The sequence below is a fragment of the Lonchura striata genome, chromosome 21, assembly GCF_046129695.1.
Source record: "Lonchura striata isolate bLonStr1 chromosome 21, bLonStr1.mat, whole genome shotgun sequence".
NCBI lineage: Eukaryota > Metazoa > Chordata > Aves > Passeriformes > Estrildidae > Lonchura > Lonchura striata.
In genome coordinates, this window is record NC_134623.1 from 6,140,393 (window position 1) to 6,204,633 (window position 64,241).

The 64,241-nt window shown below is 48.3% G+C and overlaps 4 protein-coding genes and 3 long non-coding RNA genes across 9 annotated transcripts; 3 read left to right on the forward strand and 4 right to left on the reverse strand.

Moving 5' to 3' along the window:
- Nucleotides 1–4,291: 4,291 nt before the first annotated feature.
- On the reverse strand, nt 4,292–6,415 carry LOC144247298 (uncharacterized). The gene is made up of 2 exons (XR_013341013.1): nt 6,010–6,415; nt 4,292–4,726 (listed from the first exon to the last, which is right to left on the reverse strand). It is a non-coding gene; the product is annotated as an uncharacterized LOC144247298 (long non-coding RNA).
- Nucleotides 6,416–6,470: 55 nt separating this feature from the next.
- On the reverse strand, nt 6,471–8,864 carry LOC144247299 (uncharacterized). The gene is made up of 3 exons (XR_013341015.1): nt 8,806–8,864; nt 8,662–8,705; nt 6,471–7,077 (listed from the first exon to the last, which is right to left on the reverse strand). It is a non-coding gene; the product is annotated as an uncharacterized LOC144247299 (long non-coding RNA).
- Nucleotides 8,865–10,471: 1,607 nt separating this feature from the next.
- LOC144247297 (uncharacterized) lies at nt 10,472–24,171 on the forward strand. Its single transcript, XM_077787783.1, has 4 exons — nt 10,472–14,909; nt 16,343–16,562; nt 17,297–17,871; nt 18,163–24,171. Exons 2-3 carry the CDS (start codon nt 16,394–16,396, stop codon nt 17,593–17,595), a joined length of 468 nt encoding a protein of 155 aa, XP_077643909.1. The 5' UTR covers nt 10,472–14,909; nt 16,343–16,393; the 3' UTR covers nt 17,596–17,871; nt 18,163–24,171.
- On the reverse strand, nt 17,471–29,648 carry LOC144247296 (uncharacterized). 3 transcript variants are annotated; one of them, XR_013341011.1, is made up of 5 exons: nt 29,598–29,645; nt 29,024–29,299; nt 21,608–21,752; nt 19,570–19,678; nt 17,471–17,823 (listed from the first exon to the last, which is right to left on the reverse strand). XR_013341011.1 is itself a non-coding variant. In XM_077787782.1 (5 exons), exons 1-5 carry the CDS (start codon nt 29,611–29,613, stop codon nt 17,666–17,668), a joined length of 522 nt encoding a protein of 173 aa, XP_077643908.1. In that variant the 5' UTR covers nt 29,614–29,648; the 3' UTR covers nt 17,471–17,665. The 3 variants fall into 3 exon arrangements, 1 of the variants encoding a protein (XP_077643908.1); XM_077787782.1 differs by having other exon boundaries at nt 29,024–29,117; nt 29,598–29,648; XR_013341012.1 differs by lacking the exons at nt 17,471–17,823; nt 19,570–19,678; nt 21,608–21,752 and having other exon boundaries at nt 28,602–29,208; nt 29,598–29,631.
- Nucleotides 29,649–29,708: 60 nt separating this feature from the next.
- LOC116183126 (uncharacterized) lies at nt 29,709–50,953 on the forward strand. The gene is made up of 10 exons (XM_077787693.1): nt 29,709–30,192; nt 30,584–30,665; nt 30,854–31,949; nt 34,020–34,062; nt 34,245–34,394; nt 42,662–42,743; nt 42,927–43,024; nt 45,183–45,840; nt 46,254–46,335; nt 46,478–50,953. Exons 2-10 carry the CDS (start codon nt 30,611–30,613, stop codon nt 47,520–47,522), a joined length of 3,309 nt encoding a protein of 1,102 aa, XP_077643819.1. The 5' UTR covers nt 29,709–30,192; nt 30,584–30,610; the 3' UTR covers nt 47,523–50,953.
- Nucleotides 39,419–42,052, reverse strand: LOC110482417 (uncharacterized). Its single transcript, XR_002467413.2, has 2 exons — nt 41,910–42,052; nt 39,419–39,806 (listed from the first exon to the last, which is right to left on the reverse strand). It is a non-coding gene; the product is annotated as an uncharacterized LOC110482417 (long non-coding RNA).
- LOC144247281 (uncharacterized) lies at nt 49,829–50,953 on the forward strand (the record flags this gene model as incomplete). Its single annotated transcript, XM_077787694.1, is given in 1 exon segment — nt 49,829–50,953. A coding segment is annotated over 1 exon segment (807 nt), but the record flags the coding sequence as incomplete, so codon positions are not given.
- Nucleotides 50,954–64,241: the final 13,288 nt, after the last annotated feature.

A 64,241-nucleotide genomic window follows, 5' to 3' on the forward strand; every position in this document is an offset into this window, starting at 1 on the left:
CCCCCCATGTGACTGAGCACAGAGCTCCGTCATCAGCTCCTGCTCCCCCCTCAGCAGGGACCCAGAGGGCCGCTCTGGAGCATCTGGCGGCACTAAGCAAGATGGTCACCAAGACAACCTTTGTGGGCTGGGGGCCACAGGGAGGCCAAGGCACTATTTGGGACAGCTTCAGGGCTGAGGGCCCAAAGAGAGACACCAGCTCTGGGAATCTGCTGACAGTGGAATGGAGAAGAATGCACTGGCAATGTCTATTGGCAGCACCACTTTGCTGCCTTGGACTCCAGCTCATACTGAAGTTACAACACGTCCAGCATGGCAGCACTCAGTGATGGTGGGACTTCATTCAGGCCATGACAGTCCACTGTCAGTGTCCACTCTCCACAGGACTCAGGCAGGGGCCAGTGGGGCTATTGATGGGTGATTGAGTCTTGCTGAGCACGCTCAGCTCTCCAGTTCATGAATCAGCTCATGGACAGCATCCTAAAGTTCCACTTGGTGCCATGTTGTCAATGGGACACTGTTGTGCTGGCCATCAGTACCTGCTGTTCTTCAACCCTCAACAGTCCCACAGCAGAAGGGTCCTCTGAAAGACCAAGCAGGGGATTTAGCTGTCTTAATTTCTTCTTTCTCCACAGCAGCTCTCCCAAACCCCAGCGGTGTCTTTTCGGGTCTTTGAAATACCTCTCCTGAGGTGATCTATGCCAAGGATACACGGAGCCTCTAGGCCAGTGACAATGGCGTTTTTCTGCCACTCATGCCCAGTCAGGAGCACTTCAGCCTCCAGTATAGTCCCTGTTGGGATCCTCCTGTCATCCCAGAAACAGAGATGGATTCTGCCCCTGCATGATGGCATCAGGGTACATTGTCCACTCATGTCAACTAAAGCCTTGTGCTCCCGTGGCTCTGCTGTGTCAGGCCATGGGTCCACACAGTCCAACAGATCCCACTGTCCTTTTCCCACACCTGACTGGAGCCAGGGCCCCTCTAACTCTGATCACGGTACTTGTTGCTCACTTCTTGTATACATATGACCTGGAGATCTCTTCCAGAGGGTCAGCAGCAACATCAGCTGGAGCTCTTCTTTCAGCTACTGGAGATCTTTTCCACAGATAAGATGCAGCCCCATAGGGTGAAAAAGACACTTTCTTCACATTGCCAGAGTCTGGTAACCATATTATCCAGTCTTTGTTCTCCTTCCCATGACATCACTGCCAGTTAGTTTGTATATGGTGATGGCTCCTCAGTAGGAACTTCCACAACATGGTTTTTGTACACTGAACCTCATCTGGATCTACAGGGGACTGTAGGTCTGGACACAATCCTGTGCTATGTACCCCAGGATGAGCCTGCCTGAGCAGGAAGGCTGGACCAGATGACCCACTGGTCCCTTCCAACCAAGCTGATTTTGTGATTCGATGAAAGCAGGAGCAACTCACAAGTGATGATGGCATACAGACAACTGGGGCAAAAAAAGTCCTGCCAGTTACAGGGAGGAATGATAGCACAGGGGGCAGGACAGAGGGATACAGAGAGCAGGGATGGCACAGGGATGAATGACGGCACAGTGTTACCGTATATTAGCGGGTTTGTGATAGGCAAACCAGCCAGCCCCTGGTTTGACTGGCAGGGGCCTCACCCAGTCACATCTCTCCCAGGGCTACAGGCATTTCCCTGGCCAGGACCTGAAGGGGTGTAGAGTTCCGACATATGGAAGTATCCAGACCGGGATTCTCAAATGCCCTATATAAGCAAGTGTTACAGAATTTCTGAGAGAGATAGGGCATGATTTATGTCTGGAGTGAGAATTGAGCTACCCCTTCAGACTAGGTCCCTGATAAGCGGCCTTGATGGGGCCTAGAAGCCTTTGACGCAGTAAGAAATTAGCTGTGGCGCCGTTAGAAATTATGTTCAGGTAACTACAAAGTAATGAGCTATCTGAGTATGAATCAGAGTAGAGCTGCAGTGTGAAAAGCCTGACCACCTTAAGGCAAAGGTAAACCATGTTAGCTTGCCAATCAGAGTGCCTTTGTAAACTGTAAACTATATAGAAGTGTATATAAACTGCCATCTTCTCTCTACGAGACGGAGAACGTTGCATTAATCATATTGGTTGGATGTGCGTTCTGTCCTGTCCAGCTTTCCCGTTATCTGAGGTCCCTGGTTTTAAGCAAGGGCATGGGAAATAAAAGCTCTCTGTTGCCACATGATCATTGGGATGAGTGGACTTTGTCTCCTGCCATCTTCCTCCCCGCCCCCTCCTGACACTCACAGCACAGGGAGTAGGACAGAGCAACAGAGAATAAAGCAGGAAGAGGCGCATGAGATAGACCAGGAGGAAGGCAGGAAGAAGGTTCCCCACTGGACTCCATAAAATTACACCACAGAACGGATCTAATTGCCTTCCATGACAGCACAGTTCTTGGATGGATAAGGGGAGTGAAGTGGGTCTGGGCTCCCTTGATAGCCCTTCAGAAGGACTCAGAAGGTGGGAGAGATGGGCAGGGAGGAACTTCACCTGTCCTGCCACATCCCGCAGGGCTGAGAGACACAAAAACCAGCTGAGAGCAATGCAACACTCCCAGTTCTGTTTCCTTCAAACTCAAACCTGGAGAAAACTCCATCAGGGACACAAATTGGGTTTCACCTCTGTCATGGGTTGATGCTGGCGTAGTGTTAGTGCACCTATGGAAATACATTTTTCTTAAATGGCTGTTGTGAGATGCAATTAGAAATAGAGTAGAGCTGGTTTAAGTTTAGAAATAAAGAAAAAACCTTTATTAACTTATACTGTAACAAAAGGGAACACACAAAATTCAGAATGAAAACTTTCTAAAACATTCCTCCTCCTCCCACCTAATTTCTACTAAAGTACAGTGAGACAAAACTTTGGATTCTCAATTAATTTACTACTACTTCAGATAATTAATTCTCAGTTCATTAAGGGCGAGAGGAGTCTCTCTTGTACTATAGTTTTCTACAGGAAATACGATTGAAACCTTTTATGTTTCTATGTCACACATGGCACCGCCCAAAGAAGATTGCTGTTGTGACATCTTCTTTCTATGTACAGTGCTCTCACTACTGTTTATGGAATAACACTGTTTATAGGATCCTTTTAAAGGATGCTTTGCTAAGTCCTAAAAACCAACATTTTCTTAATTTAGGACAACAGTCCTCCCTATTTTCTGCTCCCCTGGAGCCAAGGGTTTTGAGAACAGCGATCTTCTTCCCTGAAGACCGGGGGCACTACTATATTTTCTTCATCTTTCTCTGTTTGCTTCAGTCTTGCATACGGTGTTACTTCAGCAGGTCACTCTCTTGGCTTAAACTATTGCATCTGTCTAAATGTAATCTTTGTGTTACAGGAAAATTGGTTTAGTCTATGGCTGTACAAGAAAGAGTTCAGCTAAAGGCTACTTTATCATCTCTTTTCACTTAGGATTTCTTTCTCATCTTTTTCTGGCATCTTACACTTTAGGTTGTCTCTCTTCTCCTTCAGATTAAGGAGGATTAATGTTTCATAAAGTTTCCTTTGTCTAAGAAAGGGTTAAAGTCTCGGGCTCTGCTGCCCCCCAGGCTGGCTGAAATCTTGCAGTAGGCTGCCCAGGACTCCCACCGCTGGGCACCTTGCCCCCGCCTTCCACCTTCTCTTTTTCCTCTGCCATTGTACTGCTGGCACATGATACTAAATTTTAAGGTGATAGAGGCTTTCTCTCTTTTTTTTTCTCTCTCTCTGCGGGGGCTGCCCGGGATATCTCAGTGTTTCTCCACCCATCTGTTTTGCAGGGGCTGGCCCGGTTTTATTCTTTTCACCTGCTTTCTCTGTCTGGGGCTCCTGGCCTACCTCAGCCTAGGCTGAATGACTTCCCCTCCCCTACCCAGCCTGTGGGGAGAGAGCATTCCCCTGGGAGTTCCCTGCTTTTAATGCCCTGTGTTCTCGGAGTCTTGTCTCTATCTTCAGTGGTTACACTAAGTGTTACTATTCAGTCAACTTACAACAACCTCCCAAACCCCAAACATTCTGAGGTGAGGAGATTGCACCAGACCAGGACATTTTCTTGGTTGATGTCCAGAGGCCCTTCCAACCCCAACTATCCTTTCACTGCCCAAAACACAGGCAAGAGCCTCAGCAACCACATTTTGGGTAGTTTTCCTCAGCTTCTAAACTTTCCTGACCCTTTTCCTTTGCCATTTCAGAATCCTCACTTCAGGAAAAATGAGGTGTTGGGATCTGCTGGATGTCTCCAAATTCCCTACCCAAACCCTGCAGCAGCAGGTAGAACCTGCCATGTCTGAGTGAAAATACTTTATTTTTCATAAAAAACATATGAAAAAATGCTGCTTTTATCTCTAAACTCTCTAGGTCTTGCCTGCTACACCTCATATCATTTCAGAACATGGGATTTACAAATCTTAAAATCCTTGAGAAAAGTAACATTCACAGTTTAATTTTATTTTGGTGCAAAAAAGTCCCTTTTGCTGTTGTTGTCCTTCCTCCTTGAGCAGCACACCAGGTGAGGAGGTGCTGCGGAGCAGAGGCTCCCCTGCAGCGCTGGAGAAGAATACAGTGAGGTAGGTGTTGCCTCTGTGTCCGAAATGCCTCAGCCTGAGGGACTCAGCCCATGGAAAGGGACCTGGAGCAGTTCCTGAGGGACTCACATCCCCCCAACCCCATCTCCTCCAGGAGCTTTTTCATCAGGTTTTCTCTTGCTGTCTTTTCCTGAAGCTGGAGTGATGGAGCACCTGGGGTCAGCCAAGGTCACCCACCCCAAACCTCCCCCACTTTTAGAATCCCAGGTTGGCTTGGGTTGGAAGGGACTTCAAAGGTCGTCTCGATCCACCCCCTGCCATGGGCAGGGGCATATTCCACTATCGCAGGTTGCTCCAAGCCCTGTCCAACCTGGCCTTGGACACTTCCAGAGATGGAGCAGCTGCAGCTTCTCTGGACAGCCTGTGCCAGGGTCTCACCACCCTCACAGGGAGGAATTTCTTCCCAGTATCCCATCTAACCCTGCCCTCTGGCAGGTGAAAACCCTCAGCCTCCATCCCATTCCCCAGACAAAGACCCTCCCCAGCTCTCCTGGAGGCCCCTTTCTATATTGTATTTTATATTTCTATTAGATTTGTACCTACATCCATATCAGCCGAAAAAGTGGCTCAGGCAGTCCATGACTAATTGTGGCCACCTGGGGTAGCCCCTTTTGGGGGGTGCAGGGGAGTGCCAGGGGTTTGGGCAGATCTATGGGTTGTTTTAGAGAGCCTCAGGAGGTTTTAGAGGGAGGTTTGGGAGGGTCCCTGAGGGTTTATAGGGTGTCTGGCGGGGGGAAGCTGTGGAGCATTTTGAGGGCATTCTAAGGGAATTTGGGATCTACTGGGGAGTCTGTAGGGGATGAAGGAGGTCTCTGGGGTTTTGGGGAGGGTGCGGGGGGCTACAGAACAGTATACTCCAGGTCCCCAAAGTCTTCTCAACCTCTTCTTCATCTGACAGGATTTATGTCCACCTGTCAGGGAAGCTCACCACCCAGATTCTGTTCCCAATTCCCAAGAAAGTTTTGTTGTGCACAACATGCAGGAATGCTTTTCCTGCAATTTCCCTGGCTCCAAGAGGGACCACGGGAGTGGCACGAAAAGGTGGGGGGGCTTGTCCATCCTCCGCATCGGCAATTGCAGTTTTGATTCGAATTTAATTAAAGGCTGAACTATTGCTGATACTGCGATAGGGGCAGGGTCTTTCTCTACATCGTCGTCATCACGCCAGTTCCTGGGAGACACTCGAAGGGCGCTTGGAATCCAGTTGGGAGTGCTTGCGGGATCATTAGAGGGTCTGGAGGGGCACTTAGGGGTCGGGGAGGCAGTTGGAAAGCACTTGGGGGTCCGAGGGTACACGAAGGGGGCATTTTGGGGGCAAGCAGGGGACGGGGGTCGAGCGGACTTAGGGACCCTGAGGGGAACTTGAGGGTCAGAAGAGGGAAACCGGGGGTACTTAGGGGGCCCCGGAGGAGCACTTACGGACTTACGGCCGAGGGAAGCACTTGGGGAGCAGCCGGGTCGGCGCTGCGGGGCCAGGCCCGGCTCTGACGGGACTCTCAGGGGCCGCGGGGCACGACGGGAACCGCAGTCCCGGCTCAACAGCGCCCTACGGGGCCTCCCGGCCTTTCGGGAGTTGTAGTCCAGGAGGCGAGCAAAGCGGCGCGGGCCCAGCGGCCAACGGGAGGCGGGGCCGCACGAGGCCTTGCGGGAGCTCAGGGGCAGCCGCTGACGCGCCACGTCGGCCGCGGGAAGGCGAAGACAGGGGAGCCCCGTTCCCACGGGCTTGGGGGGTCCCCGCCCCGTTACGCCCAATAAACCCCCAGGCGCCCCTATACGCTTCCTGGTCCCCACAGACCCCCCCAGCGCTGTCCTGGGCCCCCCAAAACATCCCACGGACCCCGGACCGTTAAAGACCCCCCAAAGCCCAAGGGTCCCGCCAAACCCCTTCCTGGACCCCAATATCTTTTAGATTTTCCCCAGCACTCGTAGAGGCTCCCCCAAAAATCCCACAGACCTCTTCTAGACGCCCTATAGACAGGCAGTGCCCTCCCAACCACTCCCGACGTCCAGCGCTCCCCGAACACCCCCCCAAATCCCTTCTGCAGCTTCAGAGCCCCTCCAAACACCCCACAAACCCTCACAGACCCCCTAGAGACACCCAGTACCCCACCAACAACCTATTTTGAGCCCCCAGAACCTCCCAAATACTCCTGGGGACGATTAGGGGGAGAGGGAACTGTGGGCAATCTCAGAGGCGGGGGAGGTAAGGGAGGGGGTTTTGGGGGTCTCCCCACCTCCCCGGTGCAATTTTGGGGTGTTATTGCTTTAGTGGCCCCACCACGGGTTGGGGGTGCCCAGGTGGGCATTCCAGGAGGGTCTCAATGGCCCTGGGGGAGGAAGGGAGAGCAAATGGGGAGTTAAGGGAACCTAGGGTAGGCGCAGGGGCAGACCCCTGAAATTTGGGGGTGGGGATATCCTACCGAAGGCGTCCCCTTATGGTCCGGCGGTGGCATTGCAGCATCCAGAGGATGGGGTCCTCAAGAGGCCCTGGGGGAGCTGCATGTCACAGGGGGTGGCAGTCCCACAAGTGTTCCCCCAGCCTCACAAGGGACTGCCAGAAGTATCTCCCCAACCCAAAAGTGCCCCTTCAGCCCCTCAAGTTACCCCTGACCCACAGCTGCCCCCCTCGCCCCACAAGAGATCAACCCTGGCCCGCAAATGGCCACCTTAGCCCACAGGGGCACCGCTAGCCCCTGACCCAAAAGGGTGCATCCAGGCCCACCAGTGACCCCTCTGACCCACAAATGCCCCCCAGCCCCACAAAGGTGCCTCATGACACTCAATCATCCCCCAGCCTTGGAGTGATCCCCATGACTGACAAGTGAACCCCAAGACCCAGAAATTACTCCCATGACCCAGAAGTGATCCCATGACCTACAAGTGACCCCCCATGACCCACAAGCGACCTGACGACCCTCGAGCGACCCCCATGACTCTCCAGGGCTCCTCTGGCGCCTCACCCCGTGGCTGCTGCCACGGCGCCCCCTGCGGGGCACCACGTGCGCTGCTCCTGACTGAGGGCGGGGCCTCACGGGGACCACATGACCTCAGGCCCCGCCCTCCCCGGCACAGGGGCTCCTCCCTTGGAGGCTGCAGGGCATCCTGGGAGTCACGTGACTTCCAATGTGGCACACACCACAGAGCCCCGAGGCAGTCATGTGACCCCAAAAGTGGCTCCTGCAGCAAAGGCTGATGGGACTCTCGCTTCCCACAGGGTGGCGCCCCCTGGTGCAGAGGTGCGCAGCAGCTGCTGCTGATTTGCCCCGGGGCGTGGTGGGAGTCACGTGGCTGTGCGCATCGTGCCACCCGCAGGGTATCCAGAGAGCTGCTCCTCGTTGGCCCGAGGGCCTGGTGGGAGTCCCCTGGCCGCCAGGAGGGATCCTGCCAGAAGGGCGCCTGGGAGACAGCCCGGGGAGAAGGCAGCCCCTGGTGCTTGCAGAAGTGTCTCCTGATTGGCCAGGGGGCCTCAGGTGGGTCACGTGGCCGGCAGGGCGCAGCCCCCTGCACGGCCCCGGGAGGGTCACGTGACCTGCACCGCGCCACTCCCTGCAGGGAGCCCAGCTGGGCCCCGCCCGCCAGGGGCGTGTCCAGTGCGGGCTCCTCCCCCCGGCACCGCCTCGAGCGCCATTGGACGAGGGGGTCATGGGGGGTGGAGCTGCAGGGGGCGGAGTCGAGCAGAGGCTTCGTCCTCTCTGCGCCGGGGCGGCGGGGCCTGAGCTGGGCCTGGCTGTGGGGGAGGAGAGCGTTGGGGAGGGGCCAGGACCCCCGGAACGCTGACCCGGCACTGACCCTGCAGCGATGATGGTCTCAGGAGGAATTTGAGGGACTGCGGGACGCACTTGTGGGCAGAATGGGGGGTCCGGGGCATCACCTGGCATCGGCTGGGGTAGTTGGGGGTCTCTGAGGCGCTCTTGGAGAACACTGGGGCAAGGGAGGGAATTGGCAGGCACTTAGGGGCCTAGGGAGCACTTGGTGTCTGGGACAACACTGAGGGAACGGGGGAGCAGATTGGGGCCTCCCGGGGGCACTTGGGGATCCCGAAGGGCACTTGAGGCCGGGCTGCTCTCCCACCTCCTTTGCACCAGACGCTCCGTTCGCTGCTCCAGGCTGAGCCTCTGCGGGAGGTATGAGGGAAGTGACGCGGGGCCCTCCAAATTCCCCTCCGGGATCCTCCGAATTCCCCCCTCGGTCCCCTCTGGACCCCTCAGGCCTCACCTGCTCCATCGCCCGCGCTCTCATTTGGTTTCGCCGCAGCGCTCCGAGCTCGGGCGCTGATTGGTCAAGGGCGGGGACGGGCGGGCGCTGTGGCCAATGGGAGGCAGGAGCAGGGGAAGGCGGGAAGCGGCGGCGCCGAGCGCGGCGCGGGAGGGAGGGGTTCCGTGGGAGGGCTCTGGGGGTTCCCGGAGCGGTTTGGGGACTCTGGAGGCACTGGGGGAGGCCCTGGGCTATCAGTGGAGATCGCTGAAGGGGTTTGCGGGTCTGGGGCGGCTGAGAGATGCCGGGGGGTTCTGCGGGTCACTGAGGTGATTTTGAGGGTCCCAGAGAGGTTTGGGGTGGAGAGAGGTTGGTATGGTTCTGGGCGTCCAGGAGGTCGGGTGGGTCCCCATGTGGTTTGGGAAGCCCTCGGGATGGTTAAAGTGGCAGAGAGCTGGGATCCCACTGACAGAGACCCCCCCCCCCAATCTCCCCTAGAAACTCCAAACCCTCCCAGGGACCCCCAAATCCCAACAGGACTCTCAGCTCCCCTTAGATCCATAAGCCTGTCCAAGGGTATGATACCAAAATTGGATGGCACGTACACGTTCTAACACAGTGTCAAGCGTTAGAAAGCAGGTGTTCTTTATCTGCCCAGGACACGCTGAAGGATTTCTCCTTTAATCTGATGCATGCAGTGAAACTTTACCACAGGGTATAGTCCTGGAGGGACCTTGAACAGGTCTCTGGTGGTCATATTCCCAGAATGTTTCCATATTACAGGTGACCTTTCCTTGAACCTTTTTTCCTTGAGCATGCACTGTTACTTGTTACATAACTTGACAAAAACTCCACTATATTCCTCATTACCTATTTGTCCAGTGGCTCCAGCTATGCTTGTGATCCTCTAAGCACACCTTTACATCCTTTCAGATTTTTTGCCAGGTAGTCTTTAGGCTCCATCCAGCGGCTTCAGGGCAATTGAAAATGTCTCTTCTCTGTGTCATTTATCAGGAGCCCCAAAACCCTCCCAGGGACCCCCATCTCCCCTTAGGGGCCTTGTGGTTTGGGAGGTTCAGAGGGCTGAGGGGATCCCTGGGTAGTTTTGGGGGATCCTCATGGGGTTTTGGGGGTCCCTGGATGGCTCTGGGGGTGAGGTCTCCTGTCTCTGGACCGTTTTGAGGATGTCTGTGGGGTTCAGGGTTTCGCCATGTTTCTGTCTTCATTTTAAGACAAAAGCCCTTTAATTTCCTGTTTGCCTTAGTCTGTCCTGGCTCCAGCTGGTTTTCTTCAGCTTTTTAGTCATTTGGGCCAGAATTTTCCATTCCTTGGAATTCCCTGCTGGCACTTGGGTCATTAATTTTGGGTAAAAGACATTTGGACTTGGTCTGTCCTTCCCCGGGTGCCATGGGGCCAGAGGGTGCCATGGGGCCAGAGATTCTGGGAGTGCTTGGGTGTTTTTTATTTGGGTCTAGAAGGAGTGACTTTGGGACAAACACTCTGTGTCTGCAGGGGTCCAGGAATTCAAGAGCCAAGGGGCCGGTGAGTGGGGGAGAGTGGGGAAGAGTGGAGAGACTTCTTTCCCTGTTTATATCTGGCTTTCCTTATTGTTTGGTGATGAGCAGAAATTGAGGATTTTTTCTGCCGAAATTTCAGATTTTTTTTACCCTTTCCCTTCCCCAGTTTTATGACTTTGCCTCCTTTTCCCCAGAAGTTTCATAATTTTAATCCTTTTTCTTCCAAAATTTAGGGTTTTAAACTCTTTGCTTCCCAAGTTTTAAAATTTTTTGCCCATTTCCCCCTAAATCTCTGGATTTTTCCCTTCTTGTTCACTTTTCTCCCAAATTTCAGATTTTTTTTTCCCCTCATCATGCCCAAAATTTGGTGTGTTTTTTTCTTCCCCTTTTTGTGGCCAGATTGCACATTTGGGAGGGTTTGTGTGGGACAAGGTGAGTGAAGGGTTCCTTGGATGTTGAGCTCCATTTTGATCCAAATTTGGGGGATGCTGGGCAATAAAATACCCATTTTGATCAAAACTGGAGGAGCTGGGGGAAAATTCAGCCTTTCCATGAAGTTTTAGTGTGGATTTGGTGGAAATGGGGTATTGAGATGGCATCAAGGGCAGGGTTTGGTGGGAGGGCTGTGTCAGCATTTTAACCCCATTTTGACATGAATCTAGGTGATTTTAGTTAAAATTCATCTATATTTGGAGTGACTCTGATTTAGATGGAGACTCTGATGTGGCCTCAAGGTGGGAGGAGGATGAGGGGGAGAGATGTTTTATCTCTTTAATTCCATTTTGACCAAAAGGGAGGGCATTGGGGGTAATAGTATTTTGACCCAAAATGGGAGCATTTGGGAAGAAAAACCATTTTGATCCAAACCTGGGGAATTTTGGACAAAATGTTGAGTTTGGAATGTTTCAGGTGGATTTAGAGGCAGTGGGGGCCAAAATAAGGCCCAAGAGATTTTTGTGGGGTGAAAAAAAGGCATTTTGGGGTATTAAAAGACATTTTGGGGTAATTTGGGAGTTATTTGAGGCTTCTGGAGACACCGCAGGGTTCACATGGATTTTTCTCATAAAATTACAGTTTTTTTGTGATTTTTGGTGTTTTTCGCAGGGATGGCACAAGATGGGATCTGGTGGCTCCTCCTTCCCTTCTGTGATAAGTAAAACCCCTATTTTCCATGCAAAATCCCTGAATTTCCTGGACTTTGTACATATTTCCATGCTTTTTAGCACAGAAAATGAAATCGTCAATCCCTGGGCTTGTTTTTGTCAGAAAATTCCCCTCTTCCTTCATTTTACATTTTCTCCAACAAACCTCTCAGCTGTAGATTTGTTATTTTTAACCAAGAAACCCATTTGGAAATATTGTTTTAATCCAAAAGCTTTCAGAATCTTCTACTTTTTTTCATGAATGCCTCATTAATCTTCATGGGAAAAAATCTTCTTTTTCTTCACTTTCTATGGGGGAAAAAAAAAAAAAAAGTGCACTTTGTCCTGGTTATTTCCGTTTACTTTTTGGGTGGCTTTTGTGGGTTTTTCTGTTTTGTTTTATCTAAAATTCTAATGATCAGTTTTTATGTTTTTCCAGGACAAAACCCATATGCTGGAATTGTATTTTTTTTTTCAGGGAAAAGATATATATTTTAAAAGGTATTTTTTAATGAAAAAAGTAACTATATTTTCTCTTTTTTTGTAAAAGCAGTTGGTTCCTAAGGGAAAAAAGACCCTTTTATTCCTTATTTTTCTGGCTTTTTTCTAATTTTCACTAAAACCTTTTATCAACCCATTTTTTAGATAGTGTTTTAAAGAAAAAGACCCTTTTTATTCTATTTTTATTGTTTATTCTTTTTTCTGGTTTAATTTTATTTTAAAAATTTATTCATTAAGGAAAAATACCCTCTTGAATTCTGTTTTAGGTTTCAGGTATTTTTGAAGAAAAAAAGCTCTTTCACTTTTTTCTAATTATTAAAATCCCAATTGCTTATTTCCCTGTTCATTTTTCTTCAAAATCCCCTTTTTTAGAAAAACAACTCATTTTCATGTATTATTTTGGAAAGCCCCCTTTAATCATATTTTTTATTCACAGTCAAACCTTATTATTCCCTATTTTTCCCCCGAAACACTCAAATTCTATTTTTTTGTCCTGAAACAATCACCAGAATTATTTTTTATCCAATATCCCCAATTTCCTATTTTTTTTTAATTAAAAAAAAATCCATATGATGCGCTTTTATATATACACCAAGTTTTAATAGTTTTTTATCCCTTTTTCCTCTTTTTTTTCCCTGACAATCTCAAGAATTTTTATTTTGTTCTTTTAACTAGGAGAAGATATCCAGTCTTTTTAACCTTTTAACCTGTTCTGGGGCAAAAAAGGGCTATTTTGTTGTTTTGTAGGATTTAAAAAAGCTTTGAAAATATTTTTTATCCTTTTAAAGTCTTGATCCTTTTAAAGTATTAGTTTTACTTTAATATATTTATATATTTTATATATTTTTTAATATATACATTTTATCTTATTCAAAATACATAAAATTTTAATTGGCTATTAATACTATTAAATAGTGTAATTGAATAGTATAATATTGATTAATAAGACAATAATTGCTTATTAATACTTATCTATAATTTTATGTGTTGGGGTTATATTAAGAATATACATACGCTATTATACTTCTGTATGAATGTGTAACATTATCTCTACTGTAATTATGTAAAAATACAACATATGATCTATTCTTCTGCAATTATGTTGTTATTATCATTATTCTTATTTGCATTTTTTAGTAAAAATTTCCGTGAAAATTCAGTATAAAATTATTTAAAAGTTTATATGGATGTACAAAAAATTTGGACTACAAAAATACGTAATATATTTTCTATTCATATAATTTATTAGTGCATTTATTAATAAAGTACACTATATATTGCTATTATATGTGACTATTTCTAGTTATTAAGGGAATTATAAATGATAGATTACATATAAATTACTATAAATATAATTATATAATACAATTAAAGATTATTTTACAATATGATATGACAAAGAGTTGCATAATATTATATGAATTACGTTATGTTTTTGTATTATAAGGTAGTATAACTTTTTGTAATTTATGGATATTATATTTAATAACATTTATATATTTTTATATTTTGTGTTACAATATAATATCAATTATTATAATTGCTATGTTGATTATGTATAATGATAGATTCTATTGCAATATAGTATAATACAATGGTATATTAATTCTTTTCTGATCTATAATATATTCTTTACCTTTCTAATTTTGCTCCTTACTGCTTATTTTAGCTTGATTTTTACTGTTTTTTTCCCCAAACTGTTTCTATGAAACAAGAAATAAAATTATTTAAAATCATTATCTGTATAATTTTATAGAGAAAATATAAATCATCTGCTGTTGTAAGTAATTATAAAACTAACATGTAAATTTATTTTCTACTATGATTAATACTGAAATAAATTAAATAGCCACAGCATTCATTATTATATTACTTTAAGTATTTTTAAGATTTATGGATTTGGATTAAATATTTGCTGATACTTCTATCAAAATTAAGTACAAAACAATAGAAAAAATACTACTATATATTTAAATATAAGTATTGTGTATCACAGTATCACAATTAGAGATCTGTATAATAATAACATAGAAAACTATATAACTCAGCTATATTATGCATAACAAGTATAATAATACCATAACAGGTTATAATGTAATTGAGATTTTTTTTACTGATATGAGTCTTATATTATTGATATTTTATCAGTGTGCTAATAAGTAGTAATATACTAAAGTATATTACATAATACTATTAATATATCATCAACACAGGGTACAATAATATAAGTATCTAGTTATATTGTTGTATTAAGGAATAGTATTTTATATAATTAATATTAGTTAATAATACACCATTATTTCTAACAATTAACACATTGGTATATATTTTAATCACTTGTTAATAGAATGCAAATGTTGTTTATTAACATAACAAACTGTAAATAGAATTTCTATTATGATTATATATAAAAGTAGACTTTATAAATTGGATCCTCCAGTCATATCTTTAATGTAATTTTGGTACAATTTCTACTGCAAAATAGGAAAATTCATATGTAAATACATACAGAATTGATATAAAAATATCAATATAAAAACATAAAAGCCCCATTTATATAACCTCCTTGGTTAATATAAAAATTAACTGAGGCCTCCTTTTTCCTCCATTTTCCCAGCCCTCTCCAGTGCCAGCTACTGGGGCTGCGAGTTCCGGCTGTGTTCCCACAGAACCATGACGGCTCCTCCAGTGCGTAGCTGCAGCTGCTGCTCACCTCCTGTGGCCCTGCTGACACTCAGGTGTCAGTGATGCTCTACGATGGCTCTGTCACCCAGAACATCACCCTGAGGCCAAATGTCACTGTGCCCTTGCCCCTCTCTGCTAACCTGGAACTCACTGGAAGCTGCACTTCCCATAAAACCTTGGTGGTCCAGACGAGCGCTGATATCTCAATTATGTCTGTCAGCACCATGGGCTACACTGTGGGTGCCACTGCCCTCCTACCTGTGGAGAGCCTGGGCAACAGGTACTGTGTGGTGACACCTGTTGGGAATTACACCTGTAGCCTGACTGAGTTCATGGTGGTCAGCAGTGCCACCACCACTCCCACTTTCCACTATGCTAGGGCCACCTACGTCCCTGTTGCGGTGCTCTGCCTATTCCTGCAGCCTACCACAGCCTGCAGTTCCAGAGCAGCTAGGATTTCACTGGCACAGTTGTAGTGGCCGACACCCCTGTGGCCGTCCGCAGTGGCCACACCTGTGTCAAGGTGTTTGCTGGCTTTGACTTTGTGGTGGAGCAGCTCCTCCCAATGACAGCGTGGGGGAGGAGCTACATGGTGCTACCCAACCCACTGCAGACAGAGTTTGACTTTGTTTATATGGTGATGGATAAAGACAACACCATGAGCCGGAATGCCACTGTGGCCATGGTGACAGGGGAGGTGTAGACTTTCGTTCTGAACCATAATTCCCACCTGTACATCAGTGTGGTGGTGGCAGTGCAGGTGGTGTTTTCAGCGGATCATCTTGGCGAGATCCCTTCCTCGTTGTCCCACCTGTCAGCGCCCGTTGCACTGCGTTCCACTTCAGCAGTGTGCCCAGCCAGTATAACCATGCCATCCTCATTGCACCCGCCACTGCCACCACCACCCTCAATCATCCTCCAGAGAACACCGTGGCATGGCGGGCCATTCCTAGCACAGATTTCTCCTGGGCCAGCATCACCCTGAGTGCAACAATGCAGAGCGCTGAGAACTCACAGATGCCCATTGGGCTTTTGGTGTTTGGGTTCCAGAGTCACGCTGGATATGGCTTCCTGGGACTCTGTGCTGCCAGTGAGTACAGTCAGTCCATTGTTGTGTCACCCCAGTGGTTGGGTGTTGTGCAGTTGACCATGGATAGGTTTTCCCCTTTTTTTCAGTCCCCACACTGCTCTCCTGTGAGGATTTGGTATGCGATGAGAGGTGTGAGATGGATGGACAGCCAGAGTGCATCCAGGAGACTTTCTCCACCTATTGGCTTGCTGGCGGGCCACACTACTGCAGTTTTGATGGAAAGACCTTTGATTTCATGGGAACATGTGCCTACACCGTGACCACCATCTGCGATCCCGATCCCACCCTTCCTGCCTTCTCTGTTGAGGTCAAAAAAAGGGCAAATGGGGCTCCAAAATTTCCTCCATTGGCTCCATCACCATCCATGTCGACAACGTCACTGTCACTGCTGTCCCATCAGAGAATGGGATGGTGAGGGAAAGCAAAAACCATCATCATTTCCCAATTTTAAAAATTTTTTGCTGAAATTACATATTTAGCAATGATCTTGAGGGTCTTTTCCTAAATAATTCCTAGATTTCCTGGTGTGCAGGTAACCCTTGCATGAAAACACTTCTAGTTTTCTTGAACTCTGTACCCAATTTTGATGGATTTTGGTTGTTTTGATGGTTGTTGTTCTGCAGGTGAACAGCCACCGCTCACACCTCCCCATCTCCTCCCATGGGAAGCTCCACATGCACCAGAAGGGTAAATCCATGCTGATCCAGTCAAATTTCAAGCTGAAAGTCCTCTACAAGTGGGATGATCATGTAGTAATCAAACTTCCAGCTGCTCTTTCTGGAAAAGTCTGCGGAATGTGCAGGAACAACAGGGACCTCTGGGATCATGCACTCTGTCTTGATGGTAAACAGGTGTGTGATATTGTGGAGTTTGCGCGGAGCTGGAAGGTGACCAGTAAGAGTGGCCACTGCCTGGACGCCTGTAGTGGGGACTGTAAGCTGTGTGGATGGGACCAGGTGGTGACATACAAGGTAGAGACTTGGTGTGGGAAGTTGTTCCAACATTCTGGGCCATTCTGGTCATGTCATGATGCTATCAGTCCCAATATCTATGTGAAGAACTGCATCTACGACCTGTGTGCCAATGAGGGGCATCACACTGTGCTGTGCCATACCTTCGAGATCTATGCTGATAACTGCCAGGAGGAGGGATCAATGTTTCCAATTGGAGGACAACAGTGGGATGTCATGAATAGAGGATGGTTGGGTGAAAATACTCCTTGGGGTGGGCAGAGCCTAATTAATGTGGGACTAAAGATCCAGGGACTCATGGCTTGGGAAAGGTTACGGCAGCAGATCCAAGCAGGAAATCCTTGGAAATCCAGGGAGATTCTAGAAAGTCCATGTAGAAAGTCCACAAAGTCCATGGAGTCTCTAGAAAGTCTGAGCAGGAAACCCAGGAAGTCTGCAGAGACTCCAGAAAGTCCAGGCAGAGTGTCCAGGAAGTCCATAGAGACTTCAAAAAATCAATGGAGACTCCTTAAAATCCATGGAGACTCCAGGGTAATACAGATAGTCAAAGATGTCTGTCCCACTATGTGCCGCCTCACCCTGACTGCTCTCTCCCTCCCTGTCCAGCTCTCACTTGCCTGCCCAACAGCACCCACAGCCTGCCTCCCTACCTGCAACATCCCCACTGTGTCATCCCGCTGTTCCACTGTCAACACCTGCGTGGACACCTGTGTGTCCTTGATGCCAACACCTGCGCTGCCCCCTCTGAATGTGGCTGTGTCCTTCAAGGTCTCTTCTATGGCCTTGGCGAGGAATTTTGGAGTGACCTCACTTGCACCCAGCACTCTGCGTGTGATGCGGAGCGGCGGCAGGCAGTGTGCCGGGATTCTGGTTGTACCACTAAGGAGGAATGCGAGGTGGAGTAGGGGATCTAGGATTGTTATCCCAAAATTTCTGCGGTCTGCACCACTGTTGGAGCCACTCACTATGAGACCTTTAATCAAAGGAGGTGTATCTTCCAGGGGATGTGTGTCTTACCTGCTGGTTGGGTTGTGTGAGGACACCCAAAATTTGGTGGGATTCCAGGTGTTGGTGCAGAATGGCCACCAAAGTGACAACCTCACATTGTCCATTGCCGTGGTGACAGTTAAAGTCTACAACAAAACCATCAGCATCAGCAGGAACATCGTGGAAAAATTATGGTGAGTTTAGGAAGTGGTCCTTTATCTTTTCACTGCATTGTCCACCTCATCCTAAACCTCATCCCATTAACAATTGATTAAATCTGAAATGTAATTAAATAAATGTCTTTTAGGTGTTCCAGATCAATTACCAACCTCCTCATGGGACTTGGTTCTTCTCATTCTTTTAAATCCAAAATTTAATTAAATTCAAAGTTTATTTAAATCAACATTTTTTTATTTGCTCTGGCTGTTGAAAATTGTTTACCATCTGTCTGCAAATTTGATAAATTGTTATGATTTTCTCCCCAGATTGATGAGCAGTTGGTCAATCTCCCATATCACTACAGTGAAAGAAAGATTGTTGTCTATGGTCACAGCCAGGACACGGTGGTAAAAACCGATTTTGGCCTCATTGTCACCTATGACTGGTATAGCCACGTCACCACCATGATGCCTAGAGGCTTCACCAATGCCCTATGTGGTCTGTGTGGGAACTACAATGGTGTTGCTAGCAACGACATGATGATGAGGAACAACCATGTGACATCAGACCCAGATGCCTTCAGGAGCAGCTGGAAGGTCACAGATGTCCCAGCATGTGGTGAGAGGTCAAGAGTGGAAAGTTCCAGCACTCTTGCACCTTCCTGGCTGCAACAGGAAGTCTCTGGGATGGGGTGTGAAGTTATTTTGGAAGAGGGTGGACCCTTTAAATCATGTCATGGTCATGTTGATGGCCACCATTACTTCCAGAGCTGCATCCATGACTCCTAACTGTTTTCCCTGATCAGGAAGAAGGAATGTGTGCAATCGTTGTTCTCTTCACCACCACATGCCAGGCTGCTGGTGTGTCCATCGAGAGGTGGAGGACAGATAATTTCTGCCGTAATTTGGGACAGTGGGAGGTTTTTACTTCAGCAGTATCCAAAGGATCCTTAAATCTGCTCTGAATCCATGTATGAACAACCCAGAGGTGCATGGGAATCCACTGGGAATTCCACCCAAAGTCTTGGTTGATCCCATAATACACCCAAATAAGCCCTTCCTAAGGAAGAAGTTGTCTCATCTAGAATAATTTACCCCCTCAAAATCTCCAATTTCCTGGTGTTGGCATCTCATTCCATCTCAGCATTTATTGTTTGAAAGAGAATGGAAAAGATCAGCAGTTGAAGCAAATAAACATCTGGTAGTAGGAGACCCTCTGTATGGACTACAAGCAGATATGCTAACTGGGTAAAGACCCTATTCTAACACACAAGTTCAACTACAATATCCTATTCAAATGCACCAAATTGCCCAGACTTTAGCCCACCGAGCTCTTTTGTCTGTACCTGATAAGAAAAACCCTGTACCTTATACCACTGTTTGCCAGGGAAGCACAGAGCCCTATGGACAATTCCTAGACCATCTGTTAGCAGCAATAAAAGATAATGCAGATTTGCCACCTGAACTCCAGGAACTTATGTTTCACACTCTCGCTTTTGAAGGAGCAAATCCTAGAACGAGAGCAATCCTAGCAACATTACCACAAGGGAGTCCAGTTGAAATGCTTATGAGAGCTACTCGAGCAGAACAGAATAATCAGACAGCCACCTTCACAGCAACAATGAAAGAAACATTAAAGGAACAAGGTCATGTAATTGCAGCTGCCCTGTCTGGAAATGGAGGCAGGGAAACGAAGATAAAAGGTCAAAGTAACAGAAAGATTAAAACTGGTACCTGCTTCTGATGTGGTGAATTTGGTCATATGCAGCAAACCTGTTCCAAAACTGTTTGGTGTCACATGTGTAACTCTGATACTCATGCCACTGCTGCCTGTACTCGCAGACTGTTGGAAAACATGCAGAGCAATGTGATGGGTCTCCGTGCAAAGACACAAGTACAGACCCCTTCTACCCAACATACCCCTTTGACACAGATGAAAAGTATGGTTTCCTATACCAGCGTGTCCCAGCCACCCGAGGGAGTCTTGGAGTGGATATGGCAACCACAGTAGAGGTAACCCTGAGCAACAAAGAGGTAACATTGATTCCAAGTGAAGTAAAATGCCCTATGCTCAGTGCTGAGTCTTGAGTGGGAGGACTTTTACATGGCAGGTTGTCAACAAGTAAACAAGGAGTAATTGTATTACCTGGTGTAATAGATGTAGATTTCCTAGGGCAAGTACAAATCATGACCTATGCTTTACAACTACCTGTAACAATCCCCAAAAGGAGCAAAATTGCTCAAATACTTCCCTATGAAAACTTTCTTACACATTGAAAGTATTATGAAAAACTCAAAAAAAAAAGACCAAGTAGATAAAATAAGAGGAAATAAAGGTTTTGGATCCTCTGGACATGATGTGTTTTTCACATTGGACCTTAACCAAAGACAATACCAGAAAACTAAATTGAAAAAGGGCAGTCAACAAATTAGTTTAGAACCATTACTGGACTCTAGAGCAGACGTAACCATCATCAATCGACATATGTGGCCTCAGGCATGGGAATTACAGTCTCCAATCACACAAGTAGTGGGGGTGGGAGGTGAAAAAGCATCAAACAAAGTAAAGACTTAATTACTTTCCAGTTTGAAGATGGCCAAACAATTGTAACTCGACCTTATATAATGCAACTTCCACATACTTTGCCAGGATTGATTGGATTAGATGTTTTGTCACAACTGGGACTGGTCCTGACAACAGATCAGCATTCTGTGCCATGGCCACTGGGCAGCAGCCGCCCATTCTAAAAATTACATGGTTAACTGAAAAACCAGTGTGGGTAGACCAGTGGCCGATGACCTCAGAAAGGCTGTGCATTGCAGAAGAGTTAGTTCAGGAACAGCTAAAAGCAGGTCACATTCAACCTTCCACAAGCCCATGGAACACTCTTATATTTGTCATCCTGAAAAAATCTGGAAAATGGTGACTTTTATGTACTTATGAAAATTTAATGATCAAATGTTAGCTATGGGTGCACTGCAACCTGGCCTTCCTGCTCCTACAATGATCCCACAAAATTGGCAAATTGTAATAATAGACTTAAAGGACTGTTTTTTCACAATTCCTTTACACCGTGATGATACACAGAGGTTTGCATTTACTCTGCTATCTGTCAACCATGCAGCCCCTGCCAAACACTATGAATGGGTAGTTTTACCCCAGGGGTCCAGAAACAGTCCTACTATGTGTCAAATCTTTGTGGACTGGGCACTTCAGCCTGTGTGGAAGTGATGGTCTCACATGCTAATTTATCACTACATGGATGACATTTTGTTTGCTGCCAAGTCTGCTTTAACAGATAGTGAATTAGAGTGGCTCATCAACCATTTGCACTCCTGTGGACTGAGTCTCACCCCTGAAAAGGTCCAGCATTATTCTGCACCATGGAAATACCTGGGTTGGCTCATCTCAAAACCTCAGATATGGCCACAAAAGGCAGAGGACCTTTGTGGGTCCCTAGCAGATTTGTCTGCCCCGCATGTCAAGTCCAGAAGAATGAAGGGAATATCAATATCAACTCTATTTCCAACTAGTCTTCAATAGACTCTACAATAAACTTGGAACAACCCCACTGTCCTAGTTTAGGGCAAATTTGGGAGAAAATCCTCTGGAAGGAGGCCCCAGAAAACAAACCCCCACGGCCCCTCCCCACCCACCTGGTTCGGGAAGAATTTTCTTAGAGAGAAGTGGAAAAGAACCTGTTCATTTAACAAACAAAACACTCCCCAGCACCAAAAAAAATTAACAACACCAGATGACAACAAAACTCACCACTCTGAAGAGATGACAAATCCAGAAAGTCTCTCCTGGGAGTGGTCGCCCGGGTCTGGGTGCTGGGGATTGCTCTGGGCACTGGGGATGGCTGCTGCAGATCACAGAGCGCAGGCTCTGGGTGCTCCTCGGTGTCTGGAGCAGGCTGGAGTGATATTCAGGAAAGGGAAAGGAAAAAAAAAACAGGCCAGGGAAAGAATTGGACTGCTTAGCTAAACTAACTAAAAAGCAAAGGCAAAAGCAGAAGCAAGCAAGCAAAAGCCAGCAAGCAAAAGCAAAAACAAGCCAGCCAGCACTAGCCTCTTCTAGAGAACAGACCATAGAGGGAGGTGGCCCAGCAAAAGACAAAACAAACCTTCACTTTCAGAGTCAGTTCTGAAAGCACAGAACATTAATATCAAACATAAACAGAACACATGACTCAGGATACCAGCATCATAATGTCACCCCATGACACCCACCTTCCATAGAAGACGTCTTGTCAACAGTAGTAACAGAAAAATCATTTGGACTGCTAGTCCAAATGCTGTATTAAGAAATTGCTGTAAAAATGCTGTTTGTGGGAATTGTGGAAAGCAAGCTGACATAGTGTTACGCTGTGGTAGTTGTAGAGAGAATTTTCTTATACATTGTAACCACTTGCTTTATGCTTAGACTGCTGAGATGTTGTTGTTAGTATTACCTTTGAAGAAAATTGTAGAGAATTTCTGAACATTGAGCCAAATCAGCCTTTTCCAGAAGTGGATACCAGAAAGCATTGACAGCCAATACAAAGCTTTTTTTTGGCATGCTTTGACCAAGGCTTATGCTGTTGTCTTGTCCACAAAAAGAATGCAAGCTCATGGCTTGTGGTGTTCTTTTTGACAGTTAGAAACAAGAATAACAAAATTATGAAATGGTTTCATTTGATTATAGGGCTGTTAGGACTGACAAAACTGTCCTTAGTGAAGACAGCATGGATTAACATCCAACCATGAACAAATATATGGATTACCTGGGCCAATCAGACAGGGAAAAAGTCATTCTGTTTATCACTAGCTACCCCTTCTGATCCCTTTTGTACTTGCTTAATTGGAGTTCCTTTGAGCAATCTGACAGAATTCAGACCTTGGACAAAAGGTAAAGTACATCCCAAGCTTGAACAAATAGCAAATTAATTTTGTACTACCACCTATGGAACAAAAGATGTTCCAATTAACTGGTGCAAACAGCTCAATGTTTCAACAAACCCCTTATGGTCCCAAGCATTCTTAATTGCAAAAAGACTGAATGTTACAGGTATAGAAACTCAGGAGCTTGACATTTTAGGATCTGCTCCAGGAAATTACGGTCTAATTTTTTGATTTCAGAGAAAAGACATTAGCTCAGAACACCTTTGGCCATTCAAACCAAGAAGTAATAGTACTTGGATTGCCCCTGGATCCCCTTGGTACAATAACATTACTGCTTATTGTAACAATTGGATTTGGTCTGTTCCATGGTCTAGACCCATGGCACAGATGTTACCTCCAGGAGTATTCCTCATTTGTGGGGATTGTGCCCAACCTGCCATACTTGCTAAAGCAGCAGGAGGACCATGTTACTTTGGCAAATTAACATTATTTGCTCCCAGCATCAAACAGGTACTCAACATAAGTCACAATTCTCAACGTGTTAAGCGTAGTGTACACCAATTAGACTTAGGACCTTAATGTAGAGATGATGTTCAATTATGGGGACGACCATCTTCGTTTTAGCATCAATTTTTGCACCAGGAGTTGCTTCCGCCCGGGCTTTTGAACTAATGAGACTATTAGCTTGTTCGACAGGGAAATAAATTAATGTCACCTCCAAAATATTAAGTGAGATCACCACTGATGTTGACATGCTGTATTACAGAATCCTGCTGCAATTGACTTCTTGCTATTGGCTCAAGGAATGTGTTGCATGAGTCTTTCTGATCACTCTGTTTCCATTCACAAGACGCTTTCCCTACTTTCAAGAAAATATGAAAAAGCTTACTATTGTTGAAAATCCTTCTGATGAATGAGTTAAAGGATTGGGAGTTACTTGGATGGCTGAAAACCTTCTTGATTGAAGGAGTTACATTCCTTCTTGTCACTTTTGCTGTGCTTATTATCTTTGGCTGTATTTTTTAATGTATGAAAAAAAGTTTAGAGTCCATTGTAAATAAGGCCTGGGTTGTCCAGAAAGAAAAAGTGGGATGTGTAGAGGAATTTCTCATGGAACAAGGGCATTATATCCTTGATGGTATTTCTTTGCAGGAACTGGACAACCGTGGCCTGGAGATTACAGAGATACTTTAGTTACTTTAGAAGTATTTAGGACATCCTTGAAAAGACAATAAGCTTTGTACAAATACAATGGTCAATGCTGGATGCTGAAAGCTGTCATGTAGTATAACCAGATCAGACGCTTGTAGTATAACAGCCAATCAATAAGTGATTTGTATATGTAATCATATTATGTAAGCCAATGAGCGTTAATTAGCTATTGTATTATGTAAGGCAATAAGGCATAAAACATTAATAAATTAGACAGTAAAGGAAGATGACATCAATCCATATTGCTTTGAGTGTCCTTACTCCAGCCAGTTCTCTGTGGGACTCTCTTTAGTGGAGGTACCATGGAGATGGGAGAGGGACATGGGGACAGTCCCCCATGTCCCTTCAGGGGATGCCGTCACCAAGGCAGTGCATGGGGTGCGGGGTTGCACAGCATCCTTGGGGGGATTCAGGGAGGTGAAATGGCAGGGGTTGACCCTAAAAATGTTGTCATCCCCCCTCCTGTAGGATGTGTGCCTCCCCCCCCACTTTGGGGTGCTGGTGAGAAATTGGTGGATGGTGGTGACAAAAAGCGCAGGTGCCACCTCATGGATGGCATAGAGTGGGGTTCCTGCGGTTCCACCAAGCTGCCTCCCCTGCTGAGGGGCACCCCAGGGTGTCGGGGGGGTGGTCAGGGTTGTCCCCAAGTTGCGGGGGGAGCAGGGAAGGGAGGGGAAGCATGGTCAGGGCACGACAGAATTGCCTCTGGTCCTGCCTGTGCCTGGGGCATGGGGGTGGTGGGACATCTGTCCCCCTGTTCCCCTGTCACTGTGTCCCTCTGGCACCCATTGTCACCCAGTGTCACTTTTGCTGGGCAGCAAAGGGTGGTGGCACTCCCAGATGGATGCGTGGGTGTCCAGGCGGATCTGCACTCACCCTCTGTGGGTGCGGGTGTCCAACATGATCTGGAGACACTGGGTAGCATTGGCATTGGCATGGTGACTGTTACTGTTGCTATCACTGCCACCATCATTGTCACTAGCACCATCACTGGCACTGGCACTGTTACCGTCACAGCCTGGAAGCTGGCAGCCCCACAGGGCCTGCAGAGGGACCAGGAGACAGCCAAGGGACAGAGGGACACAGGGACGGGTGAGAAACAGGGACACTCAAGAGGGTCACAAGGGGGACATGAGTGGGACACCGGGAGGGACATAAGGGACACAAATGGGACATGAGAGGATACAGAAGGACACTCAGTGGACACTGGGGACACTCAAGGGATACTCAGAGGACACTTTGGGATATTTGGGGACACTCAGGGGACACTGGAGTCACTTTAAGATATTTGCAGACACTTGGGGATACCTGGGGACGCTCACAGTGATGCTCACGGTGACAATGAAGGTGAAGAAGTCAGGGATTTTTTGTTTCAGCAGCATTTGGATGTTCATGGCCATGAGCTGGAACTCCACGGTGACACTGATCAGCCTGAGAGGATAAAAAACACCCCAGGAAGCCCCAGTATCCCAAAAAATTCCATGTGTCCCTAAAATCGCCCCAAAAAAGGAGAAATTCTGCATCAAAGTCTCAAAATAAACCAATGAAAAAGGAAAATTCCTCCCCAAAATCCCCAAAGAAACAACAGGAAAGGGAATAAATTGGCCCCAAAATCCCAAGAAAAATCCTGTGAGTTCTCAAAGTTCCCAAAAAACACCAGGAAAAGGAAAAATTCCATACTAAAATCCCCCAGAAATGAAAATTTCATACCAAAATCCCCAGAAAAACCAAAAGGAATGAGATAATCCAACTGAAATCCCAAAGAAACCCCCAGGAGTTCCAAAACTCCCAAAATAAAACCTAGAAAAGCAAAAATTCTGCACCAAAATTCTCAAAAAAATAATGGGAAAGGAAAAATTTGCCACAAAATTGCAAAAAAAAAAAAAAAAAATCTGGGGAAAGGGAAAATTTCACCCCAATATCCCAAAAAAGAATTTGGGAAAAGTGAATGCAAATCCCACACTGGTATTTTAGGGATGGGAAACTCCCATAAGTTGGATTTTCAGGAACTTTCAGGTTTTTTAGGACTTATCTGTGGAATTGGAGGGTGAAGTTGCTGTCCAGCACTGGCAGCCGGGGGTCCCTGGGATGCACCCCCAGGACCACTGTGGGGTCAGAATTGAGGTCATGGAATGTCAGGTGCCCAAAGCCCCTGGGACTTCCCAAATCCTGAATTCCAAATGCCCTGGGCCCATTCTGAATGCTCCAAGACTATCCCAAATCCCAAATCCTGAATCCCAACTCCCAAATGCCCTGGCACCATCCCAAATCCCCTGAGACATCCCAAACCCTGAATCTCAAATCCCAAACACCCTGCGACCATCCTAAACTCCAAACGTTTTGGGACCATCCTGCATTCCAAACCTCAAACCCAACTCCCAAACTCTAAACCATAAAGCCCAAACCCAAATCCCAAACCCCTTGGGATGTCCTAGGGTGATGGTATGATGCTTGTATCCCCAGTCATCTATTTTGTTTATGCTGCCTTCAAGCCTGGCTCTGAAAAACAAGTTTTGTTTTGTTATCAGCCTGCTCACTCCCCCACAGTCTGCTGGACACAGATGGCGGTTGCTTTTTCCTGTTTGCTTTTTGCTTTTGCTTTTGCTTTTGCTTTTGCTTTTGCTTTTGCTTTTGCTTTTGCTTTTGCCTTTGCTTATGCCTTTGCTTTTGCTTTTGGCTTGTTAGTTAGTTTAGCTGAACAGTCTGAATTTTCCCCTGGACTGTTTTTCTTTCCCTTTTCTTGGAACCATTTGAACCTGCTCCGGACTGGGACCTGGAAAACACTAAGAGTTTGCACTTTGTGGCCTGCAGCACCCATTCCCAGCTCCGGAGGGATTACAGAGCGATCACTCCCAGGACAGACTCTCTGGATTTGTCATCACTTCAGAGTGGTGAAAGAGTTTTGTCATCTAGTGTTGTTCATTTTTTTTAGCTGGGGAGTGCTTTGCCTTTTAAATAAACAGGTTTCTTTCCACTTCTCTCCGAGGAAATTCTTCCTGAACCAGGAAGGGGGAGGGGCTGAGGGGGTTTGCTTTCTCGGGGCTCCTTCTGGAGGTTTTCTCCCAAAATTTGCCCTAAACCAGGACATGGGACCAACCCAAATCCAAACCACAAACCCAAACTGCAAGCCACAACTCCCAAACTTGAAACCCAAACCATAAGCTTCAAACCCCAAACCCAGTGCCCCACACCCCAAATCCCAAACCTGCACTCCAAACCTCAAACTCCAAGTGTCCCCACCAGTGATGATGCTGGGGTTGATGTCAAAGGTGTTGTTGCTGGGGTTGATGTCCACCCTGCAGAAGAAGTGCTGGCACAGCTGGAGCCTGGTGCCACCCTCAGTGCCACCATAGGCATAGTGGCCCAGGGTGTCATTGGGTACTACAGGGACACCAAGGCTGGAGATGGCCCTGGGGTACCTTGGTGGCCCCAAACCACCCCATGGCCCCAAAACATTGCCATGACCCCAAAACATCTCAGTGTTCCAGAAACATCTCCATGTCCCCAGGCATAGATGTGGCAGCCAAAGGTCTCATGGAGGACAGACAGGTACTGTGGGGACAGGGGCAGGAGCACTGTGAGTGGCACCTTGATGGCTCCAAATAACCCCCATGTTCCCAAACTTTTCCTGATGTCTCCAACCTTCCTGATGTCCCTCAAACCCTCCCCTGATGTCTACAGTCCCTTCCAGTGTCCCTGTGCCACCTTCTTGAGGACATAGACTAGGTTCTCCAGGAGGTCCCGATGTCCCCAGTTCCTCCTGGTGTCCCCAGCCCCTCCAGTGTCCCTATGCCACCTTCTTGAGGACAAAGGCCAGGTGCTCCAGGAAACTCCCGTGGGTGTAGATGGCCTGGGTGTCATTCGTGCCATCTTTGTAGCCCTTGGGGAACAGGTGCTTGAAGGCCACCATGTTGTCCTCCTTGAAAGCCACCACCAGCTGGTTGCTGAGCCTGAACAGGATCAGCTGGGTGGGGACAAAGGCCACCACCTCTGTCACCACCCATCCCTTCAGGGTGACACTGGTGTGTTTTGTCCCAAAATGGTGTCACAGCTTGGGGACAAAGGACACCACCCCTGTCAGTCTCTGTACCACCCCGGTGATGCTGCCATGTTTCACCCCAAAACAGTGTCACTCCATGCTTGGGGACAAAGGCCTGTGCTCCTTACCCACCACAGTGACACTGCCATGCTTTGTCTCAGGACACTTGATCATTCTTTTCAAAATGCCCCCATGTCCCTGTGGCTCCTGCCTGCTGTCCCTGGCACCTCTTCTCCAATGTCCCCATGTTCCCTCCCCAGTGTCCCAGCCCCCTATGCCCACTGTCCCTGGTATCCCCATGTCCCTGTGCTCCCTCCTTGGTATCCCAGCCCCTCATGCTGCTGTCCCCACCTGCCATCCCTACTGTCCCTGCTGTCCCAGCCCACTGTCCCTGTTGCCCCTATGTCCCTCTGCACCCTCACCGATGTCTCAGGCCCCCATGCTGCTGTCCCTGCTGTGCCAGCCCGCTGTCCCTGGCAGTGTCACCTACACAGTGACAAGGACGATCTTGGTGTGCTTCAACATGAACTTTGCGGGTGGGGCAGCTGCGGCAGGGACACGACCCTGTGAGCTCTGCAATTCCCAGTTATGGGCAGCTCTGGTGCAGGAACAGACAGCAAAGACATGGGTCTTAGAGTAGAACAAGATGGATTTATTCCTGAGCTCCCAGACAAAATTGGGGGAGGGGTGAACAGAAGTTTTTATACAGCAACTCAGGAGGAGGGGTGTAGGAAAGTGAACCAATGAGGATATGGCAAGAGAGGAGTATAAGGTGAGGCAAATAGCTTATGAGTGTATCAGAGAAAATGGGGGGGATGGGGGGGGAGGGAATAATACGAAGTAACAAATGGGGTGTCCAGGGCAACAAGACAGACACAGAACTCTCTGGAGAAAGGGATAGGGAGGATTAACAACTTGGAAGGGAGGAGGTTAGGGAAGGGCTTGGGAAAATTGGCAACTGGGAAAGGGAGGGAATTATGGAGAACAGTGGGCAAACATGGATTCAAAGCACGACAACATGCGGGCCCGCTACAGGGGCTCATGAGGAATTACTTGAGGCGGCGCCGCAGCTCCTCCTCTGCTACTGGCGCCGGAGCCGCCTCGGCCGTGCTGTACTCGGTGCCGTGGTTCGGGACCCACTCGGTCTCTGGGGACAGCCGCCGGTGTCACCTCGCTCCGGTGTCCCCCCAAGTCCGTTTCCCTGCTGCTCGGTGTCACCCCCGTGTCCCAGTGTCACCCTGTTCAGTGTCGGCCCGCAGTCGGCGTCCCACTCGGTCCAGTGTTACTGCTCTGTTCCGGTGTCCCCGCTGCCCAGTCCAGTGTCCCCGTCTACGTTAAACCCCCGGTCAGGACCCCCTATCCCCGGTGTCCCCCCCAACCCCGTTCTGCTGTCCCCCCTGCCCACAGTGCAGGTGCACAGCGCCCCCTGCAGCCGTTAACATCCCCGGCCCGGTCCCTGGGGTCCCCTCGCACCAGTGTCGCGCCTATCCCCAGCCCCCCTCGCCCCGATGTCACCCCCAACCTCCCGGTTCCCGGTACTCCCGTTCCCCGTTTCCCTATTGTCCGGTTCCCATCCGTGTCCCGTTCCCATTCCTTGTTCCCATTCCCGCTCCCTGTCCCCTCTCACCAGACGCCGCCGCCATCGCTCCGGCCACCCCCCGGTCCTCACGTGATCGAAGAAACCCCGCGCTGCCCCCGCCCACCAATCCCAGCGCGCGATCGCTCCCTGATTTGCATAACCACGCCCTTCGCTTTGCCCCTTTCCCCGCCGGCTGCGGCCGCGTCCGGACGCTGTTTGCTCCCGGTTCCGTCCCAGTGCTCCCAGTCAGAGCGGTGCCGGGAGGGAAAGCGCTCCCGTTCCCTCCCAGTGCTCCCAGTCAGAGCGGTGCCGGGAGGGAAAGCGCTCCAGGTTCCCTCCCAGTGCTCTCAGGATCGCTCCCAGTGCTGCACGGGCCGGCGCCGCTGTGGAATCCCCGTAGGGCAGAGCGCGGCTGCTTTTGGGTGTCAGCACCTGCCCGGGCCGGGCTGGGAGCGGAGGAGGAGCGGGAGGAAGAGGCGGGACAGAGAAAGAGGAAAAGGAAGTAGAGAAGCTGCAACAGAAGAAAGAGAAGGACGAGGAAGAGCAACAGCAGGCCAACACCACGCGGTTTTTCCGCACGCCCGTTCAGGCCGCTGCTCCCCCGGCTCCGGCAGCATCGTCCCCCCACCTCCTGAAAACGCAGGTGAGCGGGGAGAGGGACCTCGCCCCAAATCCATCGGGGTGGTCTCCGGGAAGCTTTTTTGTGGGCCAGGGGATGTTTGGATCTTGCAGGACCCCAAAACTGAGCCACAAATACCCCTTACCGGGGTCGCACGTGCCCTGTACCTGCGGGCAGAGGAGCGATATCGGGTTTGGGAATTCCCAGGGAGTGCCAAGGGGAAAGAGGGGAGAATGCAGAGGGGCGATCACGGAGCTGGGGAACCCCGGCAGCTTGGAGGGGTGAAGGAGGCTGGAGATGAGCGGGTTCCAGACAGCCCCAAGCTGAACGGTTCACTGACTTCTAGAGCTAGACTTGGCTAGCCGGACCATCAAACCCAACACAATCAACCCTTGTTATCCCCCCCCCAAACCAGGATTTCCCGTTCCTAAACATTGGCCCAATGGAAGAAGAGGAGGCTGGGAGAAAGAGGAAGATGCCCCAGGACACCCAAGCAGGTGAGGAGGAAGTCAGTACCCCTTTCCCCCTCTCTCCTGCTCCATCTCCCGGCCCAGCACGGCTCCCAGCTGCAGGACAACCCCACAGTCAATGCTGTCCTGCCTGGGACACACATTGGGGGGATCTCCTTCCCCTTCCCTGTGGTATGGAGGCAAATCCCATCCTCTCCTTGTCCTTCCTCCTCCAGACAAGGAGCTAAGGATGGAGACCAGAGAGGATGAATCGCCACAGCAGAACCTCATGGAAGAGGCCATTTTGAGTGACTCCACTGCACAGGACTCCAACGGGGACAAAAATCTCTGGAGATCCCTGATGAGGGGCTGCAAACCCAGCCCAGGGAGGTCAGAGGAGGAAAAACCCACCCTGGGCCAGGATGGCAGCCAGAGATGTAGCCAGAGCTCCAAGCTGGGGGTCACCGAGCAACTTCATAATGGAGAGAAGCCCTACAGGTGTGGGGAATGTGGGAAGAGCTTTCAGAGAAGCTCCACTCTTCTGAAGCATCAGCAGACACACACGGATGACAGGCCCTATGAGTGTCCCGAATGTGGGAAGAGGTTTCAGACAAGCCGCCATCTCCTCAGGCACGAGCGGATTCACACCGAGGAGAGGCCCTTCTGCTGCCCTGACTGCATGAAGGGCTTCAGACATAACTCTGACCTCATCAAGCACCGGCGCATCCACACTGGGGAGAGGCCCTACGAGTGTTCTGACTGTGGGAAGAGATTCACCCAGAAGTCGAACCTGATTGTCCACAAGAGGATCCACACCGGCGAGAAGCCCTATGATTGTGGGCATTGTGGGAAGAGATTCAGCCAGATCTCTGAACTAATGCCCCACCAGAGGATCCACTCTGGGGAGCGGCCCTACGAGTGTGGCAAATGTGGGAAGAGCTTCAGTAAGAACTACCACCTGATGATCCACCAGAGGAGCCACACCGGGGAGCGGCCCTACGAGTGTGGGGAGTGCCAGAAGAGGTTTCAAAGCAGCTCAGATCTCCTTGTACACCAGCGGATTCACACAGATGAGAGGCCTTACCGCTGCCCCGACTGCGGGAAGGGCTTCAAGCTCAACTCCACCCTCATCACACACCGGCGCATCCATACTGGGGAGAGGCCCTATGAATGTCCCAACTGTGGCAAGAGCTTCAGACAGCGGTCAGCCTTGAACCAACACAAACGGAGCTACCACTATAGCAGCCCTGCAAGTGCCCCAAGTGTGGGAAGAGTTTCGTGCACTACTACAGCTCCATCCCCCATGGGGAGATCTGCACTGGATGGTTCTCAGTGATCCGTGATGCAGGTGATCTGTGTTGGGAAGACACCTGGCTGGGGGGGCTCCACCTCTTGATGGCTCCACGTGGTCTGGGTTATCTTTTCATTTCTCTATGTCCTTTCAAAACACCCAAAAGCAGGGTAAAAATAAAAACAGTGAACTAAGACAAGGATGGGGACATGGGGGGATTTTCCAGGGGATGTGAAGGATGCTGAGTTCAAGTGAGTTGAGGGTTCCTGGGCAGGACTTTGGGGTTGCTCAGGGCTTTACTCAGCTTTTGCCAGGCTGAGAGGTTCTGGCTGTGCTGGGAGACCCTGGCAGTTTCTTGGGCGGCTGATCAAGGACCCCCTGCGCTGGAAGTGTCCCCATGTCTCCCTATCCTGGTTCCTGCTGTCCCCCCTGTCCAGGATCTCCTTCTCCCTGCTGTCACTCCCCTTGCTCCCATATTCCCAGTTGGGCTGCTGGTTGCGCTTCCATTTCCCTATTTGCATTTCTACGTTCCCTGTCCCATTCCGTTAGGCCAGTTTGCGATCCTGGTCCCATCTTCCTAACCCCAATCCCATATTCTCTCTCCGGTTCCTTATTTCCTGTCCCGTTCCCATATTCCCGCTCCCTGTCCCCTGTTCCCGCTCCCTGTCCCCTGTTCCCGCTCCCTGTCCCCATTCCCGCTCCCTGTCCCCATTCCCGTCCCCATTCCCGTTCCCTGTCCCCATTCCCGCTCCCTGTCCCCTCTCACCAGACGCCGCCGCCATCGCTCCAGGCCCCCCACCGCCCTCACGTGACCGAAGAAACCCCGCGCTGCCCCCGCCCACCAATCCCAGCGCGCGATCGCTCCCTGATTTGCATAACCACGCCCTTCGCTTTGCCCCTTTCCCCGCCGGCTGCGGCCGCGTCCGGACGCTGTTTGCTCCCGGTTCCGTCCCAGTGCTCCCAGTCAGAGCGGTGCCGGGAGGGAAAGCGCTCCCGGTTCCGTCCCAGTGCTCCCAGTTAGAGCGGTGCCGGGAGGGAAAGCGCTCCCGTTCCCTCCCAGTGCTTCCAGTCAGAGCGGTGCCGGGAGGGAAAGCGCTCCCGGTTCCCTCCCAGTGCTTCCAGTCAGAGCGGTGCCGGGAGGGAAAGCGCTCCCGGTTCCCTCCCAGTGCTGCACGGGCCGACGCCGCTTTGGAACCCGCCCCGGGCAGAGCGCGGCTGCTTTTGGGTGTCGGCACCTGCCCGGGCCGGACTGGGAGCGGAGGCGGAGCGGGAGGAAGAGGAGGGACAGAGGAGGAGGAGGAGGAAGAAGAGAGGAACAGGAGGAATAGGAGCAGCAGCAGGACCACGCGGTTACCCCGGCTGCCCGCTCAGGCTGCGGCAGCCCGGCTGTAACAGCATTGCCCCTCCCCAGAACCCATAGGTGAGCGGGGAGTGGGAGTTCGCCCCAAATCCATCACGGATGTCTCCAGGAGGGTTTATTTTTGCGGGATAGGAGATCTTTGGATCTTCTAGGACCCCAGAGCTGAGCCGGAAATACACATTTGGGGGATCTTGGGAGGATCCGATTTGTCGATTGCTCCAGTACCGCTGGGCAGAGGAGCGATATCGGGTTTGGGAATTCCCAGGAGAGCCGGAGATAAATGCGAGAGCCCTGGAGGTGGAAGAGTGCAGAGGGGCGATCCTGGAGCAGGGGGATCCCCGGCTGCCTGGAGGGGTGAGGGAGGCTAGAGATGAGCGAGGTCCAGGCCCCCCGAGGCCAACAGGGGCACTGACTTCTCGAGCTGGACTTAGGTAGCGGGACCATCAAACCCTACGCGCTTGGCCCTTGTTTTCCCCCTGAAATTAGGATTTCCCATTCCTAAACTTTGGCCAGATGGAGGTGGAGGCTCTCAGGAAGAGAAAGATGCCCTGAGAGCGCCAGGCAGGTGAGGAGGAAGTCACTGCCCCTTTCCCCCTCTCTCCTGCTCCATCTCCCAGCCCAGCACAGCCCCCGGCTGCAAGACAACCTCCCTGCCAACAGTGTCCTACTGGGGATGCATTGGGAGGATCTCCTTGCCCTTCCCTGTGGTATGGAGGCAAATCCTATCCTCTCCTTGTCCTTCCTCCCCCAGACAAGGAGCTGAGGATGGAGGCTATGGAGGAGAAATCCCCATGGTAGAACCTCAGACAAGGCCGTTCTGATCAGTTTTACAACACAGGAATCTAACAGGGAGAAAAAGCCCCAGAGATCCCACAGGAGGAAGGGCTGTAAACACCAATCAAGAGGTTCTGAGGAGGAAAGACCCACCCTGGGCTGGGGAGGCAGCCAGAGCTCAGAACTTGGGGTCCATGAGCAGCTTCACGATGGGGAGAAGCCCCACAAGTGCTCGGAATGTGGGAAGAACTTCAGCAAGAGATCCTCCTTGATGTGCCACTGGAGAATCCACACGGGGGAGAGGTCCTATGAGTGTGGGGAGTGTGGGAAGAGCTTCTGCGTAGGCACCAAGGTGATCATCCACCAGAGGATCCACACATGGGAGGCCCTATGAATGTGATAAATGCTGGAAGAGATTTCAGATCCACTCTTGTCAAGCATCAGCGGATTCACACAGATGAGAGGCTCTTTCGCTGCCCTTACTGTGGGAAGGGATTCAACCGTAATTGCAGTCTCATTAAGCACAAGTGCATCTACACCAGGGAGAGGCCCTATCATTGTCCCAAGTGTGGGAAGAGCTTCTCACAGAACTCCACCTTGACCCAACACCAGTGGAGCCAGCACTAAGGGAAGCCCTGCAATTGCCATGAGTGCAGGAAGAGCTTTTGCACTGTTCCAGCTCCATCTCCCATGGGAGGATCCGCACTGCATGATCCCCAGTGACCTCCAGCAGGCTGAGCCCTGGTGGTCCTCTGGTGATCCATGTTGGGAAGACACCTGGCTGGGGGCTCCACATCCTTCTGGCTCCCTGTGGGCACCCAGACACATCCACAGACCAACATCAGAAATCAATTGTGGAGAGCACATTTGCTGACATCTGACCCCAGAAAAATCTCACTTTTTGCGTCTTCTGGTGGCATTAAGCAATACTGGATGGCCTTGCAGGTCTTCTCCAACATAAATCCATTATTTTAGTTCTCCCTGGCTCATGGCTGTCTTTCACAACCAAATGGGGATGAACTGGGACAAAACCCTGATTTTGGAGACAGTGTAATGGAAACACCTCCAAATAGGTTCTTCCCACCCACCTAAGCACATGGATGCTCAGCTGGCAGGGACATGTAACTAATTTTGTTTTGGCCTTGATTTTGTTTTCCTTTCTGTTCATCCCTTTGAAAACCCTGAAACTGAGGTAAAAATAGAGACATTGAACTAAGGCATGGATGAGGGCATGGGAGGACAATGACATTGGTGGGGACAAGGGGGGACATGGAAATAGATAGGGACATGAGCAACACAGACATAGGTTGGGACATGGAGGCACACAGACATGGAGAGTGACGTGGGAGTGATGCCCTAAGTTTTAGCTTTTGTATTTTTCAGATTCTGTACTGCCTTGGTGTGTAACTCTGAACTTTGTTTTAATTGTTAGTAATTTCTCTTCAGAGGGTAGTTAGACAAAAAAATCCTGTTCCAGCTTGAGAAACTGAGGACAACCATTACAGCCTCTGGCCCAAAAAGCATACACAACAGTGAATTGAAGGGAGGAAAAAAGGAGGATGGGACTTCATAACCTGAAGCTGTAACTGGACAATTAACCCCAATATATAAATGGATATTTACCAAACCATTACTTATGAAAGTGTGAAAAACTTATAAAAATGTGAAAACTTGTGACCGTTGGTCCATCTTGGGTAGAGCCCTAGCCAGGCTCTTGTACTGCCCAAGGTACATCCTTTTAAGACCTTTTCATAAATACCTACTTTATTCCTTTAACTCTGTCTAGCCTCTGTTCCAGGTAAGCCTCTCATAGGCGTCAGTTCTGGCACCCCATGAAAGGACAGAAGGCATCTGGAAAACCCCCTGGACCAGAGGAGACCTAGCTGGCCCCCCAACTGCTGCCAGCACTCCCAGGGTGCCCCAGCTGCAGTACTGAAGGTATCAGAGCCCAAGAATCCTTGGGCCTGGCACAGAGGCACATGAATAACTGAATAAAGGGGGTATTCTGTTTTAGCACCTGAGTTACATGTTAGGAGAGCTCTTGTAGTTTTGTTTAGTGTGGAAGGACCATAGGGGTCCAGGTGGAGTTGATTTACATTGACTCTCTGTCTCATCCACTGGAGTAAGAGAGGACACTGAAAAATGTGCCTTTAGTAGTACAATGGTAAACAGTGGCCTGAGGCCAGGGGTGGTGCTGTAGGTTAGCTCCTGTGCTATGGATCCAAAGCTTGTGAGTTCTAATCCTGCATCTTATTTCTTGTTTGCTCTTTTGCTCTGTCTCTCACTGTTTCTTTTGATCACTACAGACTTTCCTACTTGTAAGTGTTAAGATGGAGTATGTATTCTCCTGTGATTGTAATAGTAATATCTCAAGAAAGTCCTCTGGGGTTAGTACTGAAAAACTGGTGTGAACTAACAGGTGGTAGGTCATAGCTTTTTAAACCCAGACTTATCAGGCTCTCAGAAAAGATGTAGCCAACGTATGAACTAGACAACGGTGAGACGTGGCCTGAACTCGGTAGTTTCAGTAAGAAATTAATATCAAGTTTAATATCCTGCATATGTGAGGACAAATATTTCAATATGTTAGAATATGCTAGGCATTTTATGGTATTAGCATGTCAGCAAAGCCCATCAACAAACAGAAAGGAACAGCATATATTGGTTTTAAAGGAAAAAAAGGGGAAAAGTAGAAAACAACAGTCAATATTGAACAGTGGATGTAAAGATAAGAAGGAGGCAGAGTTAGACCTCATTGCCGCTGATTTAAGGAAAGGGCCCACCCCGGCCATACTCATGGCAGGGCCAGGCGGGGCCCCTCCAGCCCCGGTGGTGCCACCAGTGCCACCCCCGGCAGTGCCACTGCCGTCCCAGCATCTGAGGGTGGGATGGGGGAGTCATGTCCCTACCGTGCTCCCAGCCAGTGAAGGAGGAGGGGGGAGGGCTGCGGCAGCCACCACCCCCACTGCCATGGCCGTCCACTCCAGCTCAGTCCCCCCTTCCATCCCCATCGCTCCTGGGGGGGCAGAGTCTTATGCCGAGAGGACGGAGAGGGGACCCCCCATGGGAGGAGTGGTGCTTTTTCCTCTCACGGGTCCATGAGTTACCGTACCAGCCCCGAGCACTGTGGAGCTGGCTCAGGAGATGACATCTGCACAGCGAGCAGGCACACAGCCCGGCTCCCACCACGGTGTAAGTCATGCTTAGCGTTTTCTAGAAATGGGATTGGTCAAAGCAGATGTACTACTCCAGCAGAGTCAACAGAGCCAGACAACTTTTGCTCAAGTAACTCCAAGGAGGAGGAAAATAAGGTTATAGCTGCCCCGAGCAAGCTAAGGAGGGGAAAGGTAGCTTAAAAGGCCATTAAAGAACGCACCGTCACAGTGAAACATACTAGAAAAAGAAAAAAGGAGAAGAACCGGTTTTGCAAGCCCTGTTGTGGCAGGCAGTCAGCAGCCAGGGGCCAATATGTGTAAAGGTTCCATACTCCCTTATCAAGTTGGAACAGTGGAAAATTACTGTGGGCAAATACAAAGATAATCCAGATAAGGTGGCAAAATTAGTAGAAAGAGCAATTAACTCACAAAACCCTGACTGGGCTGATGTGAACTCTATGTCAGACGCATTACTTGATCCCATTGAGAGATGAATGGTCAATAAAGTGATTACATCAGTAGAGGCTAGCATAGCAAATGAGTTGCTTCAAGGCACTATTACACAGATGTTTCCCCTAGAAAATCCAGGTTGGGATCTAAATATACCAGAACATATGGCAAAGTTAAAACCATATCGAAGTCTTGTGGTATATGGGTTAAAACATGGTATCCCTAAAATTATAAATTGGTCAAAGACTTGCAAAGTAAGGCAAAATTATGATGAATCACCCACTGATTTTTTAAGCAGATTAAGAGAAACTGCCATCAGATATACAGATCTAGACCCTGAATCAGCTGATGGTAAAGTATATCTAGTTCTCTTATTTATGGCTGAAGCTACAAATGATATCAGAAGAAAGCTGCAAAAGATAGGGGGAGTTCAAAACATAAATTGGTAGAGGTGGCCTGGAGCATATTTTGAGACAGGGGCCCAACTGAAAGAGTTAAATCCCAACCTAGTAAGAAGGCAAGTCAGGAAAAGTCATCCAAGAAAATGGAGAAAGATATTGTAAAAAATGGGGACATTGGAAGAATGACTTTCCAGCATTGAAAGAAAAGTCCCCAGTTCCCCAGCTCCCAGTAGTACAAAGTTCTAGCAGGTCAAGTTCGAAGTGATGTGGACCGAAGGTTAGACCCTCAGTGGAGCCTTCAGTTATAGCTAAGCTGGATAAAGATGACATTGACATTGAATTTTTAGTAGATACTGAAGAGGCATGTTCTGTGTTAAATACCTTAGAAGGGAAGCCAAGTCACAATACTGCACATGTTGTTGGGGCAACCGGGGTAAAAGAAACATGGCCTTTTTACAACCTTTAAAATTTAAACTGGGAAAGCACTGGGTTACCCGTCAATTCACCTATATGCCTAACTCCCCTAATGCATTGCTGGGGAGGGATTTATTAGAAAAATTGGAAGCAGAAATCTTGGAATCCTGGATGCTGAGAATTTTAGACTTTCTGTGCTGAAAGGGATAAACCCACAAGAGAACACTGCATTTGACCTGAGGCTGTGGAGAAGACTAAAAATTGATTGATAGTACTGGGATTACTGGGTATGTAGTTGGTTAGAAGTGTGTAATATCACAGGGTGGAAAACTTAAGAGTTTGGGGTTTTAGAATATAGAAATAAATATGAAGCAAGATGGAGATTTTAGGGTGGAGACAGGTCTTTCTTCTTTACCTTCTTCCTTCTTCTTCATAGGTTTGGGTGATATTTTGTGATTGGACAGAAAGGTCCACATTGCGGGCTTTGGGGGATCAGTTATTGGGTTAAAAGGGAAAATGACAAGTTTTTTAATTGGATAGTTTAGTTTTAAAACACCTTGTAACAAGAGTTTGTTAGCCATTTTGTACCTTGCTAATGAAAAGCTGCCAAATTCATGGTTGTGAGACTGTTTCACTGATGAGAAATAATAAACTCCTGAGTCGGAATGTGGAATGCTGTCTCAAGTGCCTTCAATCCTGACCTCGAGAAACCGATACAGAAATTAAATTTTAAAATGAAAAGGGTGTAAGAGTTGTAATTCCTGAATCTAAATTTATCCAAGTGCTGCACTTTTTATGCAGGAAAAATGTGGTGAAATTCCCACTTTGAGAAGTTGAGAATGCAGTAAGTCCAATAGGGTGGGCCACTGATATCCCAGGAAGATCCAAACAAGCAGAACCCGTGAATACTGCACTCAGACCAGGAGCCACATCAATAAGGCAAAACCAATACCCTTTGAAATTAGAAAACCATAAGGATTTCTGTACTTGAAAAACTTCAACATGGGTTACTAGTGCAATGTGAATTCAAATACAACACTGCCATCTTAGCTGTCTTAGCAGATGGCAAAAGTTATCAATTAGTAAAAGATTTGGGAGCAATTAACAAAATTACAGAGGACATAGGGTCACCTGGGGGGGGGGGGGGTCACATGGCCGCACGCTAGGTGTCACCAGAAGCATCCTGGTGGCAGTGTCCCCACAGGTGTGGCAACATTGTCTTCTGATGTGTGTCCTGGTGGCATTGTGGGCAGGGCCCAAGTCCCAGAGGTCATGAGGCCATGTCCTGCAGGGTGTTGCTGTGTCCCTCAGGATGTTCCCGTGGCTGCTTCTGGTGTTGAGTGTCTGTGTCCACCCCACCATAGGTAAAGACATGACATGACACTCTGTGATACCTCATGACATCCCACCACACCCTTTGTCCTCTGATTTTGGGTCCATTCCCCCTCTTTGGGGTTCCACATCAAACCACCCCAAAATTCTTCACCCACAATGTCCACCTCCTGGACCCCCCACAGGCACTCGGCCACAGAGCTGTCACTGGTGCATCACAAAATCTCTGAGAACCACCCCAAAAAGTCATCAAGATCCCCTAAAATGTTTACCCATGACATCCATGCACACCCCCTGGGCCCCCACCCCAGGCACTTGGCCACAGAGCTGTCACTGGTGACATCAAGCTGCAGGATCCATAGGGTGTCCCCAAGGGTGGCTGTGGCTGCCACCTCCAGTGGCCCCTGCTGCAATAGGTGGCCATGACTGCAATACCAAAAATCAGTCAGAGACCCAAAAAATTAATCAGGGATCCCAAAAACCTATCAGGGATTCCAAAATCCCGCACTGGAGTGTCTAACCCTCTCCCAGTATTTCCTGTGCCCCCTCCTGCCTTGGGGACACCCCCCTCACCCTCTAGGAGTATCCTCCCTTTCCCTCCCACGCTGGGGACAATTCCAATCCCCCCTCCCCTTTTGTGGTGTCCAACCTTTTGCTCATGTGTTCGGGACATTTGAGGACAACTCCCCTTACCCTCCCATGCTCTGCACATCCCAGAGTGTCCCTTAATGAGCTGGGGACAATCCCAGGATGTTCCTCCTCACCCTCCTTGACCTGGAGACATTTGGGAACAACCTCCTCACCCATGTATCATTTCTAGGGGTCCCTGGTCAGCCGTACAGCCACAGCCACAGCCACAGCAGCTGGTGACAAGGACAGTGCGAGCCAGGGGGGTGGCCATGGTGCCACCTCCTCACTCTGGATCAGTGCTCACGTGGCACCAGGACAGGGTTCAGGACATGAGGGAACAAAGAGAGGTGACACCCTGAGACCCCCCCAAACACAAGGGGCACAAAGGGGGAATCCCCCTTTAGCTGCCTCCAGGGGTGGCAGAGATTTGGGGACATTCCTGTGGACAACACAAAGTGTGGGGTTGCCCCCCCACCCTTCACCTGGGGACCCTAAATCTGCTCCTCCTTCCCATCTCAGTGGACTTTGGGGACCCCAAAATTTCACCCTCCCTCACTTGAAGATTCCAAATTTTCCCCTTCCCTACCTCATGGGACTCCCCAGATCTTTCCCTCCCCATGTAGCCAAAGCGGGCTCTGAGTTCCAGGACTGGACACCAGGATTATGCAGACTGGGCCCTAAGCTCCAGTACTGAGCACCAAGGACCCCTGGTTCCCCCTGGGACTCCCTCCATGGCCCCAGAATGTCCCATCTGGGCTCCACACCTGGTCCTGGCAAGTACTGAGCCCCACCAGGGGATCCCTACGCCCACCCCTACCCCAAAAATCATCCCCGCAGAGGGAAACCTGGGGTATCCAAGAGACCCCAGAGGGTGGGGAGAAGGTTTGGGATCCCCATAGACTCCTGACAAGGGTGAACTGGGGGGTCCTGGGTGGATTTTGAAGGTCCTGAGGGTTTTTGGGGGTGGGATGCCAAAACTTCAGGGGTGTGCCTGAGCCCCAGGTAGGCCCTTGAGCCCCGGAACGATTCCCTGAGGCTCTGGGGGAGGAGATAACTGAAACTGGGGCAGGTCCTCAGGCCTCCAACCCATCCATAGGAGCGCTCACGCGGCTTCCCACCGAAGTACCACACAAGAAAGGCTGCGTTATTTGCATAACCCCGCCCACCTCCTAAAAAACCCAAAACAAACCCACCAGAGGACAGAATTTCGTTTGCATAGTCCTGCTCGCAGGATTCCAAAGCTCAGATGAAACGAAACATTTCAGTAACAAAGGCCCCAATTACATGCAACTGCTAGGGGTCCTGCACACCGCCAGCCAATCACCGTGCGCCACATTCCTTATGTCTGCATGGCCACGCCCTTTGTCTTGGCCACGCCCAGCGCCAGCTGTAACTGCGTTTGAGTGCCGCTCCCTCCCAGTGCTCCCAGTAAAAGCGCTCCCAGTTCCTTCATAGTGCTTTCAGGATCGCCCTCGGTACACTCACTATTGCTCCAAGTGCCGCACGGGGTCTGGTTGCTTTGGAACCTCTCTCAGGGCAGAGCATGGCTGCTTTTGCTTGTCAGCACAAGCCTGGGCCGGGCTGGGAGAGGAGAAGGAGCAGGAGGGGAAAAGGAGCAGGGAGAAAGGAAAAAGGAGGAAGAGAGAAAGAGGAAAGGGAAATGGAAAAAAGGACTGTGAGGAACAGGAGAACAGGAGGAAGAGGTGGAGTGGGAGGAAGAGCAGCAGCAGAACCATGTGGTTCACCCACCTGCCTGCTCAGGCTACAGCTCCCACAGATATGGCAGCATGGCCCCACCACTGTACACCAGAACCCGCAGGTGAATGAGTAAAGGGACCTCACCCAAATCCACTGCAGGGGTCTTGGGGAGGGGTTTTTCGCAGGGCAGGGGATGTTTGGATCTTCCAGAAGTCCAAAGCTGAGATGGAAATGCCCCTAAAGGGATCTTGGGGCGGTCCCATGTGGTGGATCACTGAGTACCGGCAGGCAGAGGAGCAATATCGGGTTTGGGAATTCCCAGGAGAGCCAGGGTGGAACATGGGAGCCCTGAAGTAGGGACAGGACAGAGGGGTGATCCCGGAGCTGGGGGACCTCCAGCACCCTGGAGATGTAGGGGAGGCTGGAGATGAGCAGGGTCTGGGCCCCACAAAGCTGAAAGGGGCGCTGACTTCAAGAGCTGCACTTGGGCTACAGGACCATGACCACTGGGGCTCAGCCCTTGTTTTTCCTCAAACCAGGATTTCCCATTCCCAAATGTGGGCCCGATGCAGGCAGAGGAGGACACAAGGAAGAGGAAGATGCCCCTGGAGGCCCAGGCAGGTGAGGAGGAAGTCACTGGCCCTTTCCCCCTCTCTCCTGCTCCATTTCCCAGCCCAACATGGCCCCCGGCTGCAGAACAATCCCCCTGACAAAGTCCAACCAGGGATGCACTGGGGGGATCTCCTTGCCCTTCCCTGTGGCACAGAGGCAAATCCCATCCTCTCCTTGTCCTTCCTCCTCCAGACCAGGAGCTGAGGATGGAGACCAGTGAGGACAAGTCCCCACAGCAGAACCTTGTGGAAGAGGCTGTTTTGAGTGGCTCCACAGTGCAGGAATCTAACGTGAAGGAAAAGTCCTGGAGATCCCACAGGAGGAGGGGCTGCAAACGCAGATCACAGGGATCCAAGGAGAAGTTTCCCCCTGGGCTGGGGAGGCAGCTGGATCTTAGAGCTGGGAGTCCATGAGCAGCTTCACAATGGGGAGTATCTCCACAAGTGCTTGGACTGTGGGAAGTACTTCAGCTGGACATGCTACCTGATCTACCACCAGAGAAGACACACTGGGGAGAGGCACTATGAGTGTCATGAGTGTACGAAGAACTTCTCAAAAAGCTCTAATCTGACCCAGAACCAAGGGAGCCACCATTAAGAAAAGCCTTTGTAAGAGATGGTCCAAAATTCCCCTCATTTTTGCCTCACAATCATCACAATCACAGAGACTAAGATCCTTAAGACCCCAGTTGAAGTTCTGGCCTGGTTGAGGTGGATGCTCACCAGGTGATTATTTGCAGGTGTCTTTGCTGTGTTGTCATGCTGCACTGATTCAAACAGGGCCTGGCAAGGAGCGGCTTGCTCTGTACGCTTACACCTGCTTCACGATACCCGCTCATCACAATAACCCATGATTTTTCCCACCTCTTGGCCAAATGAACTTTCTGGGGGTAACTGGTGATCTCCCACGGAAGATCCCTCATCTGCCTCACGACCACTGTGACGGACGGAGATTGAAGCTCCCTCCCAAGGACTGACACTGAGACAGAGGCGCTGGCCTGACTGAAGCAGGATATTCGCTAAGTGTTGCCTGCAGGTGTGTTTGCAGGACCCAGAAAACAATGGGTCTTGGTCACTGCTGAAATCGACTTGCCCTGCTTCGGAACATGGACTGTCTATACCCATTTGCAATAGACTAATTTCTCCATTACCTGTTCCCCCTACTCGGCAGAGGACTATAAAAGACCCCTGAGTTAGCCAAGATTTTGGTGAACCCCCATGGACGATAGTGATTTTAAGTGGCTGGACCACAGAGGATTTAATCTCTCCATTTGGTAGCTATATCCTGCTTCCTCTTTCTCTCTCTCTCTATTTCCTTTCTAAATCCTTTTATCCCTTTTGCTGTTGGCACTCAATAAAGGTGCATTTGTTGTGATTAAACTGATGGTCCCCTGCTATTTGCCTTTTTGCACTTTTGGGATTGGTAAATGAACCATCACGACACCCTGCTTGTCTTAGTGGATCATGACAGCCCTGTGAGTGCACAAAGTGCAGGAAGAGCTTTGTGTGCTGCTCCAACTCCATCCCCCATGGGAGGATCTGTGCTGGATGATCCCCAGTGAGCCCCAGTGGGCAGAGCCCTGCTGGTCCATGATGCCAGTGATCTGTTTTGGGAAGATACCTGGCTGGGGGGCTCCAAGTCTTCCTGACTCCCTGTGCCCTTGATTTTATTTCCATTTCTCTGTCCTTTTAAAAGCAAAACTGAGGTTAAAATAAAGATGAACTGAATAATGGATGAAGACATGGTGCTGGCATAGCCATGCACACTGATATGTAGGGATCTTTCAGGGGATGTGGGGAATGCTGGGCTTGAGGGACTTGAGGGTTATTTAGGGCTTCAGGCATCCCAGGCTAAACAGCTCCTGCTGCATTGTGAGACCCTGGCAGAGGTTGTGGAGCAGCTGGTCAAGGACCCCCTGCCCTAGAACTTTCCCCATATCCCCCCATCCCATTTCCCAGTGTTCCCTATCCAGATTCTCCCTCTCCCCACTGTCACCCCCTTCATGCCTTGCCAGTTCCCTTGTCACCCCACTCCTGATCCCATCCTGCTCCTATCCCAATCCAGATCCCATTCCAGGTGTCATTCCCTGTCCGTGTCTCATATTCTGTATGGATGGCGTTCCCATATTCCCAGTTCCATATTCCCTGTCCGGTTCCTGTATTCCCAGTCTAGCTCCCGTTCTCATACTTCCACTTCTATATTCCCTCTCCTGTTCCCATATATCCCATCCCCTGTCTCATTTCCAGTTCCATTCCCAGTCCCCATCCCATTCGCCTATTTCCAGTCCCATTCTCAGTCCCTGTCCCCATTCCCTGTCCTCATTCCCGGTGTCATTCCCGCTCCCTGTCCCCATTCCCGGTCCCATTCCCGGTCCACATTCCCTGTCTCCATTCCCGCTCCCTGTCGCCATTCCCGTTCCCTGTCCCCATTCCCGCTCCCTGTCCCCATTCCCGTCCCCATTCCCGCTCCCTGTCCCCATTCCCGTCCCCATTCCCGTCCCCATTCCCGCTCCCTGTCCCCTCTCACCAGACGCCGCCGCCATCGCTCCAGGCCCCCCACCGCCCTCACGTGACCGAAGAAACCCCGCGCTGCCCCCGCCCACCAATCCCAGCGCGCGATCGCTCCCTGATTTGCATAACCACGCCCTTCGCTTTGCCCCTTTCCCCGCCGGCTGCGGCCGCGTCCGGACGCTGTTTGCTCCCGGTTCCGTCCCAGTGCTCCCAGTCAGAGCGGTGCCGGGAGGGAAAGCGCTCCCGTTCCCTCCCAGTGCTCCCAGTCAGAGCGGTGCCGGGAGGGAAAGCGCTCCTGGTTCCCTCCCAGTGCTCCCAGTCAGAGCGGTGCCGGGAGGGAAAGCGCTCCTGGTTCCCTCCCAGTGCTCCCAGTGCTGCACGGGCCGACGCCGCTTTGGAACCCGCCCCGGGCAGAGCGCGGCTGCTTTTGGGTGTCGGCACCTGCCCGGGCCGGGCTGGGAGCGGAGGCGGAGCGGCAGGAAGAGGAGGGACAGAACCGCGTTGTTTCCCGTGCCGGGTCTCAGGCCCGCCCGCTCAGGCCGCCGCTCCACCGGCGTCAGTAGCACCGAGCCCCACACACCCGACGGAATCCACAGGTGAGCGGGGAGACGGAGCTCACCCGGATTCCATTCGGGGGGCTATTCGGGAGGGTTTTCTTTGCGGGGCAGGAGATGTTTGCATCTTGCAGGACTCCAAATCTGAGCAGGAAATGTTCCTCGAGGGATGTTGAGGGATCCCGCGTCGAGGGGGCAATATCGGGTTTAGGGATCCCCGGGAGAACCGGGGACAACGCAGGGGCCCCAAAGGGGAGAGACTGCAGAGGGGCAATCCCGAAGCCAGGATACCCCTAGCACCCTGAAGGGGTGGAGGAGCCTCGGTGAGCAGACTCCTGGATGAGTGGGCTCCAGGGCCTCCGAAGCTGAAAGAGGCACTGACTTCTCCAGCTGCACTTTGGCAGCAGGACCAATCAAACGCAAATCACTCAGCCTTGCTTTCCTCCAAAAACCAGGATTTCCCATTCCCAAACCTTGGCTCGATGGAGGAAGAGGAGGCTGCGAGGAAGAGAAAGATGCCCTGAGAGCACCAGGCAGGTGAGAAGGAAGTCAGTGCCCCTTTCCCCCTCTCTCCTGCTCCAACTCCCAGCCCAGCATGGCCCCTGGCTGCAGGACAACCCTGCGGCCAATGCCGTCCTGCTGGGAGTGGATTGAAGAAATTTATTTCTCCTTGCCTCAGGCAAGGAGGCAATTCCCAGCCTCTCCTTGTCCTTCCTCCCCCAGACAAGGAGCTGAGGATGGAAACCAGCAAGGACAAATCCCCAGACTTGAGGCAGAACCTCATGGAAGAGGCCGTTCTGAGCAGCTCCACAGCACAGGAATCCAATGGGGAGGAAAAACACTGTAAATGCTGCAATGGGAGGGGCTGCAAATGCAGATCACAGGGATCCGAGGAGGAAATACCCACACTGGGCTGGGGATGCAGCCAGAGCTCAGAGCTGGGGGTCCATGAGCAGCTTCATGATGGGGAGAAGCCCCACAAGTGCTCGGAATGTGGGAAGAGCTTCGGCAAGAGATCCTCCCTGATCTATCACTGGAGAATCCACATGGGGGAACGGCCCTATGAGTGTGGGCAATGTGGGAAGAGCTTCACACAGAGCTCCTACCTTATTGTCCACCTGAGGACCCACACAGGGGAACGGCCCTATGAGTGTGGGGAGTGTGGGAAGAGCTTCAGGACGAGATCTAAACTTACCCGCCACCAGATGATCCACACTGGGGAGAGGCCCTACGAGTGTGATAAATGCAGGAAGAGGTTTCAGACCAGCTCCAATCTCCTCACACATCAGCGCATTCACACAGATGAGAGGCCCTTCCGCTGCCCCGACTGCGGGAAGGGCTTCAGGTACAACTTCCGCCTTGTCACCCACCAGCTCATCCACACTGGTGAGAGGCCATTTGAGTGTCCTGAGTGTAGGAAGAGCTTCAGGACAAGCTCTGAACTGATTGTTCACCAGAGAATCCACACGGGGGAACAGCCCTATGAGTGTGATGAATGCAGGAAGAGGTTTCAGAGCAACTCCCATCTCCTCTTGCACAAGCGGATTCACACAGATGAGAAGCCCTTCCTCTGCCCCGACTGCGGGAAGGGCTTCAGGTACAACTCCAACCTCATCAGCCACCGGCGCATCCACACTGGGGAGAGGCCCTATGAGTGTCCCAGCTGTGGCAGGAGCTTCTCACAGAGCTCTCACTTGACCAGACACCTACGGAGCTACCACTAAGGGAAAACCTGCAAGTGCTCCAAGTGTGGGAAAAGCTTTGTGCGCTGCTCTAGCTCCATCCCCCATGGGAAGATCCACACTGGATGATTCCCAGTGACCCTGCCGTGGGCAGAGCCCCAGTGATCCCGTGTTGGGAAGACACCTGCCTGTGAGCTCCACATCGTCCTGGCTCCCTGTAGCCTGAATTTCTCATTGTCCCTTCAAATCACTCAAAATTGGGGTAAAAATAAAGATGTTGAACTGAAACATGGATAAGGACAAGGTGTGGGTATGGCCATGAATGGTATAATGAGGGATCTTCCAGGGGATGTGGGGGATTATAGGTTCAAGGGAGTTCAGGGTTTCTGGGGTGGACTTGGGGGTTGCTCAGGGCTTTGGGCACTCCAGACCAAGTGGCTCAGGTTGTATTGGGAGACCCTGGTAGAGGTTCTGGTGGACCTGATCAAGTCCTGCCCTGGACTTTTCCCCATGTCCCCCCATTCCAACTCATAGTGTCCCCTGTAGCAGCTGCTCTACTCCCTGCTGTCACCTCATTTCTCTTTACAGAGAAAACCAAGGCACAATTTTTTCCCAAGGATTTACTGGGAAAGGCAGTGAGAAGCCTCAGAGAGAACAAGAGAAAACAATTCTTATCTGCTCCTGTGTTTGTCCCACATATAATGTGATATTGTAAGAGGTTGTCTGAAGACCCTCACTCATTTGTCTGCCGATTGCCACGAGAAGGAAGAACACCCCCACTGCAGTTCCAGCTTGGAGAAGGCAACAGTGCAGGTGCAGCCACTGCACTGTCACGCCAGCTGTTCCAAATGAGGCCTGGCAAGAACTTGGCAAGGAGTTGGCAAGGACTTGGCAAAGACCCAGCGTGGAGCCAGCACAGGGTGGCCTGCTGCAATGACTACTTCACTCTCCACCTTTAAGCCCAATGAACTGTTGGGGTGACCCTGGTGGTCTCTCACTGAAGACTTCTCATCTGCCTTGTTACCACCATGAGAGACAGAAATCAAGAACCCTCTCCCCAAGGACTGAGACCCCTACCACAGGGAGTGGGAGGGGAATGGTGGTGGAACCAAAATTGACATGACCTGTTCTTCTTCAGTAACTCCAATAGACTTATTCTTCATTGTGTTCATCCTGCTTTGGTGACTCACTTGTTCCCCCCACAGCAATTTCAATGGACGCTTATTGTTCTATATGTTCCCCCCTTTTTCCTCTGTGGACTATAACTGGACCCCTGGGTTGGGTAGGACTTTGGAGACTCTCCCCAACACAACAAGATGGATCACCATCGTCCGGACTAGTGAGGATCTTGCCTGTGTTGGTAGCTATTCCCATTCCCCTTTTCTCTCTCTATCCTTTTTATTTCTTTTCTGACCCCACTATTGCGTTTATTGTTTTGGCCCCTAATAAATGTGCTTTTGTTGTGATTAAACGGATAGTCCCCTGCCGTTTGTCTTTTGCACTTTGGGATCAGCTAACGAACCATCATGACACCCCGCTATAAGCAGATCGTGACACTAAATTGGTGTCACAGACAGGATTTCTGTCTAGGCACAAGGGTGCAGGTTCTGTGTAGTCTGTAACCGGGGAAGGACGTTTCTTTCCAGCTGCACCTAGCCTGCCAGTCCAAAATGCTGAGCAGTGTCCGGATAGCAAGGGGAGAGATTTGAATTTCCGGCAGACTGCACATTGCCTAGGTGAAAGAAGCACCCACACTGTCTCCAGAAATTTGCAAAAGATCTCTTAGTGCAAAAGGCAGTGTGTGCAAAAAACACTGTGTTGTTTTATTGTTGTTATGTATATTTGGACTGTCTGGGAAGGAAGGGACAACTTGAAGAAACTAAGCAGAGCCTCCCAGGCAGATTTTGTCTCTTCACCCACCCAGGGAAGCAAAGGGCGACACAGCGAAGGCTGTGTGATTTGTGTGACTTAAGTTTGTACCTCCCTGCCGTGGTTTTGGTCCCTTCACAAAATGAGTAATAACCTTAATGATAAGGCTAAAGTTGAATTTTATGCTCTACTAGCTAAATACAATGCCAAACCTTCTCCGGGAGAATGGGCACAAAGTAATTGGTTTAATTTGGATAATGTGGTTGATAGAATAGGTTCTTTACAACATGATCCAAAATTTAAACTGGGCAAAAATAAAACCATCTTATGCTCAGTTTTGGGAGCTTGTCTTACAGCAGCTGTAGAAACTTGCTTTCAGGAAAGAAGTGAGCAAGAAACAATAATAGACTCCCTTCAAAACTTGGTTGAAATTTTGCAAAAAACAATTACATGAAGAAAGGAATGAAAAACTTTAATTAAGAAATGAGAACTATGCATTGAGAGCTGCCTTAACAGAGGAACATGTTAACAAATCACATAATGCTGATTCCTCTACAGATCCTGAGGAAAAGGAAACTCCTCACATTAACCAAATTTATCCTCACATAGAACTTGAGGCAGCAAATCATTGTGGGGAACATTGCTGCCCTCACTTAAGACCCTTAATTAAATCAGAATATAACTGTTTTAGTGATGATGATCTTGAACCCCACATCACACCTAAACACATACCATACACTGCCACTGAATTAGCTAAGCTTAAAAGAGAATACGGACACCTCCCATACGAATCAGAAACAGAGTATGTTTTCCGGGTGTCACTCACTGGTGGTGATCAAATTAAATTAACTGAACAAGAAGCCAGTGGGTACTGGGGACATGGTGGCTTCCTAACAACAGGAGATAAACGTGACTCATGGTCCCTGACACAGTGCACGGCTTTCTGGGCCGGGGGAACGAACCCCTTGGAAAGGGGAGATCCTATAGCTATAATTAGCACCCCTGACCAACTCCTAGAAAGTGTACACAAAGCCGCTTGTCTGCAAATTATTCATGAAAATAAGTAAATTCCTGGCTTTGAATCCCCGATGCAATTACCTGTGAAGCCTGAAGTAATGACTGCTTTAATCTGTGGGCTTCCAGAAACACTCAAACCTACTACCATAGCCTTACAGAAAAATATCATGGCATTAAGCCCTGTAGAAAGACTAGATAGATTTCTTGGTAACCCCACTGATCGCACTGGATCTACTTGTTGCAGGATTTCTGAGAGAGAGAGGGCATGATTTATGTCTGGAATGAGATTTGAGCTACTCCAGCCTAGGCCTCAGATCTGCGCCTTGTGAGGCCTTCCAAGCCTGTGACGTAGTTAGAAATTAAGAGCTGGTGGTGCAGTTAGAAATTATATCAAGGTGTGATGTGAAGCACTGGGCTTTCTGGGTGTGAATTAGTACAGGTTTATAGTGTAGAGTTTAGTCCACCTTAAGACAAAGACAAATAATGTTAGCTTGCCAATGAGAGTGCCTTTGTAAACTCTAAACTATATTGAAGTGTATATAAACTGCCATTTTCTAACTAATAAAGGGAGAACGTTTGATTGACCACATTGGCCTGATCTGCATTTGTCCAGTCCAGCTTTTCTGTCTAGCAAGGTCCCTGGCTTTGTCTAGTGATCCTGGTTTTACTCCATCCCATTCCCCTTTCCAAGCTACAAATTCACAAACCAGTTCACCTGGCAGTAACCATAAAGTTTGGACATGGGATGAAGTTGCAGAAGATTTGATCAATTATTGTAGAAAATATGGACCTGTAAAAACCCTGGAAGTGAAACTAGAAAAATCAGAGAAAATAAAAGGGATTCAGTCTATTGGGACTCCTAACAGTAAAAATCCAGAGAAGGGAAAACAGAACCCTAACCACCAGCATTGGTGATCACTAGGAGTCCAAAAGCGGGTCCCCAGAGAAGTGATGGATGGTCTTCCCCTTGATAAATTACAGAAAATAATAAGTAACTGGCAATATCGAATATCAAATCCATCAGTTCAACCCAGTACACACCCCAGTGCACCCACTCTTCCTCAGAACATGGGCAGCAAGCCAACTCTCCCTCAGCCTCTCCTTCTCAGAACACAGGTAAGGAACCAATTTTCTCACAGTCCCTCCTGCAAAACAGGAGCAGTGGACAAAAACTAACCATATCACAGCTTTCCTCTAAGAACTCAGGCTGCGACCTAAAATTAACCTCTCAGTTTCTCTCTCAAAATCCAGGCAGTGAGTCATCTCTTTCTCAGCCTTTTCCTCAAAATCTGAGCAGCGAACTGACACAGTATCAGGGAAACTAATTTCTCCATCCCTTACAGGTGAGCAAAGAGACGGAGCATGGGTATATTTAAGAAGGCTCACTAAAAATAAATCAGGAGATACCTTGATCACAGCTATCGTGGGTCCCAAATGTGTTCTTGTAACCTTTTTGATTGACACTGGGGCTCAAATCTCTTCACTAACAGAAAAAGATGCCCAGAGGTGTGGGGTTGTTCCAACTAAGAGACAATACTGTGTCCTTTAATGCTCTAGGAATGTCAGAATCTATGAATATGGCCTTAGTTAAACTCACTCTTCCTGGAGATGAGAATCAGTTGGTTGTTAAAATGGTAATCAGGGACATCCCAAACAATTTACTAGGGATGGACATTGTTGTTGGGAAACAGTGAGAGGACTCAGAAGGATCTCTATGGTGTTTTGGCGCTATACCTTTAAATATTAGGTTGCTTCAAACTGCACCTGCTCTGCCATATAGCAAAACCACCAACGTGAAACAATACCCTCTACCTTCTGGTGCCAGAGAAGGTATCAAACCAGTTATACAGGATTTGCAAGACCAGAGAGTAATAATTAACACACATTCAGCTTTCAACTCACCTGTCTGGCCAGTCTGAAAACCTAACGGGAAAAGGAGACTGACAGTAGATTTTTGCAGGCTTAATGCCAACACAGATTCTCTCACAGTAGTGGTCCCGAATTTAGCAGAGTTAGTAATATCTATTCAAGAAAGAGCTCATCCTATTATGGTAACTGTAGATGTCAAAGACATGTTTTTTTATGACACCCATGCAACCAGAAGACATGGATTGTTTTGTGTTTATGTGGGAAGGACAATACACTTTCACTAGACTCCCACAAGGATACAAGCATTCACCCACCTTAGCCTACCATGCTTTAGCTAAAGAACTAAAAAAGATATCCAAACCTGATGATGTAGCAGTATACCAATACACTGATGATATTTTGGTGGGAGGGGATGAAATTGAAGCAGTAGGAGAGACTCAACAGAAAATAATCTTCCATTTAGAGAGTCTTGATTTACAGATCCCGCCAGAGAAAGTTCAAAAACCCTCTCAGGAAGTAAAGTTTCTGGGGATTTGGTGGAAAGGAGGCATGACATGTATACCACCTGATACCTTAACCTCTTTAGATCAGGTTAAAATGTCTCATTCCAGAAAAGATCTACAACAAGCTCTAGGATTATTAGTGTTTTGGAGAAAACACTTCCACATTTCTCAATAATTGCTAGGCCCCTTTATGACTTGCTGAGGAAAGGGGTAAAATGGGATCAGATTCTTTCTCAGGAAGAAGGATTGCAATTACAGATTTTTGAAGGAACAGCTCATCAAGAACTGGGTCCTATTCATCTTACAGAGCCCTTTCAGGTAGAATGGGGATTTGCTGTCTCAGGGCTGTCAGTACGCATTTGGCAGCGGGGACCCGAGGGTCCAACAAGACCTGTTAGTTTTTATTCACGTTGTTTCAGAGATGTTGAGAAAAGGTCCATTCCTGGACCTGTTCCTGGTCCCTGTCCCCATTCACATTTCCAATCCTGGTCCATGTCCCAATTCCCAGAATGTCTCCATTCCCAGTCCCAGTCCCAGTCCAATCCCATTCTCTGTCCCCATTCCCTGTTCCTCTCCCTATTCCCCTTCCCATTCTTGGTTCCTGTCTCCATTTCCAATCCTTGTCCCTTTTCCCAGTCCCATTCTTGGTGCCTGTACCCTATTCCCAGACTCTGTCCCCATTATTGGTGCCTGTCCCATATTTCCAGTGCCATTCCAGGTCATGGATTCTCAGTCCCTATAGTGTATTACCAGTCTCATTCCCACTCCCAATCCCTCATACTCATTCTCCCAGTTTCCAGCCCCTGTCCCTATTCCAAATCCCATTCCCAGTCCCTGTCCCCATTCCTGGTCCCTGTATCCTTCCCAGTCCTATTCCTGGTCCCTGTGCCCTTTCACCAGACACCACCACCATTGCTCCAGCCCCTTGGATAACCCTGTCTGTGGTGGATGCAATTTCCAATTGAATTCCCAATTAAATTTCTAATTAACCCCTGCAGGGCCTCTTCCCAGTGCTGCCCAGGGCCAGAGGGAGCTCACCTCACTTCCCAAAATTCCTCTCCTGGTGCCAGGACCAGGATGTGTGCCCGTTCCAAATCTCCAATGGGATCTGTGCCCATTCCCAGTCTCCAGCAGGACCCTTGCCTGTTCCTGGGATTATCCCAAATCTTCAAGGTTATCCCAAATCCCCAATCCCCTCTGGATCATCACAGCTTCTCCATCCCTGCCTTCCTTTCCTCTTTTCCACCCTCTTTTCCCCTTTTCCATCATTTTCTCTCCTTTTCCATCTTTTTTCCCCTCTTTTCTGCCTCTTCCTCTTGGAAAAACAGGCATAAAAGAAACCAGGAAAATATCAGAACTACCCTGGGAGCAAGATATTTAAAAAATATTTAAACAATTAATTAAAAACAGAGAACAAAGGAGGGGGGGAAATGTCATCAAATCCCACCAAAGGCCAGAAATACTTTTTTAATTTGCTGTTAAACTAAATATGGATTTTGGTCCTGAAATTCCCCCCAAAAATAGGGAAAAAACCAAGGCAGAGCAGCTCCATCCACCATGAATCTCACAGAATTCCTGAAGAACCAAGGAGAAGGAGGAAGAGGAGGGGAAAAATATTGCAGAATTGGGAGAAAATGTGGGAAAAAAGAAAATTAATGAACTGGGGGAAAAAAGGGGAAAAAGGGGGACAAAGGGGGGAGAAAGGGAGGAAAGAGGGAGAAATGGGAAAAATTGAAAAATAGGGGTAAAGAGGAATAAAAGGGGGAAAAATGAAAAAAAGAGGGGGAAATTTAAAAAGAGGAAAAAAGCAGGGAAAAAGGAAACAAGGGGAAAATACAAGGGGAAAAGGGAAAAAGAGGGAGATAAATGAGAAAAAGGGGAGAAGGGAGGAAAAAAAAAGGGGGGAAAAGAGGGAAAAAAGGGGACAATGAACAAAAAATGCAACATGGGCCAGAAATAGTAGGAATTAAGTAGAATTTCAGACATGCTGAGAATTGGGAATTTCCACCTCATTGCTTCCCCTGGTAATTCTGTGGACGGAAAGGGTAAGTAGGAAGCAAATTTTAAAAGGCCATGAGTTCTCTCTTCCCTTGGGAATATCAGTGGAAGATGTGGAAGAGTGTGAAATTGTAGATGACCTGGGGGGCATTATTCCAGGTGTAGAGCACCCTCTCCTGTGGGTTGCAGTCCAGCATGAAAATGTGGGAATACCGATTATGGAAGAGGATATCCATGTACTCTTTGCTGGAAGTGTTTGAGTGATAGGTGAAACAAATCTTGATGCTGGCCAGGTGGGAATTGGTGATGTAGAGAATCTCACAAATCATGAAGGATTTGCCCACACTCAGTTTGGAGTATCCTGTATCCCAATTCCACAGCACTTCCACAGTTCCCGCTATCCACGCTGTCCCTGGCCCGTGTCATCTGCATGGTGACAAGGACGATCTTGGCGAGATGCTGCACAAGGTTGACAAGCCACCTGCCATTGGTCTGGTACTTGTCACCGGGGCTCATGAAGAAATACTTGAAGTAGCGCCACAGCTTCTCCTCCTGCTCCTCTCCTCTGGCACTGGCACTGGTGTCGGGCTGGGCTCAGGGCCACCTCAGCCATTCCATACCACAGGCCTTGGTCTGGAGACACCCAGCAGTGTCACCTTGATCCTCTGTACCCCCTGCTCAGCATCACACCCTGGTCCGTGTGCTCCTCAGCCCAAGTGTCACCCCCTGTCCCAGTGTCCCCCTTGTCCTGGCATCACCCCTGTGCTGGTGTCCCCCTTGCTCAGTCTCACCCCCTGGTCTGTGTCCATCCTTGTCTTAGGTTGAAATGCAAGATGTAAGCAGAAGTATGTATTCTATCAACATCTGTTGGAGCAGGTGTTCTTTATCTCTTCCATCAGCCATCCCTCATAACTTCAGGGGGAGATATCCTCTGTTAATGGACCAGCTGTTAAAACCAGGTTGGGCAGTTTTCTTTATTTCTTCCAAAACCTATCCCCTGTGCAGGGAAATATCTTCAGTTAATGGGCTATTGAGTGTCACTGCATGACTGCTAAAATTACATGGTCCCATTGTGAGATGCTCTGCCCGGAGGGAGGAGCCAAGCATTCCTACCTAAATATAATCTGACATTTGGAACACCAGAGCAGCCTTCTCCTGTGAGAACCCTGGCCTTGCTCTGGGATCTTATGTGGTGGTGAAATTCCTCCTCCAACCCGTGCTTCCAAAGAAAAACTCCGCAGGCTTTAGCTGTTCGGTCTCAAGGCAGTTTATTGCTAGTTATCTAACAGATTATGTTCTTGGACTGCGGCTATTTGATCAGCAGCCTGGGTAGAGGCACACACACACCCTGACATCCTCTCTATCTGCTGTCTTCTTCGTCTCTCTCCCCGCCCAGGGCTGCTGCTATCTTTTATATGATATATTACGTATAACATGTTTACAATTATTCCCCAATACCTACTACCTACGTTGCCAAGTGTTTTTCTACTCTAAACCAATCTGTGAGTGCCAACATCACCAAGAACATGGAGGTAAGGAAAAAGAAGGAGGAAGAACAGGATCAGCCCACTTTCCTCCATCTTAGAACTTCTGACCCCCATGTACAAAGTGAAAACCTCCCTGTACATGTGTTAAAACCCCCCTGTACAATACTAAAAAAATTTCCCCTCTACTTTGTAACTACTTTTACTATACTATCTAACCTTTTGTGACTGCTTGTTCCACCTCCAAAGTTGGTAATTCATTCCATGGCTCAAACTCAAAATCACAGCTGTTTTTCAGTTGTCTGCCAGGGTCTAGAATGCTTCTGACTAAGGCCTGGAACCTCTAAAAATGTCTGAGAGACATTTTGAGTTCCCACATCTCCCCTCTGTTTGAACCAGAAACACCTGCTTTGCCATGTTGTTCAAGGCTCTTTGAATGCACATGAAAATGCATGGCAGAAAAAGTAGAACTACAAACCCTATAAGAATATATAACACTATTTTAAAAAGTTTTTTCCACAATGGTGAAAGATTAAAAAAGCCAATGAAATCATTTCACCAGAATCCTGTAAGTTTCTTTTTTCTCAATTTGCTGATACTACTTTCCATTTGTTTCATATTTTTATGAATAGATTTTGAATGATCAAACAAGTTCATGCAGCATGTCCCCTCAAATTTTTCACGTCTGTGCCCATGTGACAGCAGCAAATAATCAACTGCTGCCTTGTTCTGAAGCACCACTTGTCTTGCACTGCTGATATCTGTTAACATGTCACTCAGTGCAGACGAAATGGCACAATTGTGTTTGCTCTATCCAGTATGCTATGTGGTCCAATTGTGTCAAGGCCACCCCCAACCCTGTTTTTAGGGTGAGAAAATTGCAACTGCAATTCTCCGAGCCTTGTCCCAAGTACAAACATCATTATCACAATTTGGCTATATTGTTCACAGGATCTTTTCTCTTTCCTGTGTGTCTGTTCCTTTAAAGTTCTCAAATCAGGCGTTATCAATGCAAGTTCCTCAATGCTGCATGGACTGCTCTTGACTTTTGCAGGGATAGCAGGCCAAATTCTGTCCCCGCAAATCAAAAAACACTCCCTTCAGTAAAGTGGCTGGGTGTTGAAGGGATAGTTTGCTCGTCACTTTGGTGTGATTGCACCAGGCATTTCTATAAAAGAACTGATTTGGAATGATATCTACTATCTGATCATCTATCTTTGCCACTTTCAGTGGATTGAATTTGATACCAAATTCCATTTTTGTCGATCCAAAAAATTTCCAACTTTGGAGGTTCAAAGTGCCACAGGAAGGAACTGTGTCCAGACATGCCATCCCTCCACAGGATCCGAAAAGGACTTTGGAACCTTTTGGAAGGGTGTCCCCTGGAATTGGTCATTCCTTCACTGGCACACCTACCAAGCATGTCAAAAATTGTTTCCCCCATTCTGAATGGGTCAGGCAAATGCTGTCCAGACCCGCTGCCTTTGCCAAAGTCTCCCACACCTTTCCCCTTGATTGTCTCATGGGAAAGCCTGTCCCATTGCCCAAGGCAACAAGCAAGGGAATGAAGCACATGAACACTATCTGTCTGAACCCCATGTCCATGTCCCCAACCTCTGTGAGAAACCCAGCAATGCAGCAACACCCAAACAACACTTGATTCCCCAGAAAAACCCCAATTCTCTGAGTTCCCAATCATTGTCCGACGAGACATCTGCAGCGTTGCTGTCCATCTTTGTCTGCGTGCTAGCTTCTCTGCTTCTCTGGTCCATGTTCACTGGCATCTGCACCCAATAAGGTTTCACGTGCCTTGCCGACACCCTCTTCGGTGCTCGTTCTATAGAAACACAAACTAAACCCTTGCTCCAAGTTATTAATGTAAATGAACTTTCAATTTGTCCTGACTCTGGGTTTTTAATCAAAACGAAAGAATTTTCCCTTAGCTCTGCTCGTGCACTGTTTGTAAAATGTCTGACAATTCACATACAAAACTCTGTTCAACTGCATGTGAGATGTTGCTCCTGCCTCCTCCTTTTCTGTTTATCCAAATGGATTTTAAGGTATGATATATTCTGTGGTTTCTCCTGTATGTCATGATCCAAAAATTGCTCCTGAAAATGTGTGAACTGAAACATAAATGTGAAAACATATCAACTGAAACACAAATGTTTTCAAGCCTCTCAAAAGATGCATGTTTTGTGACATCAGTTTGCCACAGCTGAAGACTTTTTCAAACCTCTCAAATTGGTCACTCCTGTAAATACAGGACGCTGTACAAACTGACACTCTGACAAGCACTGATGATCTCCTTTGCCTGACCTTTAGAAAGCGAAAGGATTCCATCAATGTTTGTATACTTTTGTGAAAAAATGCATGGCTCAATTTTTCTTGCTCAAAAATGTCTGGCAGTGTTTGTGAGATGGACACTGTAAATCTATCTATATAAACATACACTTTTACTAAAAACCTCAGAAGTGAAGAAAGCATTCTGATGTGCATAACAAAATATTTATGTTCTCTGTCTTTTAGGATTATTTTCATACATAATAGATATGAATATAAAACTTCATTGTCCATATGTTTTAAAAGTGATTCCTCTAATTGTTTGGCCACATTTGCAATATACACTGAATCTGTGATCAGATTGATGGCTTTTGAAATAACTGAAAAACTCTGACTATTGCTACTAATTTTACAATTTGTGGTGAGTCTTTTACCATTTTTTACATCTGATTCCCATTTCTCTATTTTTGGAATTTTCCATGTGATTAGTGAGTTTTCCTTGAACTATCAGTAAACACTATCATCTTTTCTATAGATTCCTAACTTATTTTTGATTTCTCTCTAAAACTTATTTTTGTATTTAATGTTTTGTGAGCTAAAAAATGAACTGTGCAAACTTCTGGGTATTCTAACAACGTGATTGAAAAATCTTGTGACTTTGGATTGTCCACTCAAAATATTTTTTCTTTCTTTAAATGTAAATGAATGATTAAGAAATCTCTGCCTGACATTGTCAGCAATCTGGTGTTTGCCTTAACAATGATCTGAGCCATTATCTCTAAATCTATAAGAACACTTTTTGAGGGCCTGTAAGATAAAAACAAAGATCTATTTTAAACTTTATGAAAACATTACCACGATCCTTGTTCAAAGTTATTAACTTGACTGATTTTTTCAATTTGTTCCGTCCAGTGTCTGGCACTCTCTCCATATTTTCCTTGACAATCAGTGAAATCAAGTCTACAAAAGAACAATCTCAAAAGATTAAAATATACAAAATTTTCATTGCTTATTCCAGCCTTATTTCAGGCACTTCTTCACTTCTCTTCTTTTCTCTCTTTACACCTTTTTTCTTTTTTCTCTCTTTCTCTTTTGAAACAAGAACGTTAAAATATAAAACATAATATAGAACAAGACAAAATATCTTAATAATAAAATGCAGAAAATTTATCAAAATCAATAACAATTCAAAAGTGTTCAAAAGAAAGATTCTAAATAACATATATAAAATTGAACAAAGCATAATTATCAGAAACATTGTGCCAATGGTTCAGAGTCTCCAAACAGCTGAAACATTTGTTTCCAGTGAAAATTGACATCCCTTCCCGGGCAGGGTTGACAAGTCTCACCCCAAAGCTGTGTCAGCTGTCAAATTTGTAGGATCGAATTGATGGATCAAAATGATCTATATAACATTAATTTTTGTGCAAAAACCTCTGAATTTTGCTGGCAAACTCATCCGTCCAAGTTAAAATCAGGGCCTGGCCAAAACCCAAACTTTAAATTGGAGTGATGCTCTTTAACATACTATCTTAAACAAAGCTTATACTAACATTACATATATGATACCTAAAACATAACAACTTATTATAACAGTTTCATATAAAATAAACACTCAAAGTTCAAACTAATAAATTGATCAAATGACATGAGGATTCATTCTTCTTGAAACTCCTTTGAAGGAAACAGATGTGTTTTCAATTGAAAGAAACCATAAAATTAACATTAACAAAAGACTGTCAGAATGCTTCAGACATCTGTCTCTGAGATTTTCTGAAAAACATTCAAGAATGTTAAAAAATAGAAATGCCATGATTCCACTCACAAGAAATGTAAAAACAAACCAGAGAGTTCACCTAGAAAAATGTACGACATAGTTAAAATCCAAAATGAAACTTCAGAATGACATGTAAACTGGATGAGATTACAAAAACAACAATAAAACAGACGAAAATTCGCTATGAAAGAACAAAGCACAGAGCTTCACCTGATAACATGATAAAATTTCTTAACAATAACATTTATAAAACACTTAAATAGTTAAACGTAAAAGAAAGAATTTGGAAACAAAAACCCTTTGTATCATTACACAAAGAAATAACAAAATAAACAAGTGATCATTAAACAATGAAATCAATCTCAGAAAAACTCAGAATAAATTTCTTCAAGACTCTTATACACTTATAAACTTACAATAAAACAGAAAAGACTAAAATAAAACCAAGAATCCGATACTGTGTCTTCCCTTTAACTTAATATTCATTATCATCTCATAAACTCTTTCAATCAAAACCTTATCCTTAAAGAAAAACAACTAAACTTTGTTAATTAAACAAACTTAACCTTTGAAAAACTTAAAATAATTTTTTGAATTAAACACTACTTAAACTTAACATATAAAATATTGGTAAAAAATCTCTAAATTATATTAACTTTATGAAATCTATATATATATCAAATTAACAATATATAAATCCATTATCAATTAAACACTTATAAACTTAACTTTTTCAGGGCCCAAACTAAGATAAACTTAAAGTTATATACTCTAATTAAACAATACTTAACTTAAATTTAAATTAAACTATATATAAAATTCAATTTATTATTAATAGAATGCTAAAATACAACTTAACTTAAACCTTAACATAATAAATTACTAAAGTTTCATACTATTCAATTCTCTATCTCAATTCTCATTATGATATCTCTTTTTCACATTATGTTCTATAAACAATATCACACCGGATGGGTGCATCTGCTGATCAATTCTATCACCTAACTAAAAAAAATCTGGGGTTAGTGTTTAGAAACATTGGAGAAGTTTGAAGGAGACCCTTATGATTTCAAGTGGCGACTTAGCTGTATCTTATTTTTTGGGTGAATGTTGGAATTCCATCTCATCATTGCTGTGGGACAACACTTGGTACAATAGATGTGATTTGCAAAAGGTTGTTTACTTTGGCTGCTGTGGTTTCTGGGCTGTGCCGTGTATTTGTTGTTAATGTTTGGATGTGCACTGCAGTGGAAAAAATCTCGGCATCTGTCACACCGCAGCTCCGCTGTGGAGAGGCAGCGACCAAAGAAATCCCTGCCTTGGCTCTGCCCAGTCCCCGCTTGCACGAGCCTGAGCGGTTTGGAGTGGAGCAGTTTTGGCACAGTCACACCCCGCTTCTGCCCGCATTGGGGTGACTGTGTCTCTCTCCTGCTCTCAGCCCCCGCTCACACCCAGTGTCGGCTGCGCTGGACCCGTGCCTGCAATCTGTCCCTCAGATACTTCTGCGTTCGCTTTAACTTCTGCAAACGCAGTGTGCATCCTGGATTCACCTGTTTCTGTCTGTGTCGCCATGGGAATGAGAGAAGGAACACCAGCCCCGACTGTGCCCCGCCGTGCCGACCCTGGCCCCAGCTGTGGGCTCGGGACTGCCCCCTCTCATGCCCGACTGAACCTGGCACCGCTCCTGTCCCGCTCTGGCCCCGGTGTCTGTCTCCCCTGCTCAGCGTGGTTCGGCGCTCTGCTGACGTCATCAGCGCGCGACTGCCGCTCCCTGCCACCGCCGTGCCCCGTGCCGCGTCCCGCACTCGGGTTTCCTCCCCCCGCGCGGTTGCCGCGCAGTCTGTGGACACTTGGCTGGCTGGCGGCCGCCGCCGCCGCTGACGGTCTCAGTGCCTGTGCCGCGCTCGAGATGCGAAAGACCCCGCGCCACGGTTCCATGCATTCTGCTCTCCAATATGTACTTGCAACAATTGATTTACATTCGCAAACCCCCTACTAATTCCTGATAAACTTTCAGTCTAACATTTCTTCTGACAACCGATCTATGTGTAACTGATTCTTGATGCAATAACTATTCTGTTCTGGCCATATCTGAAACTGACAGGGGTGGCTGTGGGTTTATGCTGGCTGTTGCCATGGGAACTACGAGGGACCCGTGCCCTGAGTCATCCTGGCCACGCTCCGTCCCTGCCTGTGTCACCCCGGGGGTGAGGACGCTCCTGCTCTGGTCCCGGCCGTGCTTTCGCCTCGCTCCAGCTCGCAGTGCCTGGTTCAGAGCCACCGCCGTCCCCCCTGGGCTGACACAATCACCCTCCTGTTCCCATTTCGGCTCCGATGTCTCCCATTTCGCTTTGCCCCTCTCCTGACTGTCCCAGCACCCACAGCCCGCGCGCGCTGGCCCCGCCCCGCCTGCGCCCGTCCCGCGCGTTCCAGATGCGAAAATTCCCCTGCACCCGTGGCTGTCAGGTTTTGCTCGACCTTCACGCGCGTGCCCACTGCCTGAGTTGCAGCGAAGGACGCCTCTTGCTGTCCCTCTGCTATTTCCTCAGCGGGTCTGGCTGCCGCGGTCCGGGAGCTGCCCCCCGCCTCTTGGGTGGCCGCTTCTGCGGCTTCATGGATTCTCGACACCGAACGCGTCACGGGACGCTCGGGACGCCTGACAACTACACCCGCGCCCCTGCCTCCCCGTGTCTGCGCTGTTCCCGCTGCCCCAACTCTCGCCTGCACCGCGGGCTGTTTTGAACTCCCCGCCTGCGCAGCTACGAAAGATTTCTCCTCTCTCCTCCTCTTCCCTCTCTGCTCTGCACTCCCTCTGCACCCTCCCCCGCGGAGACGCCGCCGCTGCTGCCCCTCTCGCCGCGGGTTTGGACTCGAGCAGCGCTTGGTCCCTTCCCCCACCGGGGGCTGCGGCTGTGCTTGGCTTATCTCTCTGTCTGGGGGATTTGCATTGGAGGAGCTCAGGGATTGAGGTTCGAGGGAAACTGAGGAACAGTGGGAACCCGGAGACACAGGGCATGATGACAGACCATCCCCTGATTCTCCATGGGAGGCAGTCCTGCTACCCCTGGATCTGTGGTGAGGAAAACTGCCCCAAGCTGCTGGCTGGGCGATCTTCCCCCTTTGTGTTCTCATAGGAACCCCAGCTGTCCGGCCGGACGTGCCACGCCGTAGAGCTGGCTATAATATTGTCCTTGTTAAAAGCAAAAGTTTTGCAGCAGTCTTATCTTTTTGTCCTTTTGTGGCTCAGTAATAAAGTTACTTATTGATCCTTTGCCAAAAATTCAATCCCAAGAAAAAATATACATCTGTGTGCGAGTGACTACACTGCACCTATGATAACAACACTTTCATTTCATTTGGGCTGTCTCTACCTGATGGGTAGAAGTTTCGCCCTATAGGGCTAGAAAAAAGTCTTTGGTGTGTCCTTGGGAAAAATCTTTCCCTCCCCATGTTCTTAATTTCGACCATTCTCACCAAAAGCTGAGTCAGCATGAAGTCAGTCCAGAGATGGCACTGTCCATCGTCCAGCAGGCCACAGGCGAGGAATCCCAGGCGCGCTTCTGGTTTCTCTCCTCCTGGCTGTCCTCCAGACGAAATGCCTTGGTGAAGGTCAGGTTCTTATCTTGAGCTTTCCGCTCCCTCTCTTCTTGAAAATGCGGAGAGTGTGTGTACTGCTCTTCCTTTTTTTTTTTTTTTCTTCTTTCTTTTTCTGCCGATGAAGGTTGGAGGTTGTTTGTTGTTTCTTTTTCTTCTTTTTGTTGATGCTCGCCAAGGGACGCCAAATGTGAGAACCCCGGCCTTGCTCTGGGATCTCATGTGGTGGTGAAATTCCTCCTCCAACCCGTGCTTCCAAAGAAAAACTCTGCAGGCTTTAGCTGTTCGGTCTCAAGGCAGTTTATTGCTAGTTATCTAACAGATTATGTTCTTGGACTGCAGCTATTTGATCAGCAGCCTGGGTAGA

Excerpts from the sequence above, each read along its gene's own strand:
- LOC144247296 (XM_077787782.1), bottom strand. Across the intron at positions 19,679-21,607 it reads TTTGTCATCTCTTCAGAGTG|TCTGCGAGTACAGGCAGCAG; the intron begins GTGAGTTTTGTT and ends GTTTTCCAACAG. Across the intron at positions 17,824-19,569 it reads ATTCACCACATCAGAAGCAG|ACTTTAACTGTCACCACGGC; the intron begins GTACCAGTTTTA and ends GTTTTGTTGTAG.
- LOC144247297 (XM_077787783.1), top strand. The coding sequence starts at position 16,394 with ATGCACCAGAAGGGTAAATCCATGCTGATCCAGTCAAATTTCAAGCTG. Across the intron at positions 16,563-17,296 it reads TCATGCACTCTGTCTTGATG|CTCTCACTTGCCTGCCCAAC; the intron begins GTAAACAGGTGT and ends CTCCCTGTCCAG.
- LOC116183126 (XM_077787693.1), top strand. The coding sequence starts at position 30,611 with ATGGAAGAAGAGGAGGCTGGGAGAAAGAGGAAGATGCCCCAGGACACC. Across the intron at positions 30,666-30,853 it reads GCCCCAGGACACCCAAGCAG|ACAAGGAGCTAAGGATGGAG; the intron begins GTGAGGAGGAAG and ends TTCCTCCTCCAG. Across the intron at positions 34,395-42,661 it reads GCTTCTGCGTAGGCACCAAG|GATTTCCCATTCCCAAATGT; the intron begins GTGATCATCCAC and ends TCCTCAAACCAG.